Source organism: Folsomia candida, unplaced genomic scaffold, assembly GCF_002217175.1.
Source record: "Folsomia candida strain VU population unplaced genomic scaffold, ASM221717v1 Fcan01_Sc016, whole genome shotgun sequence".
In the NCBI taxonomy this organism is placed as follows: domain Eukaryota; kingdom Metazoa; phylum Arthropoda; class Collembola; order Entomobryomorpha; family Isotomidae; genus Folsomia; species Folsomia candida.
This window is the reverse complement of record NW_019091208.1, coordinates 380,934-439,594: the sequence shown is the minus strand read 5'-3', so window position 1 is coordinate 439,594 and position 58,661 is coordinate 380,934. Positions and strand designations below refer to the sequence as shown.

Genomic DNA, 58,661 nt, shown 5'->3' with positions numbered 1-58,661 from the left:
TGGACACTATTCCTTGTGCCGGATAGGTACACTGGTAAGCTTCGCGGAGGGCTGGGTTTCGAGCAGGGAATCCACATGTACAAAAGTATCAGGATCATTTGCATAATTCATTCTGAACTCGCTCGAGAGTTTATTACAACTTGCATGCATCATTTCTATCTCGTCTTATGTTGCAGCATGGGAGTATGGGTATCAATCAAACAGATTGTTGCTAAGGGAAGAATGTCAATTCTCTTGTCTTTAGCGTCTATCACTATTGTAAGTGTTTTTTTCTTCTAATGGTTCATAATCTGCTTCATCTCTAAGGCGGCCACGGGGTCGAAAGACTTTCTATATCGGATGCAGAAATATAATGAGAAGAGTAAGTACAGAAGGAAAGTATTGACAGCGCTGTTGCCAAATTCTATAAATCTGGAAATGATTGGGTCAGTGGAAACAATGAGGGACGGAATTCAAAGCAATTATTTTCTTAATTTCGTGTCTAGAGTTACAGACTGCACGATTCGGTTGTTGTTGGCGCAGAGTAAAACTGATGTGTTGTTAAATTACTTATTAACCTAAAAGTGTAATGTTGCGTTTAAAATCAAGCATCCTTATTTTTTAGTTTGTACATGAATGTATGAATTATACAGATGTTTAGATATTATGACATAGTGTTTTCAAATATTGATTAAATTCACAGAACTTGTTAATTTCATGAAAATAATATAAATACATGCTTATAATTCGAATATGTGTACTCCGCATATTGAATTTAAGCAAACTAAATGTCTTTAAAATTGTGCATCTCCTTTTATATCCCAACTCAAATATTAGAACAAAAGCACACAATCCACTTGCAATTGCCCACGTGGCTATAAACTTATCCAAATGCACAATCTCCGTTTCAGAGATAAGCTAATTATGTAATTATCTGTATGTAGAAGAATTTAGACACGAGCAAGCTATAAAGAATTTCGGTACGAGTACCTAACGGAAATAAGACTCAAGCTATAGCCATATCACTCATGTGTATAGGACGCAATAATCCACAATTAGAAGAGATCGATCCTCTGTCTAACACGAAGAGATACGACGATCATCCAAATATTTAAGCCGTAGCATTTTTTGCATGCAAAATAGTATCATTTGGAAATTTCGTGTTAGGCAAAGCTGTGATCGCTTGATACTAAGTTTTATGATTTTTATTATCAGCCTGGATACTACCATCTCTTACAATAAACACCATTTTCATTCGTAAGCTGACGTGTAACAGATGCTATGATTATTATGCTTCTTATATAGGTAGTTATAGCATTTTGTGTCATGATTTGCAAACCAGTTATTGTTAACTGCATTTACACGTGAATAAAATAGTAGTTTACTCTAGAGGTGAGCTGGATATCCATTTTTTTGGATAATGCATGGCCCGATCCAATCCAACTGGATTTGGATGGATCGGATCTGAAATTTTTTGGGTGAAATGGATTTGGATGAATAGGATCTGAGAGGATTGGATTTGGTCCGATTGGATAAATTTCGTCACCATAAAGAATATCAGGAAGGGTACTTTTTAACACTGCGATACAGTAACTGGGCCATACTTTTACTGCATGGTACACACAATGACAAATATACCGTCCAATCAGATTTATCCCGAACACTAACTATGAGTATATATAATATATATATATATATATACTATATATACTATATATATATATATAAATACATATAATAAATATATATAATATATATATATTTGTTTGGATAATCCATGCCCTGATCCGATCCAACTGGATTTGGATGAATTGGATCCTAAATTTTTGGGACCAAATGGATTTGGATGGATTGGATCTGAAATTTTTTGGGCCAAATGGATTTGGATGGATTGGATCTGAAATTTTTTGGGCCAAATGGATTTGGATGGATTGGATCTAAAAAATTTTGGGTGAATTGGATTTGGATGGATTGGATCTGAATTTTTTTGGGTGAAATGGATTTGGACGGATTGGATCTCAAAAAATGACGATCCAGCTCACCTCTAGTTTACTCGTTCTACACTCGGACTTGGAACTCGTATCACTGCATTTTCATATTTATTTTTCAATTATTTAGCGAATCACAATTTCTGATTTTACAATTGTTCACATGAGTCTGAAGGGCCGATTGGCGGGTGAATCCTTCCTTACAAATGGGACACAAGAAAGCCTGGTCGGGATGTTGGCGCAGGTGGTGTTCCATCTGTAGGAAAGTGTTGCGGAACACGGCGTGGCAAAATTGGCAAGCGCAGGTCGAGTCTGAATTCCATAAAAATATGTACAACAAAAAATCAGATACAGTTTTTATACAGTCTTAAACCTAGGGTTACAATTTTCAAAAGTACACAAATCCTCGCTAAATTCTAAATATGTAAATACTATCACAACTCAGGAGTAAGCTTTGTTCGTTGGAAAATTTGCAGATTTCTGCAATTTGCATAAAACCTTGGCAAATATTTGTATCAAGTTTGAGTTTCACTAAATTATGTATCGATTAAGGCTATTTGGAAGGAAATCGAGGTGTGACTTAAGGTTCCCTTGTAGGTAAGTATTTATACTAATTAACTAAATACCAACTTTCTACATATTGAATTCTGGCTATTCAAAAAGGTAACACTATATTTAAGAGTGTATATAGAGATTTTTGTAATTTCGAAATATTACCATTTTTGGCGAGTCGCACCCCTCCAAGTGCGTCACCCAGGCAGCCACCTAGTCAATCTTTACTTCACATCCGTACGGACAAGACGTCTTGTCGGAAAAGTGGACCAACTCGACGTGAAGGAGGAGGTGCGCCTTTTTGGCGAATGTTTTTGCACACACTTCACAAGGGTAACGCGGCCTGGATAAGTTGTTCGGCATGGAAAGGTTGTGCCATTGCTGCATGTGCTTCTGCAATAAGGTCACGTGCGCAAACTGCCTCGGGCAACGGGTGCATTTCCGTTTAGTCCCGCCAGGAAGGGAGCGCGGGATTCTTGCTTTCTGGTCGCATCTGTAAACAACACATTTTTTATTTACACAAACAAATTTCAAAAACTGTGGCCAGTAAAATTTTAGAGAACAACATAAATTAAAAATTCGAGGAAATTTATTGTGAAAAATTGGGAAACAAATTTTTTAATGTTTCAAATCGACTTGTTTCAAGTATCAAAAATTAGATTCAGATTAAGCTATCAAAAGTTGCATTTATCTCAAAACTCATTTTAGAAATTGCATATGAAGACATTGGATAGGGGTAGAGTGAGATTACGCGCTAACGCGTCATCCATGGGAACCTTAACATTATTTTTTAGTGTCATGAATGAATATGTACATGCATAAAATCCGTCTCAGAATTTTGTGCGTATTTTTTTTAACGAAAACAGAAAATGTATTTGAAATAAAAATATATTTCAAAATTTGTAGTCATTCTGCCAGTAAACCTTTCAGATTTTTATTCAGTACGTATGGAAATTTAAATATATCCACTCACCCCGTCTCCCTCGTAGATCCGGCTGGGGAACACAATTTAAGATTATTTTCTTATCTTTGTTAATGATATTTGAAACTCACCGGAAATCTTGCTACCCGGGGAAACAACATCGGGATGTAAATTTTTATTCATCATGTGCCGGACGAGATGATTACTCCGCGAGAACTTTATGCCACATTTTTTGCACGGAAATTTTCTTGATTTTAAACGCGGTTTGACCTCTAAAAAATATGAATAAGACATTATCCTTATGTATTAATTAGTACAATTTGACACGTGCTAAATTAAACTGTGAGTATAAATTAATGAGCATATTCATAACAAATTCGCAATATACTTCGAATAAATGCAAAATGAATCTACACAGCAGGCTAAATTCTTTGCGAACTATTTTTCCTAATGTGCAAACGTTTTGTCGTACATAAATAAAATTGTTGAATAAATTACACTCACGGGAAACATGCGCATCTGCACTGTCCGGGTGAATATTCTTGTCCCTCATGTGACGCACGTGGGCCCCCGACGTGTTAAAGGAGACGTTCGGTTGGCAGATGGTGCAAAGGAATTTTTGTTTTTCGGAATTTTTTGGAACGTTTCCGATGTTTGCTGTGCTGCCAATGTTTCCAATTAAGGTGCAATGATGCTGATTGAGGACAGCTTTACAGGTAAATCTTTGCGTACAAGTGGGACAAGAGTACGTGTTTGCGGGATGGATGCGGAAGCGATGTTCGATCTGCAGGAGGATGTTGCGGAACACGGCGGGACAATATTTGCAAACGCACTCCGATTCTGCACTCTAATAAAAAAATCGCGAATAAAAAGTACAATTCCGAATTCAAAACCCGCCTACAAGAGAACATTAATTATCGATTTTTTTACCATTTTTGGGGAATCACACCCCTCCAAATGTGTCACCCATTCATCCTCCGAGTCAATCTTGACTTCACATCCGTACGGACAGGACGTCTTGTCCGGAGAATGGACCAGCTCAACGTGACTATTCTTGGATTCTGACTTGACAAAGGTTTTGGAACATATGGTACAGGAATTTTCTTGCCGCGGGATTGGAACATCGTGACATTTCTGCATGTGTCTCTGCAATAGGATCAACTTCGTGAAGGTTACCGGGCAAAGGGTACACTTCCGGCGGAAAGGGACCCATTCGTGCGCGTGGCGTTTGTGATGGTCTAAATCCCTGCTGGAGAAGTAACGCTTGTCACAATTTGGACATGGAAATAATTTCTGAGGTTGAGGCACGGACCTGTAAAAAGGAAATAATATATTTTGTTAATTCGAAACCTTGGATTTAAAAAAATATTTAGAGATTCCAATCCGACTCGGATTTAGACTTACCGATCTCCTCCGGTTGATGCAGCTGAGAAATTAATTAGAATTATTTAAATTAAATTAGAATTTAACTAAACATGTTCTGTAACTAATCTTACCGAGAAAATCCGCATCGGAAATGTCAGGATGTATCTTCTTGTTCCTCAAGTGTCGGAGGAGTTGCTGATTCTTGGTGAATTTCGTGCCACATATTTTGCACGCAAATTTTTTCGAAGCTAAAGGAGGCGGAACCACTGTAAATTCGACTAATTTATAAAGTATAATTATTATTTTGGGTATTAATTATAAATTATCTAGATACGTTTTTTAATGATTTGTGTACTAAATAAATAAAATTCACCTGAAATGTCAGCCTCAGAAAGGTCGGGATGTATTCTTTTGTTTCTCAAATGTCGGAGGAGATGGCAGTTTTTTGCGAATTCTTTGTTACATATTTTGCACACAAATTTCGCCGATGATGATAAGTGAGGTTGACGGTCTAAAGAAGGAAGGGGTCAATAAATTTGAATGGTTTATACATTACAATGAGCATTAGGGTTTTTTCGGAGATTTGATACCCCAAAAACCCACAAAACCTCGGGATGGCAAACCCTGATTTTAGTTAATTAACGATAAAATACTACTCACCGGAAACATCAGCGGCTGAAATGTCGGGATGAATATTCTTATTCTTCATGTGGCGTATGAGGTGATCATTTTTGGTGAATTTCCTTTTACACATTTTGCACGTAAATCTGTATTTTTTTGACCCTGCATGGGGCTCACTGTTGGCGTCGTCATCGTCACTTTCTGGATGGTAGAGAGGGTCCGACGTGGTTTCTTCGGGGTCGTCGATCGGCTCGATTTTGTGGAAAGATCCTACATTAAGGCATATTTATTTTAATTAAGGGCAGTTTTAATAAATAAACACTTTCTCAACTAATCTGTAATTAAATTATTGAGGGTACTCGTTCACGCATGTGCGCGAGACAATTGATTTTTGCAATGTGAATTTGGAAATTAAGGAATTTGAAATATTTATTTATATATTGAATATGTATGTACACCTCAATATACAGGGTGGTTTAAATGTGAGGTTACAATGGAAAATTTTTTAGTGGGAAAAATTCGTAAATTTCCATCAGTTGAAAATTTTTTAGTGGGAAAAATTCGTAAATTTCCATCAGTTGAAAATTTTTTAGTGGGAAAAATTCGTAAATTTCCATCAGTTACGGATTTGGGATTGAGATTTTTAGTATTTTTTGGGTTCAAAACTTATGGAACACTGATGACAAAATTCTTAAAATATTGAATTTCAGAGGAAAAATTTCAGTAACTAATGGAGATTTTCGAATTTTTCCCGTTGAAAAAATTTCTAACGTAACCTGGAAAATTTTGCAAAAGAAACATCCTCTAAATCTTACTTATATAGTTTCAAGATTTTTGTTAATTAATATCAAAACTAAGGCAGTAGTACTGCCTTAGTTTACTGCGCTACTGCCGCAGTACTGATGACAAAAGCCTCAAAATGTTGATTTTTTCAGAGACAAAATTTCGGTTGTTTATTGAAATTTACGAATTTTCCATTGTATGTAGCATGACATTTAAATCACACTGTGCATTATTCTAATTTCCCTTAGTAAATAGGTAAAAATGTGTACCTGAAACCTGAGAGGCAGCGCCATCTTTTGAATCAGGAGTGACCCCAAGTCCAGACTTTGGAACCGGACCATTTTTGGAACAACGGTGATTATGGAGAACAGTGTGGTGGATAAACCTCTTCCCGCAGGAAAGGCAAGGGCGCGTATTTTCGGGATGGACGCGAAGGCGATGTTCCATCTCCAAGAGGAGGTTGCGGAACATGGCAGGACAATATTTGCAAGCGCATTCCGATTCGGCACTCTAATAACAAAATTAAAGCGAATTAGCGGATAAAAATGCTGCCTCCGGTGGAAGTTAGTGGGTTAATCGAATTGGGGAGAAAGTATGATTCGGTTGGGGTTTTTAAATAATTAAAAACAATCGAATTAAGTTATGTATGAAGGTAAAATTTTTCCAACAAAAAAAAATTCGACTTCGGTTCGATTTAGTCGAAATTGGTCGAGTTGAAATTTTTTGAACGGGAATATTGCGATTCGGTGCAAATCGATATTTTTTGAACGGGAATATTGCGATTCGGTGCGAATCGATATTTTTTCAGGTGAAATATTAGGATTCAGTACGAATCGATATTTTTCCTCGTTAATGTTTCGATTCCGTACTAATAGATATTTTTTACGGGAAAATTCCGATTCGATAATGAAATATTACAAGTAAATATTGCGAATCGAAACTTTTCTACCGGGAAATAATTCGGATTCGGTCCGGATAAACCAGAAAAAGTGACCCTCCCCCCGAATTAACTCAGCATTAAATATTCAACAATTTCAGCTTTTTACCATTTTTGGAGAGTCGCACCGCTCCAAATGCGTCACCCAGTCAGCCTCCGAGTCAATCTTGGTTTCGCATCCGTATGGACAGGACGTCTTGTCGGGCAGGTGGACGAGTTCCACGTGGCGCTGCTTGGTTGTCAGACCGGAGAAAGTTTTTGCACACATGGGACACGAGTGACGCGCTTCTTGCCGTGCGCCTGCCGGGATTGGAATATTGTGCCGGGCGAACATGTGCCCTTGCAATAAGGTCAATTTGGAGAAGACTTTCGGACAAAGGGTACACTTCCGGCGGTAAGGGAGCCATTCGTGAGAGCGAAAAAAATGTTGGCGAAAAGTCAAGTACGAGGGGAAACTCTGGTCGCATTTGGGACATGGGAGTGGCTTCTCGTGCAGAGAGAGGAGCCTGTGGAAAATTTGGGGGCATTCATAAATTATGTAACGCAAAACTGTAACGCCATTTTGTAGTAGTAACATGTGACACATAGGCACGATCATATATACCTGTTCACTTTCATTCATTTGACTGATTATGATGGTAGTGAATAAAAATAGAATTCAAGTCATTTAATGAAAATGATGAATGAAAGGGTTTTTTGCTCATCTCATTCTTCACCGTATGCTTAATACATGGAGCGAAGTAGGAAATGAAGTCCTATGAATTTAAACCAAAATGACTGAATATGAATGAAAATCTTTTGTCAGAAATGAATTTTGAATGAAAACTAATTTTTTTGAGCATGTAGAGATATCATTGGAGCTTTAAACCCTCTTCTCCCTATCACGTTACATAATTTATGAACGACCCCTAACGCATTTTGTTAATTCGAAATTACCTTAAATTTCAAAAAAATAGGTTAACTTTCAATGTGAAAAAGTATTAGCTGGGAATTAAATATTAATTGTTTTCCCCAATTTGCGGGAAGCACAAAAAACATCCCACTCGAAAAAGAAACTTTTAGGAAATTTTTGGATATTTATCCTCACCGCTCTGTCCTTTCAAATGCCGTTGTAAATAGAAAGAAATTTGCATATTTAGTATTAGGTGAGTATTTTTTTCAGCATGTTTTTTTTTCATTAATCTCACCCGCAAAATCCGCATCAGAAATGTCGGGATGGATTGTCGTGCTGCTCAAGTGTCGGAGGAGGTGACAATGCCCGGCGAATTTCTTAGGACATAATTGGCACGCATATTGCTTCAATTCTAAATGAGGATGAAAGCCTAAAGAAGTAAGAAAGAAAGGAATAAATAACGAAACTTGAATTTTTTAATGGTCAAAGGGGCGTTCATAAATTACGTAACGCGAGAGGGTCTATCTAAGGCTTCCATGATATCGTGTCTACTACGCTACAGATGTCTGGAAAATTGGAATTTTTGCGGTACGTAATTTATGGACGCCCCTCCTAATTATTAAGGGGTGAAGCGAAGCGAAATCCCTTTATGGAAATGTCTTGTCTGTCCGTCCGTCTGTATAAGTTTAGAACGGATTGGAATCTTTTTGCGGAACATGTTTCTAATTTTTGAAGTACGCCTGATGTCCAAGATGGACGTTGTAGATAACATGGTCACGGCGCCAACAGTCAAACGTGTCGAATTTTTTGTTTTGACATAGTTTTAGCGGGGATTTGAAAAAAATCGACATGGATTCGATGCACGTGATCATGTCGCTTCACCCTTTTGCTACATCGCGTTTATTCTTGTTAAGCTAAACAAAACTTACGGGCAATATCAGCACTGGAAATGTCGGGATGAATATTCTTGTTGGTCATGTGGCGCTTATAGTTGCGATGCCTGTCAAATGCGACGTTGGGTTGGCATATTTTGCAAACATATTTTGGTTCAGCAGGGACCCCTGGATTGGCCACGGGGGCAACGTCGTCATCCTCACTTTCTGAAATTTTTAGAGGATCAGCCGGATCGTCGGAAATTGGGTAGACTTTTACGGAAAATTCTTCAATTAATTGTTGGTCAGCGTCATTGTTGGAAATCTGGTCGGAAAGAGGAGGAGACCCCTCGTCAGGCGCGGCGTGGCTGGATAATTCTGCATTAGAGACAGAATTTGCATATATTACATAACTTGAATGAATTATGTACATTATGCAAATCAGCGAGAGTGTGTGTATATTCATCCAATGTTGGCGATCTGGCAAGTTTGCGAATGAATTTGCAACCCTAGATTTTTTTGCGAACTCGTAATTAATACTTATGTATATTGAGGGTACTAACGTCAATCATATCACGCAAATTGGACATAGAATAGCAGCACATGTAACTTGCGAAATTTGGTGAGATTGAGATTTTGCACAACGTTTGCACATTTATTTCAAAAATTTACCCATGTTCTTAAATATCTCGCAAAATTGTTCCGCAAATTCATCCTCACCAAGCATGAAAAGCAAGAGAAATTACAGAAATCCATAGAAATAACATCAAAACAGGTGGTTTTAGTAGATTTGCGAAGTCAAATTTGGCAAAAGACACAAATTTTATAATCTTGTCAAGTTGATGTTTTTGCGATGCGAAATAACACATTGTCATGCGTCCGATAATTATTCCCAAAAATACTAACCGGAAATATCGGCGTTAATATTCTCGTTCCTCACGTGGCCATTCAACGTGACGTCCGGTTGGACCGTGAAGTCTGATTCAAATTCGGGTCCTGAATTTGTGCCGGTTTTGGCGGAACAAAGGTGCCGAGAAAGGACGGACTGGAGGGTAAATCTTTGCCCACATTTTGGACAGAGATGGGCAGGTTCAAAAACAGGTTTTGGAGGAGGGACCACTCTGCAAAAGAAATTGATTATGAATTTCTTAATTCGAAACGGGTGGTGCACTCTTATAAATTCAGGCATTAATTAAAGTAGATAATAATAAGTTAAAATAAATTAAGCTAAACTTGAATAACTATAGTTTAAATTGAACTTAAAATTAAATTATTGGTAGAAAATTTGCACAGAACTGTAGGATTATAGTAAGTACTCTAAAAAATCTGGTTTGGATTTTGTACTCGAAATACCCTGATTTTTTAGATTGAACGATTTGCTTTTAAGACGCCTGAATATTTTACAAGCTTTGTAAGCTTGGAATTTTCTCAGATGACGTAAATTTAAGTGATTTACCACATTTGAAAACAGCATTTTCAAAATACGCAAGAAAAAATAGAAAATATGAACATTAAGAAGCAACTACTCACCGCTTTGTCGTTCTAAATGCGGCTGTGGAAAGAAATTTATTTTGTACAAATTTTGTAAATATTTTAGCTTTTCGATTTTGTTTTATAAATAAATCTCACCCGCAAAATCCGCATCAGAAATGTCGGGATGAATTTTCTTGTTGGTCAAATGTCGTAAGAGGTTAGAGTTTTTTGCGAATTTTCTTTTACATATCTTGCAGGCAAATTTCCTTGTTTGAAAGTCTAAATACAAAAATTTATATGTCAATTTAAATGATTTTTGTACACATTGGGGTAATTATTATTGAAGGTCGTCTACGTTTTTTGCAGTAAACGTCACTTCGCAAAACATATGCATATTGATATCTTGGCAAATTTGCAATGTTTGCTAAGAATTGCGATGCGAGAACCATTCATATTTACATATTTAATTGGGTTTTGCGAAAGATGCAAGCAAAATAGCATTTACATACATATTTACTTGATAAACTATTTTTCGCAAACTCATGCGAAATTTAAATTCTCCTCCCATTTCAGTGCATATATTTTCATTTAAGGAAAGATCCATAAATTATGTCACCTAAAAATCGCGAATTACTAAACCCCCTCTCGTGTGCCATAATTTATGGATCGTCCCTAATATTTACGTCACGACTCGAATTTCGCAAAATTGCGAAACTGACATAATAAAACTCACCGGTTATGTCCGCATCGGAAACGTCGGGATGAATATTTGTATTCTTCATGTGGCGCTTGTAGGCGTCAAAACTGGTAAATGTGACGTTGGGTTGGCAAATTTTGCACAAGTATTTTGGCACGTGGGAATTTGCAACGTCAACGTCTGATTCGTAGTCACTTTGCCCCCTTTCTGGATCGTAGAGGGGATCAGACGTGATTTGGTCAGAGTCGTCATTTTCGTAAATTTGCTCGATTTTTAATTCTTCCTCCTCTTCGGGTAATTGATGGAGGTCCACATTGTTGCAAATATTGGGGGGAGAAGACCCCTCGTCAGGCACGACTTGTTGGATAAATTCTACATTAACGACAGAATTTGGGTGATGTAATTGGCATCAATTATGTAAATTATATTATGCAAATTATGTATTGGGGGTAATCAGCACATGTTGCATTCATCATCAAATTCGCATGTGAGTTTGAAAAAGTAGTTCGCAATTTGACTAACCAGCTAGTAAATACATATGTCAGGATTTTAAATACAACTTTGAAAAATTCGCAAAAAAATTTTGCAAGCCCAATATTTTTTAACCAAGTTTCAAAGTTTTTTGCCAACTTGTAATCATATCTCATTCATTTGACCGATTATGATACTGAATGAAAATTAATTTCTTTATCATTTGAATGAAGGATTTCGTCGTTTCAGACGAATGACTATGAATGATGGGATTTTTTTCATTTTTCACACTACAAATGCTTACTACATCGAGTCTGATGAAGTGAAATGAATTTGAAGAAAAATGACTGAATGGGAATGAAAATCTTCAAGCAGAAAGTGGGGTGACTGACTTTTGAATGAAAACTGAATTTTTGAACAGCTATACCAGGTATAGAAAGTATGTATGTAGGTACAGTATACCTACTTGCATATTTTCTGGGGATTTCAAGAAATTTTTTCAAAAAACTCACCGGAAACGATGATAGTACCCGCAACATATTTTGCTCCAGGGTCAACGACGTCGGGCCCCGAATTCTGCGACGTGGTGGCTGTTTTTGTGCAAGGATGATCGGTGAGGGCGGATTGCAGGGTAAATCTCTGCCCACACGTGGAACACGATAACGAGTTTGCCGGATGGACGCGGAGACGGTGTTCGATCTGCAAAAGGAGGTTGCGAAACACGGCTGGACAATATTTGCAAACGGATTCAGATTCTGCATTCTAAAAAGAGAAAATCAGGCAATAAAAAAATCACTTTTCGGGTACAGAATTAATTAGGAGTGGAGTCGGATCCATGTTTTTTTAATCCAACTTCATTTGTCGGATCTTAAAATAATTCGACTTTTTGATTAAACTTTTTAGTCGTTTTTTTTAATCCGATCCAATCCGATTTGGTCGAGTCATTAAAAAAAATCTGATCCAATCAGACTTTGTTGGGTCATAAAAAATATCCGATCCGATCTTGTTGGGTCACAAAAAAATTAAACACGTGGGTATTGTCTACCCTAAAACCCTCGCAAAACCCCAAAAAACCGGGAACCTACCCTCGCTTTTCCAAAAATTAGGATTTACCATTTTTTCTGAATCGCACCCCTCCAAATGTGTCACCCAGTCAGCCTCCGAGTCAATCTTAACTTCGCATCCGTACGGACAGGACGTCTTGTCGGGAAAATGGACCTTTTCCACGTGACACTGCTTGCTCGTCAAGCTGCTCAAGGTTTTTGCACAGATTGCGCAAAAATGCCGGGTTTCTTCTTCTGGAATTGGAACATTGTGCCGGGTGTGCATGTGCCTTTGCAATGAGGTCGAGTTTATAAAGACTTTGGTGCAAAAGGTGCACTTGCGTTGAAAACGGAGCCATTCGTGAGAGAGGCGAGTGTGATGTAGTAAGCCTCCGCTCGAGTTGAAACTCTTGTCACATTTTGGACACGGAAACGGCTTCCGTTTTCGGGGGACGACGGGTCTAGAAAAAATGAAAATTTTAAAATAAATAGATGAACAGTTTCAATGTTTTTAAGCAACTTGGCAACTAAATGGGAAGTTTGTGAAATCAAGTATTTAAGAAAATGAAATTCAAACTCTTCAAAAATTAAAAAAAAACAGAAAGTGGGACGTCCATATAAGAAATGTCACATTTTGGACACGGAAATTTTGGGGTGACGGTCACGGGTCTAGAAAAAAATGTCAAACTTGATAACCAACTTTGCTAATTGGATACCTTTGATTTAAAGAGTTTCAATGCGAAAAAAATTATGTGTGAATTGTAGAATTGAATTGAATTTGAAGAATTGTATGAATTAAATATTGTGGAAATCAAATCATGGTGTATTAAGAAAATCGAATATTTAAGAAGATTTAATTCTAAAAAAAATAACAACTATTTAGTAAATGGAACCTCCATAAATTACGGGACAAAAAACGCTGATTTTATTATTACCACTAACCCACTCGTAATCATGATAAGGGACCGTTCATAAATTACGTAATGCAAGAGCGGGGGGTCTTAGGTTCCAATTATATCGTGACGCCTATCTTACACAAAGGGGGGTCTAGAAAATCGTGATTTTTGCATTACGAAATTTATGGACGGTCCCTAAGCTGAACACGAGTAAGATATGAGGCGACCGGAACGGTTCGAATCTTATTAGATAACACCTTTTTCACGACGTAATGCATGAACATCCCCTATTTGAAAATTTATACTCACCGTTTTCGCTCTATTGTTGTCTTAAATGCGGCTGTGAAAAATGAATAAAATTTATATTTTAGCTTTTATGTTTATTTTTGAAAACTGCGATTTATTATGTGAATAAAATCTCACCAGCAAAATCCGCATCAGAAACGTCTGGATGAATCGTCTTACTGGTCAAGTGTCGTAGGAGGTGGGCATTCTTGAGGAATTTCTTGTTACATATTTTGCACGCAAATTTCCTTGATTCCAAATGAGGTTGATAGGCTAAATAATTATAAATGAATAATAAATATGTAAATTCAAATGAGTTAAGATAATTATTTGTAATTTAGTACCTGCAATATCAGCCTCGGAAACGTCGGGATGAATCTTCTTGTTCTTCATGTGGCGCTTGTAGGTGTCCCATCTGGGAAATGTGGCGTTGGGGTGACAAATTTTGCACACATATTTTGGCACATTGGAATTTGCAACGTCAACGTCAGAGTGGTAATCGTCACTTTCTGGATGGTACGGAGGATCAGACGTGATTTCGTCACCGTCATCATTGGTTAGCTCGACTTTCACGGAGAATTCTTGCTCCACTTCAAAATATTGGGTTAATTGTTGGGCGTCGTGATAGCAACCAATTAAAATTTTCCACCACTGTTCAGCCAGTATTAATAGTCTCAATTCCTTGGAAATTATTCTGAGAGATTATTTGGTGTTTTGAAAATATTATGATATATCTGCCAGGAAACCTCTCAGATTTTTTTCAGGCTATTAATATCGGCTGAACAGTAGTTTCCAATATTCGAGTTTTTTTTTAGAGAAAACAAGAAAAATCCACTTTTTAACATTTGTCGGTATAGGGAAATTCCAAAATTTGGGGAGAAAAATACCCAATAAAATCCTCTTTTCACCATTAGAGTTTCCCACAAAATACCGAAGAAATATTCTCCTTTTAGAGAAATTTTTGTGTCATGGATAGTAATTTATGCAATACACACATTTGTGTATTTCTTCCTCAACGGAAAATAAAATACTACACAAATTTGTGTACTTATAAGAGGTTAACTGCTTAAAAAAAATAAAATATGATAAAAAAACATCTCACGGGAAAAAGCAGGGTCGGAAACGTCGGGATGAGTATTCTTGCTCCTCATGTGGCGCTCGAGGTGGGACTTTTTGAGGAATTTTCTTTTACATATTTTGCACACAAATTTCCTTGATTCCAAATGAGGTTGATAGTCTAAATAATCATAAATGAATGAATAAATATGTAAATTCAAGTGAGTTATGTAGTTAAGATAATTATTTATAATTAACCACCTGCAATATTAGCCTCGGAAACGTCGGGATGAATGTTCTTATTCTTCATGTGGCGCTTGTAGGTGTGATAGCAGGAAAATGCAGCGTTGGGGCGACAAATTTTGCACACGTATTTTGGCACGTGGGAATTTGCAACGTCAACGTCAGAGTGGTCACTTTTTGGAGGATCAGGCGTGATTTCGTCGCCGTACGTGGGCTCGACTTTGACGGAGAATTCTTCCTCCCCGGTTAATTGGTGGCTGTCATCATTGTCGACTTGGTGGGCAGATTCTGGATTAATTTGTAATATAAATTCGTACTTTAATTGCAATTTAGTAATAATTAAAGTAGATTTTTATTTATTTACCACTAATTTCGGCAGATTCATTTCGCACTTTATTGAACGGTCCGTTCCTTCTGGAGATTATTGCACGGAGAGAAATTGTAATATTTTCAATCTGCGTGGTCAACTTGGCCAACGAGAGGATCGCGGAGGAGCAAATTTTGCAACAAAAAATTGGCAGATGATCGTCAGTTTGTAAAATGAGAGAAATTTGCTCCTGATTTAGGACGAATTTGGCAAGAATTTCCATTTGTTGCACGGCGAGAGGACGCTGATTTGTCCCAGATTCGGAGCAGATCGAACACGTGCTTAATTCTGGGAAGATAATAAACGAATACATAATTAATTGCAGTTTAAAATTTAAAATTTCAAGCGACACTATTATAATTTCGAGTAGAGTATTAGTTACCATTGATTTTTGCTTCATTTCGCCCTTTATTGAAGATGATTCCATTCCCCCTGGAAATGACGGCACGGAGAGAAATGGTAATATTTTCGATTTCCGTAGTCCTCTTGGCCAAAAAGAGGGTTGCAGAAGCACAAATTTTGCAACACAAAATTGCAGGATGATTTTCCGTTTGTAAAATGAGAGAAATTTGCTCCTGATTTGGGACGAATTTGGCAAGGATTTCCATTTCCTGGACGGTGAGAGCGCGCAGATTTGTTCCAGATTCAGCGCAGATCGAGCAGGAGGACGTTACTTCTGGGGATGAGTGATCCCCCTGGGGAAAGTTGTAATCGTCCCCGGGTTGCGTTGGGGGGACAAAATTTGACCTCTGGAGAAGGACCGTGGAGGAAAGTAAGTCTTGCAAAATGTGTCCCGTCCCCTTTTTTGTAAAATTAGGGAAACTGTGTTCCTTCGACATTTTCTGTGTAAAAAAAACATTTACAGGTTTTGTTAACACTCTTTTTTGCTTTATTTAATGTGAAAACTTCACAGTGAAATTGAAATGTATGCACTTCTAAAATTTATAAATTCACGTAAATTACCCTTATTTACAAATGTATGTACGCACGATTTATGACGTGACGATCGTGAAGATTTAATTATTTAACTGACTAAATATTGTGTATTTAGATTTATGGAAGAAAGTTTAACTCAAATATAATTTAGCAGAGTTTTGGTTTTGTCAGCTGTGTGGGTCTGGTCGGTTTTTTTTAGCCGAGTGATTGCCGCTCTCGAGATGGAACAATGTCGAGTTTTCATCAATCATGGTTTGCATTTTCATGAAAAATTCAGCACACTCGAATTTGGCCAGGTTTATGCATAAATAAATACGAACATTACAGTGGTAATCATCGTTTTTGGCAGAATTTATGTTGTAAAATAATTTTTGTTATTATTATGTATTTATTTACTTCATCACAAATTAAAAAAAAAACCTTCTTGATCTGTCGAACAAATGAAGTTTTTATTATTTTTTTTTGCATATGCATAAGCAAAAAGAGAGTGGTAATTTGGAACCTTTTTGTCTCACGCACATTATATGTATATGCATCAACATTTTTACTATGTATGTATTTCTAAATGCATGCATACATGCATGCATACTGTATGGCTAAAATTAAGGGAGGAATCTATCTACTTAATTTTTGGTAAGGAGACGGTTATAAAATATTTTAAGGTTAATTCAAGGCATAAAATACTCCAGCGCCTCTTCAGCCCCCTCGACTTCCTTCTTCATACCAAAAAAATCGTCCGGTTTTGGAAAAAATGTCCCATTTTCTTTATGCTGCAAGAAAAAAACACCACTCAATTTTCAAAATACGCTTCAAAAACTGATTAACAAAGTGCTATTTAGCATGCCCTAAATATGTAAATATTTACTCACTCACCACTTTAAAATGTGCCTTCAACGTGTGCGGCTGGGTGAAATCTTTTCCACACACGTGACAAATGCATGGCCTCTCGCCCGTATGGATGGAAAAGTGGAGCAGAATCTCGCCCCACGTGAGGAACATCTTATCGCAAAAGTAGCACCGGTGTTTCTTCGCTTTTTCGAGCTCCGCCTTATCATCGTGCGTCCGGAGCATGTGCAATTTCAAGGACTTCCCCTCTTTTGTGTTGAATCCGCAAATTTCGCAGGTAAACGTGCACTCATCTTTTTTCTGGGTGGAATGTACCCGCTTAAGGTGGCCGCTCAAATGGCGCTCCGTCCTGAAACTGAGGGGGCATTGGGGGTGGGGGCACAAAAAGATGGGCGCGTTCGGGAGCGGGTGTTGCATTTCGGTGTGTTGTTTTAGTTCGCTCGGCGTTATAAACTTTTTTGCACAGAGGGAACAAGGGTGGGGCCGGGTGGCGCGTTGTGTTTCACCATTTTGTGCTTGATTAGCAGACTAATATTCCGAAAGAGGAGGTCGCACTGGTCGCAGGGATGGATGGATTCGCCGTTGTGGCGGGCGAGATGTTGGGCGAGCTATAAGAGACAAAATTGTGTAATATTCAGTGATGCTATGGGTCTTGAGGAATGTGCTAAATCTACCACATGCAAATGCGATGATTTATTATAAAAATGGGGATTTGGTGTCTCGTATCTTAAATTTTTCAGGAATCAAAAATATATTTGCTAGGGTTTTTGATTTTTCCTGAAAAATTTATACCGGTGCAGACAAGAATTAATAAAATATTAAGATGAAGGAGTCGCAGATGTAGATTTAACATGTCCCCCAAGACGCAGAACGTCACTGGTACTTGAAATGTGAAAATGGCGCATAAAATAGGTACAAATCTCTTCCCCCCGTATGTACATACCTCATTTCCCGTGGGGCAAACTGTCTTGCAAACGGAACAACCAAACGGTCCCGTTCCATGCGTTCTTGTATGAATTTCTAGCAAAACTGGACTCGAATACGATTTTCCACAGGGGCCACACGAATAAATTAGCAACTCTGGGTGCTCGTCCCCTTCATGGCGTCGCATTTGGAATTTCTGCCGCGATGTAAACTCACATCCTTCCACGGTGCATTGATTGACCGATTTCTTCGTCTTATCGTGAAAGTTTTCCATGTGCTTCTTCAACTTATCTTGATCTCCCGGAAGGAATGGATACTCGCAAACTTCACATTTCAACGTCCTCCCACTCTTATCGAATTTCTTGTGTAATTCTTTATGCCGCTCGAACACGACTTTGGACGCAAATTTTTTATCCTCGCAAAGGTCGCATTTCCACTTTTTCTCCAAGTTGGGATCGTCCTCATGCTTTGTAATTATGTGAATCGCCATCCTTTCCGGACTTATCATGGAAAAAGGGCAGAATTCACAGGTAAGTTTCCTCTCTTTGTGGGGCACATGGCTGCGCACATGCATTTGAAATCTGGCCTGGCCGAAATATCTTTTTTTACAGATTGGGCATTCCCGTCCCCGGATTTTCTTGGGGGCTGGGGGTGGCGGGGGCAGGTCAACTTTTCTGGCACGGATTTTCCCATGGGTGACGGATTTATGGGTCAGATAAGCCGATCCGGAGGGACAGGTTATCCCGCAGGTGGGACAGACGACGGAACTTTGCTGATCGTGTAGCATCCGGTGCGTATTGAAGAGTTCGGTCAAAATGAAAACGTCCCCACAAACGGGACAGGTGTGGGTTTGAGGGCGATGTTTTTCTTTGAGGATGTGGGTTCACATATATGCCGGGTTTGTGGTGGAGTATTGGCACTTGAGGGAGAGGGGACAATGGCGTCGAGCAGACCACAGGGGGCTGGGTTCTTGGTTGTTTTGATAGACTTCGAGTTCGTGGGCGAGGTCGTGATTTTTTACGCCTGTATTTATTTAGAAAGTTTGGTAATAAGTAAGCTCAATGGTCAAGTTTGTAGGAAAATATGTCCGATTTTCCAATAATGTACAGGGTGATTTATGTAAATGTCAGGAAAATTGGTCAATGGGAAAAGCCCCTAAATCGACATTAGTTATAAAATTTGGAATTTGAATTAATTATTATCAAAACTGAAGAAATATTTCAGGGGCAAAATTTCGATAACTTATGGAAATTTACGAATTTTTCTGATTGACAAACTTTCCATGTAATTGCGTGCCATTTATACCACCTTGTATGCGGTACAAGTTGTACCGTACAACCTATTTATACACATGGATAAATCAATCTTTTATACGTATTTACCTCGATGATAAAATAAATCCTTCGATTTTTCACCACAAATGTTGCAAACTCCGGATCTGAGGAGTGGGTAGTGTGATTGAGTGGCTGCGAACGCAATCTTAATTTTCTTCGTAGGTATTGGACCAGGGGAAGAACATCGTGACGATCCCCTTGAGCTGTGTATAAGCATTAGTTTAGTAAGTTTAGTTAAATAATTAGTTGTTTTAATTGCTAATTATGATAATATGAATGGATAGACGAACCTTGGATTGACATCATTTTCTAATGGATCACGTCCAAGTTCTCCTTCGTCATCGTCATCTTCGTCCTCTTTTTGGTCAACAATGCGTAATTGTGACCATTCAGCGTCGTCACCTTCACCATCTTGCGGATAATCATCATCTTCCAATATGTTTTGAATATGCCTTTCACATTTCACGGCGATTTCCTCGGACTCCTCATTTTCTTCTTTTATCAAAACTTGACCTACAGAAAGAAGCAGAAATCATATTACGTCATACATATTTGCCTTATTTAACAATTTAAAAAACAATTAATCCATCACCTTCTTTAGATTTTAAATTCTGCTGAATTTTGTCAATTAATGGTGCCAATTTTCCATAAATTTCGCCAACTTGGGAAACAATTAAGGCACACTCGGAACAAAAACCGGTCGTCCCCAGATTCTTCACATCGCCAAGGAGATGATCCCCCACGTCCAAAATTTTAGTGACGAAATTAATCGTTTTCTTAATCGAATCGTCACTTCCTTGTGGTTTCGTAAAAGAAGTTGGAACGTGCGGACAGAAAATGCAACTCTTAACGAGGGACATTATGAATCTTCACTAATTCAAGTAATTAATTATCTGAGATGGGGATTGTAATTTAATTAAAGTGGCAATTAATTATTGCCGACGAAAGTAAATTACATATGTCATATGTAAAAAAACTTGTGTTTATTTTATGTGCGTGAAGTTATCCGAGCATCCGAGCAAGCGGGAACCGATCACAGTTATGTATCCCGATCCGACCGAGGTGAATTATTTTTCATCCGAACAAAGTTTCTGCCAAATGAGCGAATTTGTTTTCATTCTAGCAGCAAATTTTACCACTTATTAAATTTTACCTGGTTTAATTTTTCAAGGGAGACTTATGACTTAGTCGAGGATCATGATTTTAAAAGATTAGGAGGTTCCCCGTGATGAAGTAATAAATATTAGAGGTTGATGAGTTACACTTGTCTAAGAGGAAGTATCATAGGGGTAGATTATTATACTAAAATTGAACAAGATATGTACTGTGTGGGTGGAGCTTAGCTCGTGAAAACCCAGTGTTGCGCCTCAGTTCTCTGTTAAGTGAGGCGCAACACTGGGTTTTTCACGAGCTAAGCTCCACCCACACAGTACATATCTTGTTCAATTTTAGTATAGTACATCTCCAATAAACATCCTTTCATTTGTTACCTTAACCGGGCGCGTAACCGATGCTGCACCCCACACGCAATGACAGTTTTGCAGTTTACTCATTCTACCCTCGGAGCTCTGAAGGCTTAGACTCTTGCAGGTACTCATATCGCTCGGATTTTCACATTTATTTTTCAATTATTTAATGAATTACAATTGATGATTTTACAATTCTTCGCATGAGTTTGAAGGGCGGTTTGACGGATAAATCCCTGTCGACAAACGGAACAAAAGAAAGCCTGGTCAGGATGTTGGCGCACGTGGTGTTCCATCTGAAGAAAAGTGTTGCGGAACACGGCGTAACAAAATTTGCAGACGAACTTCGATTCTGAATTCTATGAAAATATGTACAACAGAAAATCAGATATAGTTTGTCTACACTCTTTAAGTAAACATAATGTTACCATTTTGAAAAGTCAATCTTCTCTAAATTTTTAACTATGTGAACTGTACGAACTCCAGAGTGAGCTTTGTTCTTTGGAAATTTGCAAAAAACTTGGCAAATATTTGTATCACTTTTTGCAAACTCATGATGAGCATGAAATGAAGAGTATGAACACAGATATTCATTAAATAAACCTTATTTCATCCTTCTGAAGGCAATGTTAAGTAAAAGCATTGAAAAAATGCAGGGTTTGGTTTAGACAAATATTTTGGCGAAAACGTGATTTTGCACCTGATGTTAATGACAAAGTTAAAGTTCTACTAAATTATTTGTCAATTAATACTTCGGAAAGAAATCGATTGCTGACCATTGTTACGGTTCCCTTTTACATAAGTGCCCGTACTAATTAATTAAATACAAACTATTTTATTAAGATTGCATTTACTTTTCAAAAAGGTAACATTATTTTTAAGAGTGTAGAGATTTTTGCTGAGAATTTTGAAATATTCCGCGTTACCATTTTTGGTGAGTCGCACCCCTCCAAATGCGTCACCCAGGCAGCCACCGAGTCAATCTTGGCTTCACATCCGTACGGACAGGACGTCTTGTCGGAAAAATGGACCACCTCAACGTGCAGAAGGACCTTCGCGTTTGTGGCGAAGGTTTTCGTGCAGATTTCGCAAGGATAACGTGACCTGTTATTGGGCACTGACAGGCTGTGGCATTGCTGCATGTGCACCCGCAACGTTGCCCCGTGTGTAAACTGCTTCGGACAAAGGGAGCATTTCCGTTTAGTAGCGCCATGAAGGGAGCGCATGTGCAGGTTGAGGTAAGGAATATCTTTCTCGTCGAGAGGGTCACGTCTGTAAAACAATATAAACTTTGTAAATGCTTGGTCACGTTAACAGGTTCGGAACTGAAGCCTAGTATTCAGGACGGATTTTTAAGTAATTCTACAAAAACCGAAGTGCAGTCGATGCCTAATTTTAAAAGGACCTAAGTACACAAAAACATTCTAAAACCACCTGACTGCAATTCTAAAATTATAAATTAATCACTTATTTAAAATCGAACTATAAGCGGAAATTTAGTTTAGAATGTTTTGGCCTGATACGCTCAGTAGTAATGGAAAATATTAAACTTAAAAACCACACTTTCAGGGGGTGTGCTTCTCGGCGGCTATATTCAACTAAATCGAATATTGTGTGAAATATATCTTTTTACTTAGGCCAATGAGCCAATCCCGACAGGTTATTGGAAATTTGAAAAACAAGCTCATGAACGGATCGGGCCAAAATATTTTAATTTCCTCTTATACTGCGATTTTAACGATAAGTAATTAACGCTTCTTAATTTTAGAATTGCAATTAAGTCTTTTTAGAATTAAGCATCGACTGCACCTAGGTCTTTTTAGAATTAAGCATCGACGAAAGCATCATTGAAATTACTTGAATGTGCCTTCAAATCAATTCCAAAATGTTACTTAAGTTTGGTTTTCTCGTTTTTGCCTGAAAAATCCGTCCTGAGTACATACTACATATGTAAATAGGCTCAAAACAGAATAGGTAGATTAAAGGAATTAAATTTAAAAGAAACGAGCGTTATCTTCAATAAGAAATTGCAAACATTGTAGCGATTAAATTTTTAGAGATTAACAAAAACAGACTCAACATAATGTCTCACGAGGGAACCTCTTATAGTGCCCGGAGCTCCCAGCATATCCCGTATGTACATTAGACGCAGTTTTTAATACTAGTATTAAATCATCATAGGACTAGTTAGTCCTATGATGTGACAAAATCTCCGTGTCAAAATGACATTTGGTCAAGCGGTGACGATTTTAGTGACGCGCCGAACGGTCACCTTCTCCCATGATTTCAATAGCGCAGCTACTTTTCGCCACACGCTCCTAATTTTGCTATTGAATTCTTAACTCATTTACTCATTGAGCGCACTGGTACTTAATTTAGCTGTATTTAAAATATAATTACAATTTACTACTCATCAATATTTTTTCCTTTTCGAATTTAAAAGTTACAAAATGTTCACGCGCATTTTTTGAAGAACAAATCCCTCTACTTGTTTAAATTCATAAGAAGTTGCTGTATTTTTTCGCATAGTTTTTAAACTCCAACACATATATTTGAAAGGAAAAAACAATATTGAAAACTTGTAAATAGTAAATAAATTATAATATGTATTACATATTGTAAATATACATAGTTAAATTAGATGCCAGTCTCACCGGTGAATAAATGAGTTGAGATTTCAGTGAGATAAGCGGGGACGTGTAGTGAAGAGGTGACCGGGTACCTCCGCTACCAAAAGCATGGCGAAAATGACCGTTCCGTGCGTCACTAAAATCGTCACCACTGGACCAAATGTCATTTTGACACGGAGATTTTATCACATCATAGGACTAGTATTAAAAACTGCGTGTAATGTATATAGTGGATATGCTGGGAGCTCCGGGCACTATAAAAGGTTCCCTCGTCAGATTTCTTCCTTTAATTAAATAAAATAAAATTGCGGAGAATACAAAACAGACATCAGTATTTCAATTTTTATTTTTTATGGAATTTTACCGGACAACCTTTCAGATTTTTTTTTGCCTCTACATATATTTTTGCTGAACGAGCTGTAAATATGAAAATTTGCACTCACCCCGTCTTCGCCATAGATCCGGCTGTGGAGCAAAATTTAACGTGGGTTTCTAATGCATACATATTTTTCAATGGATTTCGTAATATATAAATCTAGTTACCCTGGGAAATATCGGAATGCAAATTTTTATTCATCATATGCTGGACGAGATGGTCACTGCGCGAGAAATTTATGCCACATTTTTTGCACGGAAATTTTCTGAACGATGGTAAACGAGCTTTGACCTCTAAAAAAAGAGGAATAAGACATTATCCTTATTAATTAGGGTAATTTGGCACGTGCTAAATTACTTAAACTGTGATTAAACCAAAAGTTTTTGCTAATTTTCTAAATCGCGATGAATACATTTGAAACTCACGGGAAGCATGCGCAGCAGCAATGTCCGGGTGAATATTCTTGTTCCTCATGTGACGCACGTGGGCCTTCGACGTGGCAAAGGTGACGTTCGGCTGACAAATGGTGCATACAAATTTCGATTTTTCGGAATTTATAACCTTTCTCGGCGCCGTATTTCCAATGTTTCCAGTTATGGTGCAAAGGTGCCATTTGAGGACAACTTTACGGGTAAATCTTTGCTCACAAATGGGGCACAAGCTCGTGTTTTCGGGATGTACGCGCAGGCGGTGTTCTATCTCCAGGAGCATACTGCGCAACACGGCGGGACAATATTTGCACGCGCTTTCCGATTCTGCACGCTAATATAGAATTTTTAAAAAAAGAATCAGGTTAAGGAGCCGTCCATAAATTACGTAATGAAAGATCGTGTCGTGCTAAGGATAAGATGGTCGGGTGACCTAAACAATTGGCGTCTTTTGATAACCGAATATGTGAACGTTCCCCATCTGAGAATCATTCGGTGGGGTTTACCTATTTTTTCTAGGGCAACAACAACTCCGAGGATTCGGTTCGGGTGGAAATTTCTTCAACCGAAATATATTTTGTCAAAAGAAATATTCAGATTCGGTATTTGTGCAACCGAAATGTCGGAAAAAGTCTCGGATAGAAAATATATATATATTTCCTTCATTTCGGATTTTTTTTTACCATTTTTGGGGAGTCACACCCCTCCAAATGCGTCACCCATTCATCCTCCGAGTCAATCTTGACTTGACATCCGTACGGGCAGGACGTCTTGTCCGGAAAGTGGACGGATTCCACGTGACGCTGCTTGCTCTCCGGGGTGGCCAAGATTTTCGAACATATGGGACAGGAATGACTCGTTTCTTGCTGCGGGGTTGGAACATTGTGCGCTTTGTTCATGTGCCTTTGCAAAAAGGCCAATGTTGAGAAGACTTTCGGACAAAGGGTACACTTCCGGCGGTAAGGGATTCGCCATTCGTGAGATCTGCGATCGTGTTGGCGTACCCCGTCGAGCGAGGTGAAACTCTTGTCACATTTCGGACATGGAAATGGATGGTTCCGTTTTGGAGGGGGGACGGGTCTAGAAAAATATGAGAACTTGATATAAGGGGCCGTCAATGAATTACGTAATGTAAAAAGTCGATACCCCGGATTTAAAAATGGTTCTTTTCAAGGTGAAAAAATCTTTGTAATCAAGCTGAATTAAAGTTGTCGGAAATCAAATTATCCTGTATTAAGGTACTACAAGAGAGTTGGCAGGGAATTAGAATTGAAATTTTCTCAAAAATTATAGTACCAAGAAATTTTGTGCAAATATAAATTTAGTAAAAAATATGCTACTCTAATTATTGGTAAATGTCAATTGACAGTATTTCCCATACTCCGATATTTATGCCAAAATAACTTCCATCTCGGGGGACTTTTTATAAAAATTTACATATTATTGGACAATTTTGACCCTAAATGTGGGAAATACTGGAAAGTGACATTTACCAATAATTAGAGTAGCATATTTTTTACTAAATTTATATTTGCACAAAATTTCTTGGTACTATAATTTCTGAGAAAATTTCAATTTTAGTGGGGGTATAATTCCCTGCCGACTCCCTTCTGGTACGTTAAATCAAGAAGATTCAATTATCAAAAAAAAACACTACAAAATCGAACGTCCATATGTTGCGTGATCAAAAATACGTAACCATTCTCCTTCCCACCCACCAAGCCTAATCATCAGAGTCCGGTTAAATGTGTTGTTAAAAACCCCGAAATATTTATGTAAAATGTTCCTCAAATCGCCAAAATATGTATATAAAAGATATTTTTAATTCGCTCTAAATTACCTCAAATTTAACTTATTTTACTGCAGAAACGAAAAAACGCTTTTACATTTCCAAATGACAGACTAAAAACGTTTCGGTATTACTCCTACGATGATCGGAATTTTTTGTGTATTGTGAATTTCTAAGGTTTCTCTAAAAGAATTTTATTTTCGAAAAAATCGCTGAAATATGTAAAAACATATTTATGAGTATCAAAAAATGCACATTTTCTGCAAAATAGTCGAAATATGTTACCCGATCGGGTTGTTATTGAAAAAGTTTAAAATACATACATAGCCGGACTCTGCTAATCATAGCTTAACATGAGCAAGATAGGTGACCGAAGCCCCCCGCCCCCACGTTTTTGATGACGAAATATATGAACGTCGCCAAACGAGATGCTAGAAAATTGTTGGAAATTTATGTATTCTCACCGCTCATCCTCAGTCTCCTTAAATGCGGCTGTGCAAATAAATTTGTTTAGGATCAGAAGATTTGCATTTTAATATGTTTTTTTTTTAAATCTCACCAGCATGAACCCTCCTGCTGGTCAAGTGTTTTAGGAGGTGGGAATTTTTGAGGAATTTCTTGTTACATATTTTGCACGCAAATTTCCTTGATTCCAAATGAGGTTGAAAGGCTAAATAGTCATAAATGAATAAATACAAAATTCAAATGAGTTCTGTAGTTAAGATTTATCTTAACTTACTATTATAAATAATTATAATTATTTATAATAGTACCTGCAATATCCGCATCGGAAACGTCGGGATGAATGTTCTTGTTCTTCATGTGGCGCTTGTAGGTGTCCCATCTGAGAAATGTGGCGTTGGGGTGACAAATTTTGCACACGTATTTTAGCACGTGGGAATTTGCAACGGCAACGTCAGAGTGGTAATCGTCACTTTCTGGATGGTACGGAGGATCAGACGTGATTTCGCCAAGATCGTCGTCGTCGTGGTCGGAAGTTGGGCCAACTTTTATGGAGAATTCGACATCCTCTTCAAAGCATCCGGTTAATTGGGCTTCGTCATTGGTAGAAATCGTGTCTGCAGGAGAGACATTGTTGGTCGCTATTTCGTGACACAATTCTAAATTAAGCGTTATAAAATCATAAATTAATTTAACCCGATTAGTTGGACAGATTTGCATTTATTTATTTACCACTAATGTTGCCGTTTACTTTTCGCAATTTGTTGAACAATCCGTTCCTGCTGGAGATGACGGCACGGAGCGAAATGGTGATATTTTCAATCTGCGTGGTCAACTTGGCCAACGAAAGGATCGCGGAGGAGCAAATTTTGCAACAAAATATTGGAGGATGATCCTCAGTTTGTAAAATGAGGGAGATTTGCACCTGATTTAGGACGAATTTTGCAAGAATTTCCATTTCTTGGATGGCGATAGGACGCAGATTTGTCCCAGATTCTGAGCAGATCGAACACTTCCTTAATTCTATGTACGGAAATATGTAATTAATTACAGTTTAAAATTTAAACTCTCAAGCAACACGAGTAATAATTGAGTAGATTGTAATTTACCAGAAACTTTGGAGTCATTTCGCACTTTATTGAACAGTCCGTTCCTGCTGGAAATGACGGCACGGAGAGAAAGAGGAATATTTTCGATTTCCGTGGTCAACTTGGCCAACGAGAGGGTTGCAGAGGAACAAGTTTTGCAACAAAATACTGGAGGATGATCTTCAGTTTGTAAAATGAGAGAAATTTGCTCCTGATTTAGCACGAATTTGGCAAGGATTTCCATTTCTTGGACGGCGAGAGCGTGCAGATTTGTCCCAGATTCGGTGCAGATTGAACAAGAGGGCGATGGTATTTCTGGGGATGAGTTGTAATCCTCCTCGAGTTTCAGGGGATGCGTTGGGGGGACAAAATTTGACCTGTGGAGACGGACCGTGGAGGAAAGTAAGTCTCGCAAAATGTGTCCGGTCCCATTTTTCGTAAAAGTAGAAAAACCGTGTTCTTTCGGCATTATCTGTTTAAGAAATGCAATATTTGTTTAGAATTTATATGTATTTATATTTCTTACTTTGTTAAATGTGAGTGGAAGGGAATTGTATATAAATATATCTAGATTTAGGTATTACTACTCTCATTTACTGTAAATGATTTACATATCTACGTAAATAAATACGTATTATGTGTTGAATGACGTGACGAAAGTGAAAATTATGTAACTGTTTGAACTGACTAAATTTTTTGTTTAGATTTACTGATGAAAAACAAAATAATTTAGCAGAGTTTTTCTTTAGTCAGCTGCTGATTCAGCAGTGCTGAATGTGCTCCGGTTTTGAGTGAATTCCGCTATCATGATGCAAGTTGGCCGCCGCCGACGTGCAAGACAGCCGCCGCCGACAACAATGCAAGGCAGCCGCCGCCGACAACAATGCAAGGCAGCCGCCGCCGCTGACATGGATGCAAGATAGCCGCCACCGCCGCCGACAACCAGCATCTCAAATGTCCGCTAAATCTCAAGTGTCCCCAAAATCTCAAATTTCCTAACATCTCGAGGAAAGTACTCTACAAGGCTTGTTTTTCGCCCTGGCTGGAGAACTTTGTTTTTTAAATTGAAAAAATATCATTGGCAACTACTAGCTGCCAATTACTTGTTGGAAAATGTGAAGGTTGATCTCTTGAACACGTGATTGGAGTGACAGGGAAGTGCTGTAAACAATTATTCGCGTGGTGTTATATGTTGTTATTAGGAACTAATTTTAAATAATAATAAAACATAATTATATTTAGTAATTAATATACTAGATTCAAGAATTACCCTGTCGTATGTATTAAATATTAACAAATACAATTTACAAATCTCCAAATAAGGTGACGACAACAGGGTTTAAAAGTCAATCTCGTAAACTTATTTTGAACGTGCTACACTTTATTCGAGCCGTGAAAAAAGAGCCACAATTGTTGGAAAGGACACCGACACAAGTCGCAGTTAAAGCTTTGAATATTGGAATAAATTCATTCTCACAAATATCAAAAACAGGCGTCATGTCACCCAAGAGAAGACCAAGTGGCCTTCCAAAGTTATATTTCAAAGAATTTCACAAAATCTCTATCGCCAACAGCATCAAGGAATTTTACAAAACCGAGTAACTAAATATCAAAATGTTTTCTATAAGAATCCATAGCATACATATAGAATTAATAATGTTTCTTCATGAAAAATTTGCCCAACACTTAACTTAATAAGAGGTAAAATCAAGGAGAGAAGCATTGCCTCCCCCCGACTTTCTCAAGATACATTTTATGGAATTTTTGAAAGAAATGGGAGATGGTTATGGTATATCTTGTAAAACAAGGAAACATCAAGGCATGGCGAAGCAGCATCACCATCCCCGAAACCTGTGATTTACTTGGACGAGTCGTTGATTGGATGCAATGCCGTGGCTGTAAAGGGTTGGGCACGTAAAGTAATGAAGACCAAAAACGAAATGCTGGATCATAAGTTCCCTGTTAAGACTCTTAAACTCAAAGCAAATTACACATTTTAATTAAAGATTTTTGAAAATGTAAGGTTCCAAAGATGGGTTTGTTCCTGGTGCTCTTGTTCTAAAAAACAGCAAACCCACAGATAAAGACCATCACGGGGAAATCGATGTTCCTAATTTTAAGCATTGGTTCGAAACTTTTCTTCACAATATCCCAAGAAGTTCAATTATACTTATGGCTAATGCATCCTACCACTCGATGTCAATTTTACCAAAATTCAACGACAAGGTAGGAGTAATGAAAGATTGGTTGAAGAATAATCTATTATTCCCACCAAAATTAATCAACATAGAAGTCTAGGCCATTGTTAAGGAAGAAAAAAACCCAAGGCATTACATTATCGATCAACTTACAAAAGAGCATGGCCATGAAGTCTTGCGTCTCCCTCCTTATCAACGTGACCTTAACCCTATGTGTAGAACTTGTCTGGGTTCACATTAAACGCCACGTTGCGAAGTATAACTCAACAGGAAAAATTGATGACATAATGTAAATAGCTCAAGAATACATTGAGGCCTATGACCCGGCTGTGTGGGCCAAAGACGTAGATCATGTTAATAAGTAATGTCGTAGTTCACAATACTTTTCGTATGCGTTAAAATAATATATTTTACTATTTCCATTTATTTATGTATAAATACTTTTTGTATTTTTAAAATGCAGTTCATGAAAGTAGAGATGTATGGACATGCAATCATGCAGATGTGGTAATACTTGGTAAGTATGTGGGGTGATCGTCCGGGGTCCTGTGATGGATTGCATTAACCTTACACCAGGTCCTTTTGTGGATGCTTGTTATAATCAAATTATTCGGTTTAATTTAAACTTTGAAGGGTCTGCAACGTTAATCCAAAGTGTTGTTCAACAATTCATAACGAGGCTGTCATGAAGCAGCCTGATATGGACTCGTCAAATTTAGTACTTATTACGCCACGGACAAAAGCAGTAGCTAATGTAGTTCGGAATCGGTCCTACTCTAGTAAACTATTAAAATACCCACAATTTGTGCATGAGTGCTTGCACAGTGTTTGTTCAATTAGACGTACGGAAATCTCTGGAATTTGAAGTTCTGGAACATTCATGTAGCTAATTTTATTTTATTTCCAAATGAATCTTACATTCAATTTTTTTTTGTCTATAGAAAAATTATTGACTGTACTCTTGACTGTGTACTCTTCTTTCACGACATGTAACGACGAGACCACATTAAAAAATTGTAGACACAAATTTCAGGGATTTTTGAGCCTTTACAGTATCTGTGTGAATCGGTAACAATAGGCAACGAGGTTTGTAAAGCTCTCAACAACCTTAAAGTTTGTTCCATTCCTTCCCAGACGTTGGAATTAAGTTACATTTATGGCTTTTATATGCTGCTCATAAGATTAAACATGGTGAGGTCGGTAGCATACCATATCACCTGACCATGTCAAAAACAAAAGCCCCGTAAAAATGCTTCCTCGAAGGGGATGGGTTGCGTGGCTACCGTAATTGGACATTGATTATAGATATTTAATCCCTGTTTTCACTTCCGTCACGAACAAACTTCCGTCACAGACAAATTTACTTCACTTCCGTAGTCAACAGACATTCTCGCTTACAATATAGATTTTAAACAATTGAATTTTTCAGATTTGGTGAAATTTGATAATTTGAGGGACATGTTTTGTTGGTATATGTTTGACAATGTGAGGTTTTTTGAGAATTTGAGATTTTGGTGAAATTAGAGATAATGGGAAATTGGAGTTTTTAGGAAATTTGAGATTTTGGGAAATTTGAGATTTTGGGAGTGGATGGGGGTGGGGGTGGGGGTGGATGGGGGTGAGGTGGATTTGATGGGGGTGGGGGTGGATTTGGGTGGGGGTGGTTTTATAAATGCCGCATCCAAGCATGAATATATTTACCAATCAACCCTGTAGTGGTAAAAATATTAATACTTTAATTGTGAAAAGTGTGCCTTGATGATAAAATTTCATGTTCGAGTTGTTGAAAGTGTGATATGGAAAATTTTTTTCTCGTATGGAAAATTCATACATAAATGAGCTCGGATCCAAAAAACTGTGCACGGATAACTTCATGCACAAGATTTATGTCAAATTAGCATCCTGCATTTCAATAACTAGGTTGCAAAACGAAGACGAGTTTTATGCATATAGCGTCTCGATTAAATAGTCCCGAATTTCTTGAGGTAGTCTTTACTAATTATTGGAAATATTAGTAAATTAATTTGGAACCTTAACCCCAGAAAATCAAATAGGTAGGTATATCCTACAAATATATGTCCATTTTCATAAGCTTCTCCTTATCTCACCTCGCAATGCGATGTTCCCAAATGTCCCACCACTTTCCGCAGGAGCTGTTCGGAAACAAAAAAATGCACATTTGTCATTTTTAGTGAGGCAAATACCTAACAGCGAAAAATTACTAAGTATGCATTTACCCCACCCCCAAAACCTGATTCTATATCTCGGCCATTTTTGAAAAGATTTTGATGACATTTTGCACAGATCATGGTTGCGGAATTTAGAAACAAGATGCTGGTCGATTTATTCGAGTGAAATTTTAAAAATAATTGCGACGAACTTATTTTTAAATGACAATAACTTGAAATCACAATATTTGATTTTATATACTTTCCATACAAAATATGTACCAGTATATTTAACTATAAATATACAAGGTGATTAAAATGTAACGCTACAAATTGGAAATTTACGAATTTTATCCATTGATAAATTTTCCATATATGTACATATTATATGTACATATGTACAGATCTTTTTAACTGATTGCGGTTAATTTTGTGTCAGGGACCCGTGCATGTATGCATTTCCACCTTTCCTACTATATATTTATTTAGTCATAGATCCCTTGATGTCTCCTCCACCTTAGGGGCCGTACATAAAGCACTTGATCGATTTTCGGAGAATTTTTCTACCCTTACCCCCCTCCCCCTCCCCCCAGTAACTTACATATATGCACCATGCTATAAATAACATAACAAGGATATATGTAAGTCCTTGATCCTTATCCATCTCAAACCGATCACATCCTTTCTGCACAACGCCTTATAAGCAAATAGACTCAATTTAATGCGAGAATTGCATGACATAGGGTCCACATTAAAAATAACCCCTTGGTTCCATCTTATGTCACAGGGAACGTCCATATATTACGTCATGATTTTAGTGTATAGGGTGGTTTAGGTCTTTCCATTGTTAAAATTCCATATCTTTTAATGTTTACACGCTAGGTGGGTGGGTGCTAAAATTTAGAATTTTTGATGACATAATATATGGATGGCCCCCAGGACTCCTGCTCCTTTCACTCATAAACGTTAGTTTGGGCGCATGTTTTTCGTCGGGAAATAATTTTTCTTGAAACAAATAATAAATTTTTCCATTTTACATTGGCTCTACGAATTAATTAATATTTTGAAATTTAGTTCAAACTAAAATTTTTCCTTAATTTCTTCACCATAATTGTGAGCTGGATTATAGAAAGAAACCATGTCAAAATCTGTTCCACAAGGTGACAAAGTAAGTTAATTAATTCGATATTTAACAACTTTATAACACGGATGGTCAAAATACTTTGTGAAAATACAGTATTTTGAGCTCGGTTCGTACCAGGATTTAGATTGCAGGGGCTGTAGTGTTGCACCCACACAAAGACCAAATCTACGTGGAAAAGGCAACAATCTTACGAAAATTCAGGTTTTGTGAAGAAATTAACTTTTTATCGATGTCAACATATATTTTTCCACGACTCTTAAAGAACAGTATTTTGCCAGCGAGAAAAATTTAATTTCATCACAATCCCTGTATTTTTGATTGAATTTTGCCTTTTCCACGTGGATTTTCTTCTTTTTGTGGGTGTAACAGCCCCAGGAAATCAAACCCTGGCAACAATCCAAGCTCAAAATAGTGTATTTTGACAAAGTATTTTAGCCATGCCTGCTTTTTAGCTACAAGTTTGGTATGTAACAAATGGCAGCAGAAGAGGAGTACGCCCTTGTCTGGAATGTTTATTCCGGTTTTATGGGTTCAGTGGCAAACCGTCAATCCATCATGTTCCTGGCTGGCCGGAGTTTCGACATATTGTCAAAATGGGAATTTTCCTTCATTTCGCATGGAACCCTGCAGCATTCCCTGGCCTTCAAATTGATCGAGTATAACGGGAGCGAAGAGATTTTTGCCAAGGTGGATATTTCCGTGAAGAAGAATGAAGTTACGAAGGGGGAGTGTAGTAAGGAAATTAGTTTATTCTTATACATCTAATCAACTTTTGAATTGGGGTAACACTTAGAAATCCGTGGATTGGGGTCGGATTGTATATTTTCTGATTTATGGGCCAGCTTACCCCTGATTTAGGATCTGAAATCTGGAATCCGACGGATTAATACTAATTCTCCGGATATTGTGTGATCGGATCGGTTGAGCCCGATATCAGTTGGATAATCCGTCGCCCGATTTGATTGTATAGGATGTTTCTTTTAATCCGAAAACGGATCGGATCGGATTTTTTTAATCCGAAAGCGGATCGGATCGGATGTTTTACGGGTATTTTGAAGATTCAAAGATTCGATCGCTCGGAGATGATCAGAATAAAATTTGTCGCCCTTTGCGAAGCTAAATACTCCTACAGTTCTTAATATTTGGTTCATTTGGATATCCGTTTTTAGATACAGTAATCCATATTTTTTAATAAAAGCGGATCGGATTAGATCGGATATTCTTAAGAATCCGAAAAAGGGGTCGAACTAGATCGGATACTTTTGTAATCCGACAAACTGATCTAATATTTTTCAAATACGAAAAGTGACTCGAACCGAAGATTTTCAAATCCGAAAATCGGATCCGATTTCTGAAAATACTTATCCGACTCAACTCTGTATCGGCTCGCATATTTCTTTATCAGACATCCGATCCGAACCCTCGCCCGATCCGTCTGATTGCTCCAGTCACAGTAATTTCCCTTCTTTCTCAGAAATTCCCTATCGCCGCTACACTCCTGGACAACATGTGGACTGCTCCTTTTCCGAGAATAATGTACTTGGCCAGAATTTTGCTTTAAGGAGGATAACGCAGCCCACACGTTTGGATAATCTCATTTTGAGCGACCAGTCCGAGCTTCACCTCAAGGTCAAAATTGGGGTGAAGGTTCTGGCCCCCACGCCCAACCTTGTGAGACGTAAATATTCCCACATTCCTAAAACATTGATGCTCGCCATGCTCGAGAATCGTGACAAGGGCGCGGATGTCAGTTTCGTGACGAGCGATGGTCAAGAAATTGTGGCACATAGGAACATCCTGTCAGCCCAGAGTGACGTGTTCAAAACGATGCTTGCCACTGACATGACAGAAAAGATGACCGGCGTCGTGCAGCTGGTCGATGTGACCGGGGCAGGATTGAAGATTTGTTTCAAATTTTTGTACACGGGGGAGCTTGACGAAAAGTGGGGGGAGTGTTGGGTCGATGGGAGAAAGGTTAGCATCAAGGTTTGACTATATTCTTTTTGAAGAATTCTTAGACAGGGTCATGGCGCATCAAAATTTCTTTCAAAATCCAATTTAAAAATCCAATTTTCTTAAGATTTGAAAGTTGTTTGCTGATATCCATTATTTTTCCTGGGAGGGTTTGCTTTACAAGAGAAATCAAATACTTCATTTATTAAGCATCATAAAATGCATGATTTTAGTTTAATTGATAATTGCGATATTTATGATGCCATTAAATTAGGATCTATTTCGAAACCGGTATCTAATTTTATTCATCTAAGGAAAACTTTATCTTTCTTGGCAACCAAACACTCCCAGTAAAAATGCTTAGCATGTATTCGAAAAACTTAGAATCTATAGCAAAATTTTGAGAAATTTTTGAACTGACATGACCCTCGGTAAAAATTCCACAGAGATACAGTCAAAGGAGCCTGGTTAGGATCATGAATAAATTATCGTTTGGAATAAAATTGTAACCACCCTGGTGCACATTTTCAGTACCAGATTGCTCCCTTGAAGGACATTTGCGACCTTCTATTTGTGACGCTGATTACATGGGAAAATTGCATTCAACTTCTTGACGTGGGAAGATTGCATTCATTCACGAACACGATTCGAAAATTTATGGAGAGGTTGATAGGAGAGATAAAATATGTAATTTATTATGTTTCATACATTAATTAAATTTTATTTTTTTAGTGACCCTAAAAAATTGTTCCAGCTTACACTTGGATCTCCAGCAATGAAGAAGGGAGAATATTTAATTGAAGTTCTATCTACAGCGGATTAATATGAGGAAAAATTTATACGTTTACTTAATTCGGCAGGATTTTTGTATGACATTTTCTTTGGCAAAATATAAAAATAAAAAATAAATAAATAAAATCAAAATACAAAATCAAAATACAAAATATTCTTTAGAAAAATATTACTTATATATTATCCGGACCACGTAAGAGCAGCACAGCGAGCAGACAAATGTGCAGTGGGTTTCTTTGCTTCCCGTAAGATTTGGCGTGGAGGCTCGCTCATGAATGTCCTCACTACTATCCCCGTACTTCGGCTTTGCACCTGATTTGCATAAATCTGCTCGCACAAGTTCTTGTAGCCGTCGCCCACACTATTTTGAATGACGCGTGCGGGAACTGGTGTAAACATGTGGTTTTTAGTAAACATGCACAACGAAATAATTTGTACATTATAAAATTGTAAAAATTTAAATACCTAATTGCAAATAGTAATACTGTCACCATGAGCATTAGGAGAGTAACAAGAGTTAATAAACCGTCAAAAAATATATCTGGAGTAGTAAAAAACGTGCACGAGTTTGTGCAAACTTTACAAAATTACTTTAAATACAATGTGAAAGTGTTAAACCAGTTCAAGCTAGAAAATGTAGCAAAAAAAGTGGCAGGGTTGTGTAACGTTTCAAAACGAACAGTGCACACAATTATGAAGAACGCGAGTAATAAAGAGAATAACAAAGAAATTCAAACTGATAATACACCAAGGAAACCACTTTATCAATGTGATGAGTTTTCGACCTCAATGATTCGTCGTGTTACTCAAGACTTCTATTCACGTAAAGAATATCCAAGTGTGAACTCCCTCTGGCAAACATGTCGCAATAATGAATATTTTCCTAAAATTAGCGAATCATTGTTTCGAAAGTGGCTGGTGACAAAATGTAGCTTCAAATATCGACTAATAAATAAAAAACCTGTTTATCTTGAACGTACGGACATAGTTGCCCAAAGAGAAAACTACCTTAGGAAAATTCGGCAATATAGAGCAGAAAATAGAAAAATTTATTTCTCCGACGAGACGTGGGCTTCTCCCGATAATACGAGAAAATATTGCTGGGAAATGCTGCTAACAAACCGTGAACGGCAAGAAATGGACCAGTTTTGGAGTGGCATGATTTTGCAGGACATGAATAACTGGACAGGTCTGATCTTTATTTCATTGTACTAAAGTAAACCTCGTGTTAGCAGAATCTAACTATAACATGTTTAAACGTTTTTATTCAGGAGGATTTCTGGTAAAATCTGGAAACGGCAGAGTCATCATTAACCACATAGGATCCGAGGATGGGTTTCTGACGGATGGGGACGATATTTTTATTTCAAAAAAGGACGTTAAAGATTATCACGGTAATATGGACCATGTCAGATATTTGACGTGGTTTGAAAAGATCCTGAGTCTCGTGCCACCAAAATCGGTCTTAGTTCTAGATCAGGCTCCCTACCACCGCAAAAGGGTACATTTTGAATTCAATGTTGTAATTTCAAAATCGTAGTAAGATTGTTTTACTATAGGTTGAAGGAACGCTAATGCCGAACATGGCCTGGCTGAAGCAGAAAATTGTTGATTGGGTTGTTCAACATGACATTCGTCTGCCCGAAGGAGTTGAAAGTTTCCATAAACTTACCAAATCATCACTAATCGAACTGGCAAAATCAAAACCCGTGAAACCCAAATTTATCGTGGAGAAACTTGCAGAAGAAAGCAACAAGGATATAAAAATACTCTGGCTTCCACCTGCTCACTGCGAGTTTAACCCGATTGAATTAATCTGGGCAATTGTCAAGGGCTATATCGCTAAACATAATCCAGGCAATAATTTGAACGGAATATATGAATTGTCGAAGAAAGCGGTATCAAATATAACACCTGAAATGTGGAGGAATTGCGTCCATCATTCTATAAAATATGAAGACAAAATGTGGGAAAGGGATAGATTGATGGACAATTTCTTAGATTCACCTGCAACGAACTTGATGACGCCCATAATTATTCCTATTCGTGAAGATGACTCATCAGACTCAGAATATCATACTGAATCTGATGATTTGGAAAGCGAGGACGGGGACTTAGAATTTTTCGATAGCTAATTTCAATATGTAAGTCACTAGCTCACCACCAACATTATTCACTACAAAAATATTAGTAATAATCTATTACCCAATATTAATTGATGATGTACATATGTAGGTGAAGGAAGATACGAAACAGTTGCAAATCGTGGCCAATTATCATTCTTACAGTGCTACTTCCTTTCGCATCACTCTCTGGGAAGGCGATGGTGGTCAATTATAGTTGACAGTAATGTCATTTAGTTAAATAAGTTTAATGATTAAATTTTGCTGGACACGTGCAATTTGCTTCCATGGTGGTGCTCATGATCTGAAAAAGTCTTAGGTAACTAATTAAAGTATAATATGAACATATCGTGTTTTGATTTCTAAATATTTAATCCCTGATGATGACACGAGTGCAGTATCGAAAACTTGGGAAATAAATTCAATTTCTTCCTTCAATCATGTCATCTTCTCTTTAAATTATAATACGAATGTGTTTATCTCTTCTCTTGTAAATTATCTGCATTTAATATGATACATATCCATATATCCGTCATCGTTTTACTAAATAGCTTACCATATTTGATACGTGCATTCCGTAGTTAAAAATCTTACATTTCATGTACACATTCGTGGAAGTCATAGAGTCTCACTTGTCCCCATCTCGGGCGACGGCTACAAGAACTTGTGCGAGCAGATTTATGCAAATGAGGTGCAAAGCCGAAGTACGGGGATAGTATGTCACACCATGACAAAAACCTTGCACATTTGTCTGCTCTCAGTGCTGCTCTTACGTGGTCCGGATAATACCGACGGGGCTCCGGTATAACATTTTGAGAATTGTTACACGATTGAGAAATTTAAATAGTTATGTACATCCATGTACTAGGTGGCTCTTGCTAAGTGTTAGTAGAAAAAAACGCTGTAGCTTCAACAGTTTTTATGCTACAAATTTCTAGTAAATTTTAATGGAAAGCCAGTTAATTTATGAATAGAAAACAATTGTTAGAAAACAATTTTCGAAATTTCCTCCTCCTGCATTAATGAAGAGATGAGGACGCGGCTTCGAGTGCCCGACTGAAGCACGCACTGAATCCGTGGACAATTTGTTCCGTTCCGTGGTTAAAAAAATTGTTAAGCCTCCACAGTTCAATGAGGCTTACAACACATATTTGCACCTAACTTTCACCGTTTTTAATAATCCAGGGATCTAAATCCAAAAAGGAGGATGATAATTCCAAAGTGGAGATAAACTCTACTTTGGAACTTGTATTTTTAACCACGCTTGCATCATTTTTGGCACTATAAGCTTGAGCTGAGTCCTGGTGAGAGGTCCAATCGATTCCATTAAGTTGAATCTAACTTAGGGGATGTTCCACGGCCTCGAAAACATGTTTTTAGAAATTTGATCCCCCCACCTTCACCCCATTTTCAACCAAATGTAGAGAAATTGCCCCAATTAGCTCTCATCTGCCAAAACCTGCAGATTCTGCCAAAGAATTTTAAAAAATTCTTCCGCAGTGAAAATCTCCTCATCTGTAAACAATATCCTCTTCACTTTTTTGGAGCGTACCGCTTCTAGAGAGCCCCGGATTTATTTAATCTGGTTTTCTGAAGGGGGTGGTCAGCATACATCAAGTTCAACGTTTCAAAGCCCTAGCTTCAATTTGAGCGCTCGTTAGATAATTTGCGCCGACACTGACAGCTGTGAGGCTATTTTCCGTTAGAATCTCCAAAAATTTCGTCGGATTCTGGTTTTCAGTGACGTGACGATGGGTGTGGTCTTTGGAGGTTTTAAAAAATTCTTCTTCGACTGTTCTTAGTCGACCCGATCCCCATGAACGTTTCTATAGTTCGTTGGACAAAATTAAAATGTATGTTCGATTTCTGTCACACTTTTCAAATTCGCTATTTCTGTTCCCATTTTTTTGGTGAAAAATTATCGTCGCCCGCGTCGCTTTAATATTTGCTCTGTTGATATGCTTTGTAATATTTAAAAAAAATGATAAGTATTTTTTATGGAACATCGCACGAGGAATTCAATGTACTTATCAGATTTTCATTATCTCCGGCGGTTTTAAAGTTATTAGCTACTAACCACTAGCCTGGGCCCAGTATGTGGGTAACTACTTGATGATCCAGGGATCATTTTCAAATTGACTTTATGCATTTATTTAAATTTTAGCTAAATTTGTAGCTGCCAAATTTAATACAGATTGGAGAATTGTCGTTTAATTCGACGTACTTAAGTATATTATAGATACGAATAATTATGTTAACAAAAAGTCTTTGTTTAATTTACATTAATTTTTAAATTTAGAACTATGTATCTAATGTATGATAAAGTTTTAATGACTGGCTTCAACAATTTAAATGATTCAGTCTTATATTATTGTTCGTAATTAAACAATTTTGCTAAAAATCAAATTTCTCTCGGATTTTGAAAATCCTAGTACTCGCACATAGTTGTATTATAATATCCAACATTAAACTCAATTTTTTAAAATTTTTAGTATTTAAAAAATTTAAATTCTTAATGAGCATGAATTTAGTGATAATGCTATGCAATGATAATATGTTGTCAGGCCTGCCACGTACAAATTGTCATGCAATGATTACCATGAAACGATTTCCAGGTGCAAATGAGCAGGTACTTCTCTCTGCAATCCCAACATTTTATGAAGCATGTTATGCAGCTGGCTTGTAGAGAAGTAAAGAAGCCGTCATGAAATTAGTGTCACATAAATGTTCCTCTATTAAACATTGGTAGGATTCCTTAGTTCATAATTTATATTTTCCCTGAGGAATGACCAAATTAGCGAACAATTTTGTACGTTATTTCGGGGCAAATCTTGCCCTCCTTGGTGGGTGGACCGCACTGCATTATTTTGCACGAATCCACCCACCATGTCGACCAACTGTTTTATAAAACTTTGCTTGATTCTTATTGTATGTAGGCCGAGCATTGGTGTGGATTTCCGGTAAAATGGCAGGTCATGGACACTCTAAATAAAATCATTACCAAATCATTACCAAAATGCACACGTATATGACTGCAGAAACGGTAATAATAACCACCGGCTGGTAAAAAAATTGATTGAACCCGAAGTGGTAATAAAGAACACTTTTCGGGATAAAATTAACACCATGATGTATGACAGATGTACTACAATATGTTGTAAAATGTCTACCGCCAGGTAATAAACCGTACCACTTTGTATATGGTGTGCTATTCATACCGGTATTAATGCTTTGCATTACGTATACCCCATTACTACCAAATGTTGTGCAGATTTCCACCGAAAAGAATAGATTTTTTGCTTTTCTTTACAATAATCTTTTAATCAATTATATTCGTTGTAAAATCATTTTAAAACATACTTACATAATTACAAAATTTAAGAATAATGCAAACTATTGAGTTACATACATACATATACATATTTACATATTTATTCTTCTATTCCCCCTTCAAATTCTGATAAATCGTCGATTTTGGATGAGTCCACATCGGTTGACGTCATCAAATAAAATGTCCTGCAGATTAAAAATTCACAATTTTTAGAAACTCTCAATACAAGAGCAAATTTAAATAATTCACGAAATTTTCACTCACCAGACCGTCCCCTGACTTAGAACATCTCAATGAAGGCAGTAGCTTAATTATTACAGCTGTTAAGTGTTTCTGGTCGGAGGTTGTAGGAGAACGTCTGAAATTTAATTGGTCAAATTAAATATATTATTAAATATTAAGAATTCTTAAGCGTCTCAAACTTTCACCTCAATTACATAACTACGCAACCAATTCATTAACTAAAGTTGTCGACGACGGTTTATCGAAGCAGTTTTTCTGATTGCACTCTGCTACTAAACGGAAATTTCGGCGCTCTCAGTCGTTGCAGCGTTTACAATCTTCAAAAATTAAAAATAATTTTATATAATTATTTTCGGATTTCGGATATCTAAGAATATCATTAAATGATTGTAACCTGACTGAAAATATCAACCTCATTGGAAATTTGGGTTTTTCGGAAACCATTACTGGATATCGACGTCTCATCAGGACGTGCAACTAGAAAGATATAATATGTTGCAGACTAGAAATAATTTAAGCTTAATAAATTACTGACCGTAAATTATTGATGAAACTGGACAGGCCGGATCCAATTTTACTTCGGTTTGTATTTCGCCTTTGACAAAGAATTCAAAGTTTTGGGTTATAAGGTTTTCAGCAAGGATAGGAATACTTCGTCGTCGATCTCCGCCCCCTTGGTCGTCTTGCAGAAAAATCTCTGCTCCGATTTCCAACTCAAATTTTCGTTTCACTGAAAAAATAAACATAAGGTTGTTATTTACTCGTTCCTATTAAGATGGTGCTCGATCACCATCTTGATAAGGAACCTACCTATGATAATTTTATACTTACCTGTTTCCTAAAATCCTATTTAATTTCCAAAAGTTTTTATCAGTTTTTCCCACATGCAGAATTTGGAATTGGACACGGGGATTATTTCGGCATGTTGACTTGAGTTGAGCTGAGCGGAAACTAAAACTGAAAAAAGCGCCGCTGCGTAGCGTCTCACAATTCATACAAAATGTATTAAAATTCTTACCTCTGTGGTAATAAACTACACCAAAATGTAGATCTCATCAGCACCACAACGGAAAAAATTTGTACTGCACTTGATTAAAATTATGGTAAAGAGTGCTATATAAGTTTGAACGACATTATTACCAGCTGGTAGAAATTTATTACCAAAATTATAAAGATAGCTTAAAATATTGCGGTGGAAGGCTAGTTACCCGTTTGGTATTGATACGGTAATAATCCCGTATACTTTTGTAGGACGCGTAATTACCAAGGACTCGGTAAAGACGCTTATTAGGAATTCTTTACCAAGTTGCTAAGAGTGGAAGTATTTGCCTTCTTATTTCTACACACAACTTTGAAAGGTCGCGGCCAACTGCCTCCGCCGGAATTATTCTCCATCCCTTTTCAAACGTATGGTCCGTAATCATCCGCCACCGATACCCCGGCTTGGGCTAGTATTTAAATTTGTGTAATTAATAAAATTCTAGGGATTTAATTTAATGTTACAAAAACTAACGTTCAATTGAATCCATTACCTCAATAGGGTCATTAATTACTTGAAGCATGATATCTGGAAAATTTCTAAATTTTTTAACCTTGATCGACATTATGCCAGTGCTGGATGGAATATATAAAAGGTGAAACCAGAGGTGGGAAAAATATTTTGTTAAAATACAGTATTTTGCACTAAGTAATTCCAAGGGTTTGGAGTTCCAGAGTTGTTATACACTGTTAGGCAACTGGTACTGAATGATTACGAATCATTACCGGACGGAGTACCAATAAAAATCAAATTTTGCACAATCAATTGTGTCATCGCAAATTTTACTCACGTCTATTTAGAGTGTCTGTATTATCAAGCAGTATACAATGCTATGCAAACCATCAGTTATGGATTCGCAATATAGGTTTTACCCTTTACTACACTGTCGATGTCAAATTAATCGTACTATTAAAGTATTTTTATTTACATCATATAAAGTAATGTCTTTGCAGAGTGTCCCTAATTACAGTCCGTTTATTTACCATACGACCCTCGACGTCACCACTGCAATGCTATTAGTAATGAGAATGATGACGTCGAGGATCGTATGGTTAAAAAAACAGGAGTATAATTAAAATTTTAGGGCATCTTTGCACTAAATGCCTACATCGATGTCATGTAGCCGTATTTTATAATCATAGGGCGGTTATGTATGTACTTATATTCCTCAAAATATGTATGTAATATGTACTTAAAAAACGCGAAAATATGCACGTAAAACATTTTTCAACCGAAATTTTCTACTATATTTACATTTAATTTTCGAAAAGTTTCAAATTTGTAACACCCTTATTAATGAATTATTATGTATAGTATTTTAATATTCATGTAATGAATAAAATAAAACGACATTAGCCGTATTTAGAGATTTTCAGGGGTAATTTTATGACTTGAAAAATGGGGCAAAATGGATTTGCTAGTCGTTCACACGAATTAAACTCCGTTATCATGAAAGTACAATTTTTATCCAACTCTAACGTCTGAAAGAAGAAAAATATTTTTTCCTCAGGAAATCCTGAAATATGCATTAAAATATTGATATTTAGAAAAAAGCTCGAAATATGTACGAAAATATGTGTATTTACGAAATAACCTCAAAATATGTATGAAAATATGTATATGTACGAAAACTCTAAAATATGTAAAATATGGAAAACCATGTCTGAATTTTTGAAATCATGCTTCGATGGGATGTGAGTATACGAAGTTTTAGTAAGATCTGATTGGGAATGAAAAAGTTAGAAATACATACATATCCGCCAGAATTTGCAGGACTTTGGGGAGGGACTGCGGCGAGACGAGAAGACACTCGACACTCTTGGCTGCATCTCCTCTCAGGCACTTCCGGATCCGCTCCACATTCTCGGCGTCCGTAAATCCGCAGGATGAAGTCGTCCTCTTAAATGTAGCGATGAAAGAAGGCCACTCTTCAGGTCTTCCACTGAAAAGCGGCAAATCTCGTCCAATCGACTGTCGAACGAGCAGCTTATCTGTTAATGACTGAGACGGCTGGTTATTGCTTAATACTTTCATTAGTGCTTGATTCTGTGTTTGTAACGACTGCACAATAGAATCCATAGCGGAAGTGGGATTAGGAGTAAACTCACTCTTTGCATGAGAATATCCGTCTTTAATGGTTGGCGCACTCACACCACACTCACTTTTCCAATCTTGAAACTCTTTTCTTAATTTTCTCATTTCTTCCTCTTCAGGATCACTTAATTCTTCATCAGAGCCGAGATGTTGTTCTTCTTGCTCATCAATCTCTGCAAGGATGACATCTACTTCAACTGCTAAATTCTTCTTTTCTATTGCAATAACCTCGATTCGCTTTGTTGCTCGAATCTTAGCCAACTTTGCCTTACTTTTCCTATCAGCCAATTCATAGCTACTTCTGGCAATTTCTTGGCGCAGCTTAACAAGTTCTTCTGGGTTGTGGAGGGGATGAGCCGGCTCGCAAATGTCCGTCTTCCTCTTCACTTCTTCTTCAAATGACTCGATCTCACACTGAGTAATTTGCATTGACTCTTGCAGGTCGATAACTTCTTTGTCCAAAATTGCAATCTTCTTTTGTAACTCGGCCTTCGCTTGCGCCCTTCGCCGAGCGTAACTTGATAACGTGGACGGAACTGGGGACTTCTTTGCTCCAAACGGCCACATTCTTGAGAGGAACGACGCTCCTTCTTTATTCGGGCTTGTCGACGGCTGAACTTCTCTGTCCTGGTCGTCGGAGTCCACTTCTTCTTGTTCTTGTAGAGTCGTCGCCTTCTTTCCTCCTTTGCTCCAAGCTGGAGTATAACGATCCGGTTGTTGCCGAATCCGATCGCTACGGCGCCCACCAACTGGAGTTTTCTGCTCGCTGCTCATCTTGTAAGGAACCAGCAAACAACAAACTATTAGACTTATCCAGATACTTTAAAAACTGGACCGATATCACCTGGTAGCGCTGAACTTTGGGAACATACCCTGGGCTTCAGCAAACCACTTTCACAGACTTATATTCTCTCCTCCGGTCAAGGCCTGGGATGGTAATCACTCTAGTGATCACGTCGAGGTCACCAAAAATGTAGAAACCCTTACCTCTACCCGAGATAAGTCTCTATTCTTAAAATGTGTTACTGGCAGTGATTACCGAACTAACTGGCGTGAATTAATAGGACGAATCAAACCTCAATGTTAAATGAATTAACTAGACGATTTATTAATATCATCACACTATTAGTTAGTTAAATATGACCGAGGGGAATTATAACTTTACTTTAACTTTAATTACTTTAGAATACTTAAAATGTCGGCTCTCTTGCTCACTCATAAAACTCAAACTGACAAAAACTACAAAGACAATGGATGGGAGGGCTTCTCCTGAGAGGGACGTTTAAATGTAAAGGGAAATATGAAACTACTACTACAAATATCTGACAGGTGTAATCAGGGCATACCAAAATTTTACACTAGAAATTATTATTTTGTTCATCAGTGTATGTATTTTTAGTGAAAATATACCGTAGTAACGTTAGAAGTAGCTCACCCTGGTTTGGGTGATTTCAAAATCATTTGAAATGATTTGGATATAACTTTGCACCAAAGGTGCAGAATAAGCGAACAATGTGGGCAAAATTAGGATTTCATTTTGCATGAAGGGTGCAGAATAAGCCGACAAAGGAGGTACATATTTGCGGCACAAATGAATACCAATAATGGAAAATAATCGATGAAAATAGATACCTAATTTTACCCTAATATCGACTCTTAGCTCGCTCTCCTGAAAATGTGGTGTCAAGATTATTTAATTACTACTGCCAGTTATTCTCTACTTCTGGTGCGCTTTGCATCGATTGTCCCAATTGTTTTGTACCATACAAAATATACAACCTAAATGTGCAAGTTTGATAGAATTATGCACCAATGGTGGAAAATAAGCGGGAAAAATTGTTAGCCAATTTTGACATAGATTATTGCATACCGGTTGGGCTACTAATTTGGGTTAAACTGGTTTTGGGACTTATTAATTAGCATCAATTGATGCAAAAAACTCGTGAACACTCGGACGGACAGACGGACAGACGGACAGGAGGAATTCAATAGCTCTCATGCTACGCAGGGTGAGCTAATAAACATTGCAAAATTTATAGCGAATCTCTAACCTTTGCACGCTAAAATTTCTCAAATTAATAAATAATATTCAAATTATGTATGGGCAAATTAAACAAATAATTGAACTTTATTAGCTCGCCCTGCGTAGCATGAGAGCTATTGAATTCCTCTTGTCCGTCTGTCTGTCCGTCTGTCTGTCTGTTCACGAGTTTTTTGCATCAATTGATGCTAATTATATCTGCTCCGCTAAATTTTTTTTGACATTATTGGAACCGTTAGGAACGAACAATCGGGAATGATAAATGGTGCGTTATATAATATGGGCGAACCGATGCAACTCGCATCAATGGGGCATGTTATTCGTTTGTCTTTTGCTTTCATTCGTAACCTCGAAAACCTCGAAATTTTTTTTCCACCACCAATTTTCCCCATTTCTACTGCACCATTCGTGCAAACTTTAACTTATGTATCAATTTTCACCATTTATTTTGCACCATTAGTTAACAATTATGGTTGCATGCTTCTACACAAGTTGTGTAGAACCATGCAATAATAGCTCACCCTGCGTAGCACGAGAGCTATTGAGTTCCTCTTGTCCGTCCGTCCGTCTGTCCGTCCGTCTGTCTGTTAACGATCTTTTTGTATCAATTAAAAAAAAAAAAGGTCGTCTTTATTGATTCCCAATTTTAGCCATTACATTGGAATTACAAGTGAACCAAACCTCACATAAGTGAGAAATAGATGGTCACAGGTTCCTAACTATGGTGCCCGTAGTGCAATGGACACCGCACAGACCTGTGCAACAAGTCAGAGAGGAAAACCACAAGGGAAAAAACTCTCTGCCAGTACTGGGAATTGAACCCAGAACCTCCATTCGGCTTGAAGCACAGTGTGATGACCACTCGGCCACCACTGCCTGCCTGAATTCAATTGATGCTAATTAAAATGTACCGGGTGTATTTTTTGATAAATTAATAGCAGTGTTAGTGTCTAATAATCGGTAACACAAAATGGTGCGAAATAATTGGGGGAAGGGACACAAAATGACCAATAGTGCAGAATATCCGGGAGAAATAATCATATCATTTTGACATAAAGTTTTCAAACTTATGGATGCCGGTTGGTCGCTAATGCGGCGCAGGTGGTGCATACTAATTCGACCTTTTCATCATTTTTCCGGTTATATTGCACCTTTGATGCATGAATATTTAAACATTATGATCTATTTTGTCGGCGTATTCCGCACGTTTGGTGCAAAGTTATGTCTAAATCATTATGAACCTTATTTTGTCGCCTTATGATACACTATTGATGCAAAAAATCTCAAAATTCTATACCTACATATTCCGATTATAATGCACCATTAGAATCAAATTATAGAGTTTTATACTTATTGTGTGCACTTATTCGGCACCATTGGTGCAAAATGATATACATCCTAATTTATATTGCAGGGTGAGCTACTTCTAACGTTACTACGGTTTATTTACCTTTTCCATTCATTTCAACAATATTTCCCAAGGTTTAAGCATTATTGTACATATTTGCAAAAGGAGGCATGAATTTTAACCACTAATATTTGTAATTTTAATGAATCGTGAATTCTTATGTACATATGGCACATATTTACAGTTCCCTCGTCGATCTTACATGATCAACATTTTACACTCGCAGTAGTTGCAGTTATAAATATAATCACACTCTTAAAAAATACGGAGTTAATCGTGGACGAATCGTGCATCGGATAATTCACCAATTGATGATAATGTTTTTTTTCACCCCGTGGTGATAAATCTTGCCCGAATAGTGGCAAATTGTCACTGGTTGGTGTTAATTTTACCAGCATCAGATGAGAAACATCACGGCACGATAAAATCATTTATACACAATGTTCAGCGACCATCTTAACATGTGAATCATCCATACACATCGATGTGTAGATACCCTCAACATGGAAAAGTTTCATATGTATGTACATACATACATGCCTGTGCATATTTGCATGTGTATGTACATACATACATACATACCACATAATTCATATCTATGAATATATAGTAGAAAATTATATGTTTGTAAGAGTAACAGGTTTCAGTAAGTACACAATTTTTTTTGTATTTGTATACTTTTATTATTGTTCTTCCCATGAAATCGCAATACATACATTTAATTTGTACATAGTACATACATAAATAGTTTAAAACCAGTATTAATTCATGCATGCAGCACATACATCACAAATATGTACATGTGTCGCCCCGCATTATTCTTCCCTTTCTAAATTATGCACCTTTCTATAAATAAATTAGACTCAAAAAACCTTCACTGCGTTAAATAACGTATGTAAATGACTCTGCTGAAGGGATGAAAGAATACGTTTCACTTTAAAAATGTATTTTCTGGACAGGACTTTGTTCGTGATTCCTAATCAGCCCTCCACTTAAGGTTGAAGACCTCACATCCAATTGGATGTCCAAACCCTCTACATTAAGCAAACGTAAAAAAATAGTGCTTTATACTTATCTACATGTACATAACTGTTGTCTGTAATTTACATATGTAAGGTGCCATGTGTTTTGGAAATTAATTGCTGCCATATGTACTTACAGTTGTGACGTGTGGCGTAAAGATAATTATTTATAAATACTAACAGAAATCTACGTAGTGCAAAGATATTTTTTGGATTTTTAATAAATAAGACTTTTCATAATCAAGTGAGAACTTAACAAATTCAAATATATAAAATGGAAGAAATAAATCGAATAAGAAAATGGGAGTGCTCGAAACGTTTTAAAACCAATGCTCATCTAAGGAGACATGTCGTCGTTCACGACCTAGATGGACAAATAAAATGCGAGGTATATTTTTTTACCACTATACTAATCAATTTATAAAGTTGTCCCATTCAAATATGGCCAACTCATATTGTCCGGAATGGTCTCATTGGTCGAGAAATGAGGGAGAAGCGGTGTTTTTTTTCATATTTTTTTAGTACTTGCGGGCCCAGGCAACCTCATTAAGTACGGGCTGTTACATATGCACTCCAGAGGTGAGTCGGATACCCGTTATTTCGGGTGATTCTTGGCCCGATCCGTTTTAAACGGATCGGGCTTTTTTTAATGTCGAAAAAACGGATCGGATCGGGTCGGGCTTTTTGGAAAATCCAAAAAACGGATCGGGTCAAAACGCGTTTTGACCCGATCCGTTTTTCGGGTCACAAATAAAACCGTTTTTGACCCGATCCGTTTTTCGGTTCAAAAATAAAACTGGTTTTATTTTTGACCCGAAAAACGGATCGGGTTTTCAAAATCTACGGCCCGACCCAACTCTGATGCACTCACAGCAGGGAGTAGTAAGATATCCGACTTACCCCGGATTAATCCGATCCAATCCGAATCCGACAGGGTCGGATTGGACTGGATTTTTTTAAGGATCCTACCAAGCCGGTTCGGATCGGATTTCAAAATCCGAATACACTATAAAGATCAGTAGGATATCCGACTAAACCGGATTAATCCGATCCAGTCTGAACCCGACAGGGTCGGATTTGATTGGATTTTTTTCTGACCAAATAAAGTCGGATCGGATCGGATTGTATTTTTTTAGGATCCGACCAAGTTGGATCGGATCGGATTTCAAAAAACATCAATCCGACTACACTACAGGGAGCAGTATAGCATATCGGATTTAATCGGATTAATCCGATCAGAATTCGACAGGCTCGGATTGGTTCGGATTATTTTAGGATCCGACCAAGTCGAATTGGATTGGAATTAAAAAAAACATTGATCCGACTACACTCTAACTAACAGTTCGAAATAAGACAGATCCACTAAGTTATCGGACCGACGTAACAAAATGCTCAGAGCTTTACACACAGTTAATGTAATTTCAAAAAAATTGCATATGTTTATTACCAAAGAGTCTGGATTGCCATACAGTTACAATTTTAATGATTCAATTCCGCTATGTGCTACAGATTGCACTTTCTTCTTCAGATTTCGCATCAAATTCCGACCATCGACTGCACCTACTTTCAAGCTCATTTTCTTCTATCTGTTCTTAAATTTTCGTAAGGTATCTAGCGTTTCTGAAAGCTTAGAATGTTTGGAGTTGTTAGCGCCCAGAATTTCTCAATTGGTCGCCGTTGAGGAAAATTTGGTGGGTTTTAATTTTTCGGTACAAATTCGATTTTTTTCAGATTTTGGTTGTGAGTGACCTTTTTGGCGTCATGAGACCTTGGGAGGTCAGGCCAAAACCAAACTTGATTTTTTTATGATGTTTGGTACTAAGTAAGCGATTCTAATCCCCCTTTAATTCATGATTTAAGATAAACCTCCTGGTTTACAGTGCCCTCCAAAATGACGGGATCAGAAACATGACCAATGCTAGACATGCGTTGCCAAATTCTTCATTTTTTGGGAATTGGTCTTTCTTTTGGACTTTGTCTTCATATTTTACTTCACAGGGGTTGGAACTATGGAAAAAATGCCTTCCTGGAAGATTTGAAGGATTAGCTGTGACGTGGGGCTCATCGTCCGTGATGACCACTTTTCCCCAAATTTTCTCTCATAATTTCTTGCAGCACGCATGAATCCTTTCCTTTTTTGTTGGTTTGTAATTTGATGCTGGTTTTTTTGTCCTGCCTATAATCCCTAGTTTACTGACTTTGATTTTGCTCAGATAGCTTTTTGAAATCTTGACCTTCCTTGTCGTGGCAGCCGTTGTCGTTGATGCATGATTTTTGAAAATTTTTTTCATCCGATTTATGACTTTTGTCGCCGCTAGCTTTGCAGGTGGACTAGTGGGGACTTTGAATTTGAGTTCATTGGATTCCTCGTACTTTTCTATGTAAGAGTTGACATTTGAATGAGGAATACCTTCTTGCTTGAAAAAGTGTCAAGTGATTTTAGAATCATAGTTTGTTCGATTTTTGCGAAACACGATCACTCTTTTTTTCAACTCTTGCCTTTCAACCCAAGTTTTTCTAGTCTTAGCCATGACTCAATAATTGTTGACATATATCGATGGAAAGCTTATATCTTGGTCTATTCAAAAATATTTTTTTCTAAATTTAATTTCAATCTGCTCCTGCTCAGCGCGCGTTTAATGGGGCGGTCCGATAACTTAGTGGATCTGTCTTAATAAATATTGTTCTAAAAATTTATAGATTTGCGGCAAAACATTGACAACTTTATCTCTACCAGGCCATCTTTCAAACGTGCATGGAAATCAGGAAAATTTGCCATGTGACATTTGTCACAAAGAGTTCCGTTCTCTCCCATATTTACGACAACATATAAAAACCGCTCATTGCGCGACCCCACGATTAAGAATTCCATGCAGATTTGAAGCTTGTGGCAAGTCATTTATGACAAAGGCAAGTCTACGGACGCACTTTAAAACGGAGCATGAAGCAAATTCGGTTCGATTTGCTTGTCCCATTTGTGGAAAAAAATTTAAACTTCAGGGCGCTTTAACTCAACACCTTGGCACTCATACGACGGAGAAACCTTTCAAATGTGGGACGTGTGGGAGGAGCTTCGTTACGATGAGTGTACTCAGACTACACCACCAGGTATGTAAATAAATAAGTGAAAAATTTTACGACCAAATGTGTTTAGCTTGTTATTGCCAGGGTGAAAATCGTATGTCGAATTTCCCATAATTCTGCACAAGAGGCAGGAATAATGGTTTGTGCAGAAAAAGTATGCACGATTCTGCTTAAAACTTCTAACATGTATGTATGTATATTCCGCAGAAAGGTTTAGCACAATTGTACATAATTCTACATATTTTGTGCACAAATTGTTTCTGCATACATTGTTCTGCATAAAATCCAACCAAATTTATGCATAAAATATGCGTAAGTAGTCGTATTGGAACCTTAATAAAAATCCTAAAATTTATTCTGTTAGGCGATCCATTTGGACAATTCTGCTCGGATTAGATTTACTTGTCCTGAGTGTCCGTGGACCTTTTTATCCAAGTCGGGCATCCACTGTCATACAAAATATTATCATTCCACCCTGAAACAATATTCATGTCCGTCATGCCAATTCAAAACCCAATACAAGATCAACATGTCCACCCATTTTAAGCGGATGCACGACCCAGCTTCTAGAAGACTGTTTGAGTGCTATTTTTGTGGCAGGAAGTTGATATCTAGAGCAGGTCTAGATCGTCATATCAATACTCATACGACGGAACGAGAACAAGTGCGGTGCACTTTTCCCGGATTCGGTAGCACATTTTCGAGCAAGTATAGTGTTAACGGGCACTGGAAAATGGAGCATGCCGAGAATCCCGTCCGTTTTGGGTGTACCTTGTGCACAAAGGAATTTAAAAATAGGGGGAATTTGAACAAACACATTGCCACTCATACGAAGGAGAAAACCAACAAGTGTGCCACGTGTGGGTGGAGTTTTTTAGATATCAGCGCCCTTGTAAGGCATAGGGTAAGCTGAGGATCTATATATTTACATACATACCTATGTACAGGGTGGTTTAAATGTCAGGTAACAATGGAAATTTTTTCAATGGGAAAAATCGTAAATTTCTATTAGTTATGGATTTGGGATTGAGATTTTTAAAAATCCCAATCAATTTTGTATTAATTTTTGTCAAAACTTATGGAACACTGATGACAAAATTCTTAAAATAGAGGCTTGCCGAGCCAAAAGCAAGTATCCCCGTCACATCGATCACACAGAATTTTATATATAAAATTGCGACTTTAACTTTTGGTTGAAGGGTCAATGTGGCATGACTATTTTTAAATTATATGCAACCACTCCCCCTTAAAAAATTGGGGTAAATAATTTGGAAAAGTGAGAAAGCCAATGTACCCTCGATAAAAAAAGAATTAGACCTCAACTTGCATTTGCAATTTGGATTACCCCATGAATACGAACATTTTGACCCATCAAAAGTTTCAAAATTCGAAAATTCGCGCTTTTTTTACGTACACATAAATCATTAAAAAACTCATTGTTCCAGTCATTTTGCGGCTGACAACCTGATGCCAGATTTTTTACCATAGAAGAGCTACATTTTCAGCTTTTGTTGTCCCAAGCAAAATGACTGGAACAATGAGATTTCTGGGGTCAAAGTTGCTGTGGGGGCCATCTTATATCGCAGGAGCCGTAACAAACTCTCGCCACTAATTACCGAACTTAAAATTTGCTATATTTTAACTATATAATTGCCCAAAATTAAAAACTTGAGCTTATCAGAATTAATAGTAATAATATCCAGTAGAAACTTAATGCCACGGGGCTTATCGCTGGACTTATCAATTTTTCAGATAAGCAAATTCCGCCTATTCAAATAGCCCCAAATTTAAAACTTAAGCTCTTCTGGATTTATAACGACGATATCCACTCGAAAATTAACGCTACGGGGCTTATCTTCATGCTTATCAATTTTTCAGATAAGCAAATTTCGTTTATACTTCTCGTCCGAAATTAAAGCATATGTGAATTAATAATGACAAAAATTAAACGATTTTGATAAGCAAAAATTTAATTAATCCTGTTGTACATGCTATGTTTATGGAGTGTGAAAGAGAAAGTGATACGGCACTGTCGCACGATTGTGGTGGATACTCACCAGAATCCGAGTTTTTCTCACTTTCTCGCTGAATATGGTAACGGGGTTTGTTGTACTTTTGGCTTGGTTTCCCTCAATATTGAATTTCAGAGGAAAATTTTCCGTAACTGATGGAGATTTGCGAATTTTTTCTATTGACAATTTTTCCATTGTAACCTGACATTTAAACCACCCTGTAATTGTAACGCTCTGAATGATTTTAAAGACTTTATTTTTTCTTAATATTATTTCAGTGGACGCACCAACAAGACTCGACCGGTCAACCAGTTTTCCCTTGCCAGGAATGCCCTCGCACTTATCTAGACAAGAATAGTCTTACGTTTCACGTAAAAAGCTATCACAGTTCTGCAGCAACGATACATTCTTGCAAGTTTTGCGACTATACAACCAACTATAAATCTCATCTAAATCGTCACATGAAACGGAAGAACAATTTTAAAGGATAGACTACCAGGTATTTGTGTAGAAACAAATCTTCAGATGCTCTGGGCAGAAAAATCACATTATAAACAAATACACGGTAGCGATAAATATTTGATGCTTTACAAATAGAAATTTAGTTATAATAAGATGACGAATTAAATCTAATTCTTTATCCGGAAGACTTTTTAAATTTAGACTACAAAGATTGAAAATCGTTGCGTTATAAAAGCTATATAGTTAACCTCAATATGAAAAAGTTACATACTGCTAGATTAAATTCACAAATATTGGACACAATAATTAATTACTTATTACTGCTGCGTGTTGATTCAATTAGCATGATTACATGCTCGACTTTGACTCACGGAATATGTATGTATCAAAAATCGATTAACTATTTACATATGTATGTAAATATAGATTTAAGAACTGAACCTACATACGTACAAAGAGCTTACACAATTATGAGCTACTTTTTTTTGAAGATATGTTTTGAAATTTGCGCGTAAATTTGATCAAGAACATAATACATAAATCAAGAATGGATAATAAAGTTGCCGCCTAATTTCTAAAATAAATAAAATCATATTAAGGTAAATACATACAATGATGGCCACTCTGTCCCATAAAATGACTAACATTTTTTAAAAAAAGCGTGCTCTAGACAATATGCAACTCTTTATCAAAATATTTTGAACATGAAAGAGGCGGCCTTCCCTCTTCTTATTAATTTGATAAAGGGTAATCTAATTGCCGATATAAATGCGCACCTCATCAACGTACGAACAGGGTGACGCTGATTCAAAACATCCTCCTCTGTACAGCACGCCGTCCTAAATTCGTGCTTTTACCACAATGCTGACATATGCATATACCTAGTACTCGCAAAAGTGGTGTTATAAGTTTTCCCGGGTAAATTAAGCAGGCAAGACAATTTTTTAGAAAGTTCTACTATTTTGTATTGAAATCTCCATGCAATTGTCAGTCAGAAACCATGTTTCAAAAACTTTTGTGACCCAAGGTGCCGAAATGACAGATAGGCAAACATGACGTGTTTAAATTTTTCAGCAACATTTGAGCGAACAAAAAAAATCGACATTTTCTAATTGCTAAACAAAAAAATCGGAATTAATTGGAAGGTGGTCGACTGTACCATGAAATGATGCACTGACACTGTCAGTGTCGACAACCGAAAAAGAAGTGGAAGGGAACGATTTCAAACGTCCCAAAAATTGACCAACGCGCGAAAAAACGGGATGCGCCAAAATTCATGCCGAGCCCGAAGAAAATTTCCCTCGCAAATGAACGGATCAAGTAAGACTAAGTCCCGAACCCTTAAGCTAAACCTTAGACTTATGTCTTCAAGACATGAGGAGAGACACTTCCTAACTACACGCCAAGTATAAACAAGACCCCAAACAATGGGAAATCTTAGTGAGTCAGCGCAATCACAGTTAATAAATAAAATTAGATTGAATAATTTTTTCACCACCGCTCTCGGTATCATTTTTCCTGGAAGCATGAATTAATCGTTTAGAATAATTGCCCCCCCCCCCTTCATAGGGTCTGGAGATTTCATCAGAATAGGAACTAATAGGATATCCAAATTTATATATCGAAATTGTAGATTTTCAACTCTTTCTAACTTTAAAATTCGCAGTTCACAATTATATTTCATATCGATTAATTTAGCCAACTTGTCGTTCAATAGTAAAAACGTCATCTGGTAATCTCAATTAATTTAATGAATGCAAGAGTCGATGCGTATGCAAAACTAAATTTACAGTGGACACAGTAAAAATTATCCCGAGAGCGGTGATGCAAAAGTTATTCAATCTAATTTTATTTATTAACTGTGATTGCGCTGACTCACTACGATTTCCCATTTTTTGGGGTCTTGTTTATTTAAACCTTGTAATTGGTTGTCAAAGACATTATTTTTACTGCACAACCGCCGTTGTTATCGGCACCCTGAATATTTTTACTAAATTTTTGATTTTCAAACCTAAATAACGCCGTTATTTCTCAACCGATTTAGGTCATCTTGAGCTTAAAATGTCCGGAATGACTTTGACTAAAATATTTGCAATAAGCGAGCATGCTGAGATACACCACTTATGAATCATAAAAATAAATATGTTTTCAGGGGACAATTTTTGCGCATTTTGGCACATAACTTGGGTAAAAATCAAAAATTCGCCAAGTTGACTAGCACATCGTTTCTAAATTACCTAACAATGATCTGTGCCAAATTTCATAAAAATCCGTTGAGAAATGGCCGAGAAATCGACTTATGTCACTTTTTTTGGGTGGGGTAAATGCATACTTACAATGGAGGCGCAAACCATGTTCAGCCCAGATAATTTTTTGACATTATTAGTTTGAAAGAGCAAGTCTTTACAAACAACATTTGGTTTGGCACTCGGTTTGGCACTCGTTCGCAAAAACGCATGATTTTTCGGGCAATTCTCAGCGCGAGCTCAACTTCGTGCGTTTTTGCGACCTTGCGGCGCCCATAACGTGCTGAAATTTGCGCATCTGCCCGAGTGCCGAACCAAATGTTGTTTGTAAAGACTTGCTCTTTCAAACCAATAAGGTCAAAAAATTATGTGGGCTGAACATGGTTTGCGCCTCCATTGTTAGCAAATTTTTTTCGTTGTCAGGTATTTGCCTCACTAAGAAAAAACAGACCCATCAGAACCCGGGCGCTGATCATGCGGTACGCGCTTGAAAAATGGAAACCGAGATTTTTAAAAAATGAGCCAACCTTTAGGGGATGAGGTGAAATAAAATAGAAAAATACCATATTTTCACCCCACCAGTCTAGGCGATTCACCAAAATTTCCAAAATCTTGATGGGGCCCACCATTCTGCTTTTATGATTTTTTTATTGGGCCTAAGTTGGATTGGATCGAAAAAGTGATTTTCCTTAGTAAGGGGCAACCCTGGAAAATCTTACAAAATTTTCGAAGTGTACTACTAACACGTTAGTAGTGTACTAGCGTGAAAAGTAGTATTTCTTGGCTAAAAATTCAATTTACGGCCATGTAAGAGTGCGGAACAATGCACCCGTGGTGGTCCATATTTTCCTAACGACAGAATTTTTTAGACTCATTCTTGCCACTTATGGCCACAAATGAATGGTCCTACGAATGTTTCCAACGCATGGAACTTTGGTGTGTAAATGGGTACAAAAGTAAATCTCTAAGCTGAGGAGTCACCGTTAGACATCCCCGAAGCATGAGCTTCATAATTTGTCGTAAGACTGGCTTATTGCGTTGGGTTTAGACTTACATATGTAGGAGGTGGATACTACTGTGAAGTCCTTCCTAAGATGCTTCTACAAACTTTTTACATAAATATTTATATCCGACGCTGTGAAGCGTACTATTATCAAAACCACAAATCAGAGGTCCTGAAGCTTGTGAGGACCTACACGCCAGCATTTACATTTTCACTTAAAAAATTGACACAATTCTTTTTGCTTCCGTAAATTGCAAAATTTCCACAAACGTTCGTTCCATGAATTTGTGCAAACCGATTGGATCGCAGTAACGTTCACTATTGGAACTAATTAAAACAAGCGTAGAGTTCTGATAGCTCAATTCAATAGGTTTCCGAAAATGCTTCAAATATTATATTGTACATTGAATCGTGAAATAGATTTGAGAGGGCAACATTTAAAATAGTAATTTATTGATTGAGAAGGAGAATTTTTATTGACTCCTTATTTTATTAAGCACGGGAGAAGTTAAATTACAAGTATTATTTCTTTCGTTTAAAACGAAAGGGTGTCCGAATAGTCAGTCAAGAAGGTTAT

At 37.3% G+C, this 58,661-nt stretch overlaps 6 protein-coding genes and 1 long non-coding RNA gene across 11 annotated transcripts; 2 read left to right on the top strand and 5 right to left on the bottom strand.

Moving 5' to 3' along the window:
• Nucleotides 1-2,046: 2,046 nt before the first annotated feature.
• Nucleotides 2,047-16,583, bottom strand: LOC110856443 (zinc finger protein Xfin-like). 4 transcript variants are annotated; one of them, XM_035857106.1, is made up of 29 exons: nucleotides 16,406-16,583; nucleotides 15,825-16,284; nucleotides 15,440-15,730; nucleotides 15,094-15,363; nucleotides 14,879-15,013; nucleotides 14,121-14,366; nucleotides 13,915-14,049; nucleotides 13,801-13,831; nucleotides 12,666-13,056; nucleotides 12,065-12,314; nucleotides 11,118-11,453; nucleotides 10,541-10,663; nucleotides 10,442-10,463; nucleotides 9,818-10,032; nucleotides 8,969-9,289; nucleotides 8,335-8,469; nucleotides 8,235-8,238; nucleotides 7,257-7,653; nucleotides 6,480-6,720; nucleotides 5,467-5,697; nucleotides 5,180-5,317; nucleotides 4,938-5,072; nucleotides 4,846-4,867; nucleotides 4,372-4,753; nucleotides 3,946-4,288; nucleotides 3,573-3,713; nucleotides 3,493-3,514; nucleotides 2,685-3,012; nucleotides 2,047-2,279 (listed from the first exon to the last, which is right to left on the bottom strand). In XM_035857106.1, exons 2-28 carry the CDS (start codon nucleotides 16,279-16,281, stop codon nucleotides 2,733-2,735), a joined length of 5,694 nt encoding a protein of 1,897 aa, XP_035712999.1. In that variant the 5' UTR covers nucleotides 16,282-16,284; nucleotides 16,406-16,583; the 3' UTR covers nucleotides 2,047-2,279; nucleotides 2,685-2,732. The 4 variants fall into 4 exon arrangements, with proteins under 4 accessions (XP_035712999.1, XP_035712998.1, XP_035713000.1 ...); XM_035857105.1 differs by having other exon boundaries at nucleotides 4,938-5,084; nucleotides 16,406-16,582; XM_035857107.1 differs by having other exon boundaries at nucleotides 4,938-5,084; nucleotides 14,121-14,285; nucleotides 16,406-16,582.
• A 146-nt stretch (nucleotides 16,584-16,729) lies between these two features.
• On the bottom strand, nucleotides 16,730-17,664 carry LOC110856624 (zinc finger protein 32-like). Its single transcript, XM_035857108.1, has 2 exons — nucleotides 17,252-17,664; nucleotides 16,730-17,148 (listed from the first exon to the last, which is right to left on the bottom strand). Exons 1-2 carry the CDS (start codon nucleotides 17,639-17,641, stop codon nucleotides 17,047-17,049), a joined length of 492 nt encoding a protein of 163 aa, XP_035713001.1. The 5' UTR covers nucleotides 17,642-17,664; the 3' UTR covers nucleotides 16,730-17,046.
• A 6-nt stretch (nucleotides 17,665-17,670) lies between these two features.
• LOC118437741 (PR domain zinc finger protein 5-like) lies at nucleotides 17,671-18,638 on the bottom strand. Its single transcript, XM_035857063.1, has 2 exons — nucleotides 18,168-18,638; nucleotides 17,671-17,832 (listed from the first exon to the last, which is right to left on the bottom strand). Exons 1-2 carry the CDS (start codon nucleotides 18,636-18,638, stop codon nucleotides 17,671-17,673), a joined length of 633 nt encoding a protein of 210 aa, XP_035712956.1.
• Nucleotides 18,639-18,960: 322 nt separating this feature from the next.
• LOC110856519 (zinc finger protein Xfin) lies at nucleotides 18,961-28,506 on the bottom strand. 2 transcript variants are annotated; one of them, XM_022105002.2, is made up of 17 exons: nucleotides 28,306-28,506; nucleotides 27,743-28,193; nucleotides 27,366-27,656; nucleotides 26,945-27,292; nucleotides 26,731-26,841; nucleotides 26,636-26,663; nucleotides 25,066-25,462; nucleotides 24,380-24,716; nucleotides 24,122-24,247; nucleotides 24,022-24,043; nucleotides 21,875-22,220; nucleotides 20,973-21,307; nucleotides 20,636-20,750; nucleotides 20,075-20,573; nucleotides 19,773-19,995; nucleotides 19,531-19,685; nucleotides 18,961-19,171 (listed from the first exon to the last, which is right to left on the bottom strand). In XM_022105002.2, the coding sequence occupies exons 1-12, from the start codon at nucleotides 28,312-28,314 to the stop codon at nucleotides 21,107-21,109; spliced, it is 2,667 nt and encodes an 888-aa protein (XP_021960694.1). In that variant the 5' UTR covers nucleotides 28,315-28,506; the 3' UTR covers nucleotides 18,961-19,171; nucleotides 19,531-19,685; nucleotides 19,773-19,995; nucleotides 20,075-20,573; nucleotides 20,636-20,750; nucleotides 20,973-21,106. The 2 variants fall into 2 exon arrangements, with proteins under 2 accessions (XP_021960694.1, XP_021960695.1); XM_022105003.2 differs by having other exon boundaries at nucleotides 28,319-28,506.
• Nucleotides 28,507-36,354: 7,848 nt separating this feature from the next.
• LOC110856616 lies at nucleotides 36,355-38,537 on the top strand. Its single transcript, XM_035857201.1, has 4 exons — nucleotides 36,355-37,165; nucleotides 37,248-37,477; nucleotides 37,536-38,120; nucleotides 38,212-38,537. The coding sequence occupies exons 1-3, from the start codon at nucleotides 36,469-36,471 to the stop codon at nucleotides 38,109-38,111; spliced, it is 1,503 nt and encodes a 500-aa protein (XP_035713094.1). The 5' UTR covers nucleotides 36,355-36,468; the 3' UTR covers nucleotides 38,112-38,120; nucleotides 38,212-38,537.
• A 3,294-nt stretch (nucleotides 38,538-41,831) lies between these two features.
• Nucleotides 41,832-42,911, bottom strand: LOC118437812. Its single transcript, XR_004836379.1, has 4 exons — nucleotides 42,505-42,911; nucleotides 42,209-42,403; nucleotides 42,068-42,150; nucleotides 41,832-41,990 (listed from the first exon to the last, which is right to left on the bottom strand). It is a non-coding gene; the product is annotated as an uncharacterized LOC118437812 (long non-coding RNA).
• Nucleotides 42,912-49,251: 6,340 nt separating this feature from the next.
• On the top strand, nucleotides 49,252-55,395 carry LOC118437749 (gastrula zinc finger protein XlCGF57.1-like). The gene is made up of 4 exons (XM_035857076.1): nucleotides 49,252-49,665; nucleotides 51,978-52,385; nucleotides 52,726-53,265; nucleotides 54,652-55,395. Exons 1-4 carry the CDS (start codon nucleotides 49,552-49,554, stop codon nucleotides 54,862-54,864), a joined length of 1,275 nt encoding a protein of 424 aa, XP_035712969.1. The 5' UTR covers nucleotides 49,252-49,551; the 3' UTR covers nucleotides 54,865-55,395.
• The last annotated feature ends 3,266 nt before the right edge of the window (nucleotides 55,396-58,661 follow it).

Bases quoted from the DNA above. Each gene is read 5' to 3' on its own strand.
- LOC110856443 (XM_035857105.1), bottom strand. From the start codon at position 16,281: ATGTCGAAGGAACACAGTTTCCCTAATTTTACAAAAAAGGGGACGGGA. The intron at 14,050-14,120 runs GTACTAAATTAC...ATAATTATTTAG, and splicing joins TTCCGAGGCTGATATTGCAG to CCTATCAACCTCATTTGGAA. The intron at 4,289-4,371 runs GTAAAAAAATCG...TTTTTTTATTAG, and splicing joins GGTGTGATTCCCCAAAAATG to AGTGCAGAATCGGAGTGCGT.
- LOC110856624 (XM_035857108.1), bottom strand. From the start codon at position 17,641: ATGCAACACCCGCTCCCGAACGCGCCCATCTTTTTGTGCCCCCACCCC. The intron at 17,149-17,251 runs GTGAGTGAGTAA...TTTTTCTTGCAG, and splicing joins TGAAGGCACATTTTAAAGTG to CATAAAGAAAATGGGACATT.
- LOC118437741 (XM_035857063.1), bottom strand. From the start codon at position 18,638: ATGGCGATTCACATAATTACAAAGCATGAGGACGATCCCAACTTGGAG. The intron at 17,833-18,167 runs GTATGTACATAC...TGTCTCTTATAG, and splicing joins TTTGCCCCACGGGAAATGAG to CTCGCCCAACATCTCGCCCG.
- LOC110856519 (XM_022105002.2), bottom strand. The intron at 24,717-25,065 runs GTAAAAAAAAAT...ATTCTATATTAG, and splicing joins GGTGTGACTCCCCAAAAATG to CGTGCAGAATCGGAAAGCGC. The intron at 22,221-24,021 runs GTGAGTGCAAAT...ATTGTTTTACAG, and splicing joins GGATCTATGGCGAAGACGGG to ACGTGACCCTCTCGACGAGA.
- LOC110856616 (XM_035857201.1), top strand. From the start codon at position 36,469: ATGAGCATTAGGAGAGTAACAAGAGTTAATAAACCGTCAAAAAATATA. The intron at 37,166-37,247 runs GTCTGATCTTTA...GTTTTTATTCAG, and splicing joins GGACATGAATAACTGGACAG to GAGGATTTCTGGTAAAATCT. The intron at 37,478-37,535 runs GTACATTTTGAA...GTTTTACTATAG, and splicing joins CTCCCTACCACCGCAAAAGG to GTTGAAGGAACGCTAATGCC.
- LOC118437749 (XM_035857076.1), top strand. From the start codon at position 49,552: ATGGAAGAAATAAATCGAATAAGAAAATGGGAGTGCTCGAAACGTTTT. The intron at 52,386-52,725 runs GTATGTAAATAA...TTATTCTGTTAG, and splicing joins TACTCAGACTACACCACCAG to GCGATCCATTTGGACAATTC. The intron at 53,266-54,651 runs GTAAGCTGAGGA...ATATTATTTCAG, and splicing joins GCGCCCTTGTAAGGCATAGG to TGGACGCACCAACAAGACTC.